The sequence below is a fragment of the Rosa rugosa genome, chromosome 6 (genome assembly GCF_958449725.1).
Source record: "Rosa rugosa chromosome 6, drRosRugo1.1, whole genome shotgun sequence".
In the NCBI taxonomy this organism is placed as follows: Eukaryota; Viridiplantae; Streptophyta; class Magnoliopsida; order Rosales; family Rosaceae; genus Rosa; species Rosa rugosa.
The window spans coordinates 49,230,823-49,291,770 of NC_084825.1; the positions used below are offsets into that span (position 1 = coordinate 49,230,823).

Below are 60,948 nucleotides of genomic sequence, written 5' to 3' on the forward strand. Positions count from 1 at the left end.
GATGCCACTTCCCATGGTCATGACACCATGATGGGTGATGTAGTCACAAACTTTGCTTCAATATGCGTTTCAGACGCTCAGGCCCAACCAAAATTCTCATTGGTTGCTTCTAAAGCCTCTCGCTCGTTTTACAAAGCCCGTTCCTTAGGGAAATTAGGACTGAGACCGTCCTATGCAAAGGATATGAAAATACTCATTATGTTCTTACATAGAATCCGTAGGGATTCTGTGGACTAATTCCACCAACTTGCGGACGTTTAAATATCTCATGATGTTGGTTGATATGCAAACACGCTGGTCACGTGTTGTGCCATTGTCCACTTGTAATGCTGCTTATGAAACACTCCTAGCACACATCATATGACAACGGGCTCACTCCCCGAATCATCCTATTCAGTCAATTGGATTTGACTATGCTAGTGAGTTTACATCGAAGACTTTCGATAGTTATTGCATTTGGGACTGATATTGGACATCATATTCCCATGAGCACACCCAAATGGTCTCGCGGAAATGACTACGATGGTAGTCCGGACATTGGTAATGCGCACCAACCGCCTTATATCCGCTTGGGGTGATGCAATATCGCATGCAGCAATGCTAATTCGTCTACGACCCACCGCCACTCAATGTACCTCTGCGTTACAGCTAGTGACTGGGTACAAGTATCGTACTTACGCGTATTTGAGTGAGCCATTTATGTGCCAATTGCGCAGCCACAGCGCTCTATGATGGGTCCTTACAGACGAATGGGCAACTCAGTTGGATTTGAGACTCCAACAATCGTCCGCCACTTAATGCCCTTGCATGGCGATCTCCTTACCGCTAGATTTGCGGATGTCACTTTGATGAGACAGTCTTCCCGTCGTTAGGGGGAGATACGAACACGAATGTTCAACAGGAACGACAGGAATTGTCGTAGTCTGTCCCCACTATGTCTCATCTCGATCCCTGTTAAAGTGACGAGATCACACAAATATGCTGCAAACATGCCTGCAAGGATGGACGTCCCTACGAGAGGACGTAGCACCACCCTACACAGAGGTTGGCATGGCGCCAATGCCATAGAGAGTGGCACTCTGGCGTTACAGGCCATGGCCCCAGCTAGGATGCATGGGAGGCCCGTGGGTTCGAAGGATACTTTGGCACATTCCAATCCTTTGATCATCAAGACTCAAAATCCGTCTCATGAGTATCTTCCGGGTTATGGTTATCGTTAGGGGACGCCTCAACGTTAGAACCCTATTCCTGAGAATATAGAGCTCTATGAAACTTACACTAGTGTACATGAGATGTGGGATAGAAACTCCATCATAATTGATGATGTAGTCGCGCATTTCGTTGCGCATGAGTTTGTTGAGTCTGATGATATCGAACCACGCTCCGTTGATGAATGAATGCCAACGTAGAGAGATTTGGCCCAAATGGAAAGATGCGATCCAGGTTAAGATGGATTCTCTAACGAAGAGGAAGGTTTTCTGAGCTAGTGATGCCAACACCTCCTGACATAAAACCTATTGACTAATGGGTCTTCGTTAGAAAGCGTGATGAGAAAAAGAGATGGCAATCTCGCCTTATGGCGCAAGGCTTCTCACAAAACGCCCTGGAATCGACTACGATGAGACATATTCTCTCGTAATGGATGTCATTGCACTCCACTACCTTGTCAGTTTGGTAGTTTTCGAATAACTGAACATGCAGCTTACAAATGTGGTCACTACGTATCTCTATGGGGATCTAGATACGGAATATACATGAAGGTTCATGGTGAACTTCACTTACCCAAGTCAAGTGGCTCTAGACCACGGAGCGCGTTACAAAGAGGTTGAAACGCTCACTAAAGTGACTACTTGATTGGGAAGGGATATGCCCACGCGTTTCCATAACAAGTTTCGGATTCTATCGCGGTTCATGTTGGACATGATCTTCATTAGAAGCCCTTAAAGAGTTAAGGGAAACCGCTGAACACTAGAAATCCGAGTTTGAGATGAAGGATTTTGGGAGAACACGATTATGTCTCGGTTTGGAACTTGAGCATCGTGTTGATAGATGCTTAGGCATTTTGACAAGGTCAAACCTTCAAGCACCCCCATGATCGTCCGTAGTCTTGATCCTGAAAAGGATCCTCTTCGTTCAAAGGATGATGACGAAGATGCGCTAGGGGCAGAAATGCCCTAGTTAAGTACAATATGCGCATTATTGTACTTAGCTCCATGCACAAGACCGGATATCTCATATATTGTGAACTTGTTAGCTAGATATAGCTCTGCGCCAACGCGACGCCATTGGATTGGTGTAAAAGATATCTTTCGATACTTGAGATGTACGATTGATATGGGCTTGTTCTATCCCTACAGAGAGATGATGGATTCGAACCCATCACACACCAGGAACGCCGCCAACACTGGCCTGCGTCCCCTCTCCCCATCCCAAAACGAAGTTAGCATTTTGGAAGGTTTTGCTGATGCTGGGTATCTCTCTGACCCACACAAAGGTCATTCCCAAACTGGTTAAGTGTTCACCATGGGTAAAGACTGCGATATCTTGGAGGTCTACAGAATAGACCCTAGTCGCTATATCTTCGGACCATGCAGAGACTATTGCTCTTCACGAAGAGATTCGTGAATGTATATGGATTGGATCCATAATTACGCGTGTTCGAACAATTGTGGTTTGAAGTCTACCATAGATGAGCCTACGAGCATTTAGGATAATGCAGCTTGTTTTGAACAAATGAAGTAAGGCTACATCAAAGCAACAACACCAAGCTTAATCAGCAACAACAGACTCTCCTCAAGATCAAAATGAACTAGGTTCGATCTGAGGACAGTGTGGCAGACTTGCTCACTAAGTCATTGCCTAAATTCCACTTTCGAGAAACATGTTGGTAGCATCGTTTACGGAAGTTATCCGAACTCCCATGACCGTAGTCATCAGGGGGAGATGCAGACATCAGGGGGAGATGTCTACATGTATGGTCTCGAAACGTGAAGGGTGTGTTGTGCTCTTTTTCCCCTTCGACCGAGGTTATTTTTGTCCCACTGGGTTTTTGTTACTCGACAAGGTTTTTAACGAGGCAACGAGAGAAGCACCGCGTTTGGGCAACACAAGGGGGAGTGTTTAAGGAAATCTCTCTTTTATGTGTTTGGCCCAAACTCTAGGTTACTTGACCTAGTGGTAATAGGATTTAATTAGAAGGATCTAGAATCCTAATCAATGTAGAATTCCTTTCCTTGTATGATTGAGATTCTATGCATTGTAATCCTCTATATAAAGAGGCCCCTATTATCAATGAGAAGACTGCAGCAAATTCCTCTCAATTTCAGTTTCTCTACAACAGCAAGGAGAAATTATAAGGTAAATATTGAATTATCGAGCATTCTGGTAATTTGGGTCAATCCTATTAGTCTAAGTATATATCGATACTAATTTGATTCAAATTTCTTTAGTTATAAGAGATAATGCTGTAATAATGTAATACTAGAACAAAACACACCTGATGGGTGTGAATAATTATTAATTAAATAAGGACTAAATACTATTTAGTCCTTGAACTTTTGCCCTAAAAACACTTCAGTCTCTGGCTTTCTAATTTCACACGTTTAGTCCCTGTACTCTAAAATTTTGAACCAATAGGTCCTTGCCAACCAAAAACTCGGTTAAATCGATGACGTGACAATTCTTTCACACCAAAATGTCTATTCTACCCTCAATTTTTTTTAAATAAATTTATTCTTTTTTTTTAAATTCTTTTTTCTTTTTTCTTTTCTCTTTTTCTATTTGTTTGTTTGTTTTGTTTTTTGTCTTTTTTTGGGTCTGTTTATCTCTTCTCCTCCGCTTCCTTACTCCCTCTCTTCTCTTCATTATTTCTCGCCGAGCTGTGAACCCCAACCGGCCATATCAGGCCAGAAGCCTCAGCCAAACATCGCCAAACTTCAAAAGGCGTTGGCGGAGGAATGCTAGCAGCTGTTTGGAGCTCCGATTCGAACTCGAAATCGAGGCCTAGAGAGAAGATGATCAGATATGGGGAGAAGACGATGAACGTCGGCCGGTGGGGTTGGGGATGGTTTAGTGTTCGAGCCACCTCGACGTCGCCGATGTCCGTTTGGAATCGTTTTGGTCTTCCGTCGACCATGGAGCGAGAATCGACGCCGAAATTCTCCGACGGTTTCTGGGCTTTTTCTTGCAGCTCTGGCCGAAATGGGTAGTGCATGAGGTGAGAAAATTCATCTACTCTTCATGCTCTGCACATTGATGTGCTTGATTTCTATTATAGTTGAATTTTAATGGAATTGATGTTTTGGGTGTTCACCGTCCACGACGGCTTTTCTGGTCTTCTGGGTTCGATTTCGAAGCTGATGTTTGTCCTAGAGCAAATTTGGCTCTCAGCGAATGGGGAGGGCGGTGTAGAGGGCAGTGTAGGGGACGCCGCAGAGGATGTCGTAGGGACTGGTGGAAGGGACGATGGAAGATCCGATCTTGTATTTCTCGGTGGTTTTCCACCAGGAAGAAGTTGAGGGAAGGAGTGGGGCACGACGCTGGGAACTGAGGGACTGGATGAAGTCTACAATTATGGAGCGCTGGATTGGGGTAAAGTGACCATACCATAATAGATTGATGGTGATGTTGCCCTTGAGAAGGGCGCTGTTGTCGAACTTGAGCACCAGTGGCTGCTGCTCCGCGAGAGTGGAGAGTTTCCGACCACCGAAACCGGGCTGGACCAGAAACAAGAGGAAGAAAGCAATTGCAAAGTGGTGAAACAAGACATGACGAACAAGGTAAGATTTGAGGTTTGAGATGGAGAATGAAATTATTAGTTAATGGACGGGAAAGTGAGGGGGGACGGCGGAGGTTTGATGGAGCTGGAAGAAGAAGAGAAAACAGAAGAAAAAAGTATATATAAATTAAATAAAAAAATTGAGGGTAGAATGGACATTTTGGTGCGAAAGAATTGCCACGTCATCGATTTAACCGAGTTTTTGGACTGCAAGGACCTATTGGTTCAAAATTTTAGAGTACAGGGACTAAACGTGTAAAATTAGAAGGCCAGGGACTGAAGTGTTTTTAGGGCAAAAGTTCAAGGACTAAACAGTATTTAGTCCATTAAATAAATATGTATAAGTGGGGAGTTATTACAGATAGTGGGAAGTTTTGTCTTTGATGAAATGCACATAGTGGGAAAGTGGGAAGTTATCTGCAGATAAGTAAATTATTGTTTTTTTTTTCAATTTTGATTTTGTTATTTACCTTATTATCCCTTAGTTATTAAATATAATTTCAAATTAATATATGATGTAAGGATCCATATGTAAGTTCATATGCATTTTGGCTAACAAAGCCTCTTCTTTTAATAATAGTATAGATTAAACTAAATTATATATATATATATAATGTATCGTGTCACGAAATCTATCCACGACACATTTCTACTAATAACAAATTACATACTAATTTGGTCACCTTTTTTTTTATTTTCATTTTCTTTTCTCTAATTTACTTTTAAAATAATATTATTATTATATTAAGTGTGATCATATACGTGTCATGTAGATTACCAAACTGTAAAATAACTATTCGCGAAGTTAGAAGCAAAATTATACGGACTTACTATAAACCTATAAACAAAATCAAAATGCCTGAAAACTATTAACAAAATCAGAATTAGAAGAAGAAAAGTACAAGCAAAGCATAGTCAATCAAGAGAGCTTTTGACTTCTTGTTTTGGCACCATACATATAGAACCTACCGTGGAAGTAAGGAACTAACATCACAGAACAATAGTCAACAAAAACCCACGTTTACGTCTTCAAACCTTTTCTAGTTTCTAATTTTTCACCAAAATTAATGCCTAAACTGTAGCAAGCTGCTTTTGATGGGTCGATTCATCTTCATTGAAGGAACAATGAAGCTTCAGACGGCTAGCCAAATTTAGAGGAGATTCTGCTACATGTAGAGGAGGAGATTGCAGCAACATTTCTCTTTGCAGGTACGAACAATAGGCGAAAAAGTTTTCGGTTGTCACGTTTAATTCGAACCCTAATCCGAACAGGAAATCCATCTCGAGAAGGTTCATCTCTTTCGTGCTGATTCCTCCCACTCTTGCAAAGTAGGCATTGTTGTAAGAACTGAAAGGAGAAAACCAATATAAGACAAAATGATCAACTAATGGAACAAAACAAGAAAAAACAAAGCAAACCATTAATATATTAACGATAGTCATTGCTGTCAATATTAATAAACCACCATATATAGGACCAAGATTAGCTTATAGTTTAAGGCACCATGACTATTTCCGTGATTGAGGAATAGGCAAAATCCACAGCACATGGGATTGATTGCTGTGGATTGATTGGGGTGTCATTAGCGTTCAATAAGGAATCCCTTCTGTCATGATTGTAACTTTGCCAAAAATGTTCATGAAATTTTAGACAAGAACAACAAATCTTAGGTAAGCTGTCCACTAGAAGACGAAGGTCTTCACATGGCAAATCCTTCCCTCCTATTGGCGGTGGTTGCTTCCAAATTGGTGACCAATGGGATTTGGCTAAATTTGAAATCCACTAGAAAATTCCAGTTGGATTCTGATTCATATTCATTTCCATTACTAAATCTGTCATCAAGAATTAAACTAATACTCCCTACTGTCTATGAGTCTATGATCACAAGTTCAATTTACAAATCGAAAACATTGAAATTCATAAATAGTTGATCTATGAATGTAGCCACAGTAAATTAGCTATGATGATCAGAGTACTAAATCAACTAATGTGTATATGGAGAAAAACCTACCTAATTTTGGGTTTATCAAACTCTGATTCATCCAAGCGTAAACCCTTTAACTAGACCAAACCCAGAAAAACCCACCAACAATATCAAACATTCTAGACCAAAAAAACCCAAAATCCAAAGAGAAATTAATCAATGCTTACACGTCATCCATGAACTTTGCAGAGACCAAGACACTAGTGATGAGCAATCGGTGAACATTGAACGAGTTGATAGGCAAAGCCTTCTGTCTTTGTGTGAACCGATCCAGATAAACATAGGCCACCACAAAACAAGAGGGGCTACAATCTGCGTACTTGAAAATCCTCTCCAAATAGCTGTGGATTGAGATTGTGGGTTTTGTGAGGCAGTGAAACACCGAGAGCTTCTGCGAGTCGAGCCGCCGGTTCAGGTCGTTGGACTTGGCCACCCGGTCGAGGACGTCAGAGAGGAAAGTTATCACTCTCGGCATCGCTTCTGGGCTCTCGAGCTCAGACATTGTTGAAATGAAGATTGAAAAGTTGAGAACTCCGCTGATGAGGCTCTTCTGTGTTGGCTTGGCTGGTTGTACTTGTTATATATAGGAGAGGTAGGAATGCGCGTTGTGTTTAATATGATGGATTAGTTACTAAAGTAAGAGAGTAACTATCATTGTGTTTCTGTTTTTAATTGATACTAATTATGATTGGTAAGTATCAAAGTTACTACTAGCAAGGTTGTTGGTATTCTTGGTAAGTTGGCAAACTTGATATATATTGGTTACACAACTACTAACTTGGGTATCAACTATCAAGTCAATAAATTTTGTGATTTAGTAGATTTTTATTTCTTCTATTTTTGCTAGAATGAATTATCGAAAGAAGCATGTCACAGAATGAGTCCATTTATCTGACCGAATGTAAAGAAAAAATAAGAATGTAATTTTTCGTCACCCATAACGAGTTAGTAGATGATTGAGTTTAGTGTTAATTTTTCTTGTATTTGATAGGTTAAATATTCAGGCATTGCTCATTTTAGGCAAGTCACCTATCACAGAGTTTATAAATATCCTAAAGTAATGTGTATTAGCTGTGGATGGAGCATATTAGTAAAGCAGGCTAATGACTTGACCTGGTAAAGAAAAGATGTGACTGCTCATATGAAATAATATTGTCAAGTTTGCATGCAAGCTGGCAAATTATGCTCAAAAGCTAAGTGTGTATATATCACATGGGTTGATGCAATCCGGATGTGGATCTGGGTTTGGATATATATAACACTATATATATCCAGATTTCAGAGAAGCAAATATGGTGAAGATTATAGCTAGCTAGGCCAATATTCAAGGAACTTCCAGCTGCAATAATTTGGAATATGACTACTGGCAATGGCTCTTCTACATTGCCAGCTTTCTTTGCCAAGCAAACCAAAATTAAAAATATAAAAACCATGAAGCTTTTCGTTTGTAATCTGATATGTCCCCCCATTATTTGAAGTGCGAGTGCAGTAATTCCTATATGCCGTCACCTTTTAGCTACGCAACAGCACACTGTGGGGCGTCTTTGCTCCCTCCCCTTTTCGCATGCCAGCTCGTTTCTTGCAAGACTTGCTTATCTTTCTTCTTTTGAATTCAAGAACTAATACTAGTAGCCAAGCATTGGTTGGCATTCGCAGTGTGCTGGCAACATGGATCGTTCTTTGTTACGTTGGAGGGGATCGAAAAATGACATTAGTAATAGCCATTAAACTGATTAGCTAAGGGATTACGAATGCGATAAGTTTGTTTTGTACTAGGATTATCGATTTGTCTGACGACAGCGGCGATCCACCAAATTAACAGATCAGTGTGCTTGCTTTGTTGTCGACGCACAGCCAACTATATCCACGATCGATCATGATGTGATACCGAATTCCAAGTGCTATATATGGAAATAAACTAATGAGGATTAGATATGGATTTCTTACAGCAAAAGGTCAAGCTGTTCGTGCTGGCATTGCTATAATCTCCGCAATATGACAGTGCCGTCACGTTTGATTTATTGAAAACATATATGGAGTTAAGATATATCTTTTCTCATTATAAGTTGTAGTTAGGATGAATCGGAGTGATAAGTAAATTCTGGACTCTTGCATTAGGAAAAGAAGTAAAGAACACAATTAGTGTGGGAAAAGTGAGCAAATACCTAACCATGTGGGCAGGGGCGTAGCTAGGATTTGACGCCCAAATTTTTTTTTGTGTGACCTGCATAGTATCAATGAATCTCATCAATCGATTCAACCCATTCCCAATTATCAATGAATCTCAGGCGGACTGAAACTCTGAAAAGAGGGGGTGGCTCGGTGGCTGGAGCCTGGAACTCTGGAAGGTGGAATCAAAATTGATCTAAAGTTCTGAACGGGGAGACGAGGAGAATGAGAGTAGGAGGTGGCTCGGTGGACTGAAACTCTGAGATTGGAGGTGGCTCCCGGCTCCGTGGCTCGCAGTGATTGGAGGTGGCTCTGTGGCTCGCAGCGATTGGAGCCTTGGAGGTGGCTCCGTGGCTGGAGCCTGGAAGCTGGAACTCTGGAAGTGTGGAAGGCGGAACCGATCTGAAGTTCTGAACGGGGAGACGGGGTTGGTGTTTGAGAGTCGGGACAGACTGGTCTTGGGACCGACTGACCGACTGACCGACAGCAGCAACCCAACAACTCTTCGAAGCATTAGTATTTTTTTTTTTTTTTTATTTAGGCTATACTCATACTTGACGCATTTTGGGCGAAATTCTCCCTTGGGCTATAGCCCAAGTAGCGTGAGTGGCTACGCCCTGCATGTGGGTGGTCCAAATCCAACATAGAAAGTTCTTATCGTTGTACCTTTCACCACGTGTTCAGTACTTACTGAGCTCTCAGAATCAGAATCATGAGGTTATCACCAAATTGCATAGCTAATTAGGTCTCAGCATATATGACGGTAGAGAATTACCACATATAGCTGAGATCAAGGTTTTTCGGAATATTGGTGGACTATAAACTCGTCTCGAACACTCGATTTTGTAATCAGCAATATGTCTAAAGCATTCTTTTGGAAATAATATCAATGACCCTTTGGGTTATGAAAGCATTCCCCCAACAATTAGAAATGCGATTTGAGCCATTAGTTCAACTTCTGGAGCAAAGATCACACGGGTTTGGTCCTTGCAAAAGAGCAGCCTGCCTGGAAATTGTGTACTAACAAAACTAATTGCCAGCAGTTGAAAATTTCTGATTGTAGATTATAAGAGTCAGGAAACACTAGTCTTTTCTTATTAATCCACGCTCACACCGTGGATACAATCACCAAGCACACTTACTAGACAAAGTATGTAAAAGCTAGTTACATGCAACATATATGGGCGAGCACAAACCTATGAACAATCCCAGGGCACGCTCTGCCCTTCAAGGCAGTAATAGCATATAGATTAGCCGTAGCATCGGATTGGATCATTGCATCCTTTCTCAGTAGATTGCCTAAATCCAAAGCGGCCCCCTTTGGCAAGGTACTGCTGGTGGTACTCCTCTGCTCGGTAGAACTTCTTGGCAGGAAGAATTTCTGTAACAATTGGTCGGTTCACAACCTTCTGGTGTTTCTCCAGAGATTCTTTTGCTGCTTGCTCTTGCTCAGGTGTGTAGAAGTAGATTCCGGATCTGTACTGCGTACCCACATCACCACCCTGCACATTACAGATGAGAAATCATTAGGTTCCTCAGGCCATAAGACAGAAGTATGTTTTGAGTGTGATTCAAATCAAGGAAATCAAACATTTTTCTCTACAAGAATACGCAGGAATCAGACAAATCTATGTATATAACATCAATATCAAAATCAAGCTGGACTGTGCAAATGAGGGTCAACAAAGCAATAAGAGCGATAAGGTAAACTGGAGAATCATCTACAAGCCAAGTCTACTGTTTTGGGAGTCAGATGGCTGCAAATAATGATTTTCATTCAATCCCAGTGGTTATAAAGATCCATCATGAGACTGCAAACATGTTGACACAGGCTACTATATTAAAGTCTAGTTCAAGAAATTGTTCTGCAAATGTCATAACCCCCTTGTATGTTATCTTCAACCCCTCATGGAAAGTATCAGAAAATGTTCATGCTATGACAACTTGAATCAAACATTAGTTAGAAATGAAATTCAAAGGAAAAAGAGCATCCTACTAAGCGGATTTGTCTATCCACATATGATATTTGACCCCACAACAGTAGAAGCCTCACTGCACCAGCCTTGTTTTATATGATCGATTACTACACTTGAGGAGGGAAATTGATCTTGGAAACCTTCTAAAAAGATGTCTGACCAACAATCGGACTATGTATAAACCCCACTAGGCACCCCTTAATCCCTTTATATAGTGCCTCTCATTTCCTCAGATATAAATCTAATGCTTGCCTTAACAATAGAGGAACATACCAGGACAGCTGTAAATAGTTTAAAAATAATATCTCCGGAAGCTAAAATTACGAAGCTTTATAGAAGTACATATTAAGTCAAGAATTTTTCTTTGGTTTGAGATGGAACTAAATGTTTCCCTACTTCCATTTTATAACTTTCAGCCTCAAGCATTGCCTGCACCAAATTCATCCCAGTCTATCCCTTCTAGGCTTCTATTCTAGAGATTATAAGGCTCCTAAGCAAAACACGAAGGGCAGAACAAGAAACATAGAAACATTAGCTCAGAAGCTTACTTCAGAAAACTAGGAAAGGCTTTCCTAATAACATAGACTGTTACAAGCAGCAAATAAAGATGAACGCTTTCGCTACAAGAACACAACACACAGTTATGTACAGGGCAAGCCAAGCAAATCCATCAGTCAATACCATATTCACAGTAGCAAATGCTGAATTGAATTGAATCACAAATGAAACTAGGAACTTGCAACATACCACTTTCCTTACAATCCAAGCAAAACCCACAGTTCATCGATCGAAACCCACAATATATCAACAGCCAAACAACAAAACCAAAAGCAAATAAATTTCATCAAAATTAGCAAAACCCACAAAATTTGAAGCCCACTGACCTGGCGATTGAGCGTCGTGGGATCATGCCTGGACCAAAAGAGATCAAGCAGAGTCTCAAAGCTACAGTCTTTAGGGTCATACTGAACCCTCACGACCTCAGAGTGACTCGTCGTCCCGGTACACACGTCTTCATAGCTGGGATTGTGGAGCAGCCCCTGAGAGTACCCGACCTCCGTTTTGGTGACGCCGGGGACTCTCTGAAATGCCAATTCTACCCCCCAGAAGCACCCGGCTCCGAACTGCGCGAACTGCTGACCCGGCGCCGGAACGTCGTCGTCGGGACCCTGGGCGATGGCGGCGGACTCGGAGTTCGGGTCGGGGGTCTTGGGCCCGAAGCCGAGGCGGTTGAGGATGTTCATGGTGGGCCTGTGGTGGGAGATGGGGCGGCGGGTTTGGGGGAAAGGGGAGGTGGGTTTGGGGCGGAATTTGGAGAGAGAGAGGAGGAAGGAGGAGGAGGAGAGAGAGAGTTTCGCCGTGGTGGCGGAGGTGGTTGTGGTGGTGGAGAGGAGTGGTGATGTGGTGGAGATGGTGGCTAAGGTTTTGAGCATTTTGGGGTGTGACGTGGCGACTATTTGGGCCTTTTTTTTTTTTTTTAATATTTTTGGGCAGGTGATGACTTGATCTTATCAATTGTGGGTTTCGTGTTGGGAAGTAGATTCATTTGAATTTGTTTCTATTTTATATTTACAAATTCTAGAAATTACTACATTGGTCCAGAAATGGTATCATTCACTACGAATCTTTTACTTTCAAGTGCTTAAAAAACATATTTCTTTGCACGAGCTTAGTAGCAAGGATTCGTAATTAAATGAATCAGATCGATTAGTTTGCAACTTTGCATAAGTTAAATTTAAATCGTTAAATTGTGATGGTTTTAATTTGTTATCTTCGTAAAGGTACCGTTCACCTAAAGTAAAGATGATAGATTAGTTAAATATTAAATTGTTATTTTCTTCAACCGTCTTCATCTTGTTGGTTTTTTCTTTTAGTTAGATATTAAAGATCTTGTTTAGCAGTGAAGGTCACCTGTCCTTTGTCTGATAGCTTAGACCATTTATGATTTTGGTGTAAGACAGTATTGGATGTACGAGTCTTCTGGCCAATGATAATTGAATGAAGTTATCTCATTTTCTAAAAAAAAAAAAAAAGATCTAGTCTCTAATCTTTGATTAGTTATATATGTTAATGAATTGGTGACATTAGAAGGTTTTCCAAGCATAAATGTCCAAGTGTTCTTTTCTAATTTTGTTTAGTTTTCTTAATATTTAGATTTTTTACAAGTTGGAGAACAAAAAGTCAAAAGCTTACATTTGCTTATAAAGGTCGGTTTAAGCAAAATTACGTGTTGGTGTTGGTGGGTGGTGGTTAATCTTACTTACAGGCACACTTTAGATGAGTATACTCAATTGTTCTCATAATTGACCCGTTTGTTTGGTCCAAATGAAACTTTTTTTTATTTTATTTTTTAACTGAATAAAGGATTAGGTAGTACTAGCTTTTCGGAGGCAAACAATGTAGAAAACAAGTCTCACCCTCTATTCTGAAGGAGAGGGGTTTGCCACACTCCGAAAAGCCACCACCCGTCCCCCTATTTTTATTTTATTAATAACATAAAAAGAAAATACAATCTAAAGAAAGGGAGGAGGGGGGGGGGGGGGGGGGGGGGACATAAACCTTACCCCAAAGACAAGGAAGTGAAAAAATTGAAGCAAAACTTCAAATTTTCTTTGGTCCAAATGAAACTTAATTAATATCTATTCGCATCGACATTCATAGCTATAAAAATCTTACTCAGAAATTATATTATATATCTTGATTTTCAAAAAAGTAATGCAGCTGCCAAATAAACACTGATCATGATTCATTAATACAAAAACTCAAATTGAACTTCACATCCATAGCATGGCAGCTAAAGTACCGAAAACAATCAAGACAAGAACATTATCAGAACCACCATGGATGCTGAGCCCAGCTGAAGTGGGAGTGTTGTTCTTAGAAGAAGGGTGGTTCGGAAGAGAGTTAGGCCCTTGGTCCGAACCGGTTGACGACTGCGGTGCACTGGCCGGCGCATAAGATAGTTGGTTACCTTGCACGGGTACTTGAAGCTTCATCCCTCCCAAGCAATAGAGCTTGTTACCACTCACAAAATACCACTCACCAGGTCTTGTCAATGTGACCGTTGCGTTCCCTCCGGTATATGACTTCACTACATTGGTCGTGTTGCAGCCCTCGAAGTTTTCTTTGGTCACTTGATTGACACTGTTTGATGATGAATACTGGAACCCTGCGCGCACAACCGAAGACAGAGAAAAGTTATTGGGTATCGTTAAACAGACACATATCTAACATATTATGTTGTTAAATTTTGAATATGATCAGAGTTTTGGACTACCCATTTCAATGACTTACCTAATAGTGTCTAAATTGATAGTTAAATAAAGTAATATGTATTCTACTGTTTAAAACAAGCCCACTTACATAGAACATCGCCGACGACGAACTTCTTGTCTGAGGCCCATGTAGGGAGATCAGTGCTTATGTCCCAGCCAGAGTTACCACCCACCGTGTAGGTTGTGGCAGCATAGCATGTTAGTGCAAATCCAAGAACCAAAAGACCACAAACCAGAAGAAGCTTTGCCATGATGTCTAAGCTGATACAGATAAGAGTATTAGAGGGAACCATCATTTACATATATATATGTGAGAATTGCTTATGATTATTAGATCACCAACTTCACCGGTAAAGCAACCAAACTTTTGAAGAAGTTGGTGGGCAGTTAAACACTCTCCCAACCCCAAATTCTCCTTTTCCTTTTAAAGAAATTTTCTTAGCTAGCTAGAATGTTCAATTGTTCACTTAAACAAGAAAGACATATAGGAGCTCATATTTTGCAAGTATATCCAAACACTCAAACGAGTATGGCAGATTTTATATCAAATAACAATAAGCTTTAAACAAAAAAATGTTTTATTTTTCTTCATTGACCCTAAAAATGAGGGGAATGCAACTTTCTTTTGCAGTACGTAGTCCCAAATATGTAGGGATATACGAAGTATGGGATCTCTCAATAACTTGACTTGCAACTGATCATATGGAAGAATCCAAAGAACAAATTGTTGATTCAAATTTTACGTGCAAAAATAAATGGGGAATATCCCTTAGTTCACTTTCTCAATCCCAATTGACCAAGAGTATGGCATTGTCAAGATTGAATGTAGATCTTCAAAAGTGGAAAACTGTCTTTTATCTGCTGCCCTCAATAATTGCAATACCATTGTATTCAAAGGCCTGTCTACAAAAGCACATTGTTGTCTCATGTGGAAATGTACCTAAAAACCAGGATCGCATTCATGGTCACTTGCAGTTTGAGCAACATTTTCGGATACTTAGACTTGCTCTGGTTGTTTTGATATAATGTCATGAGATGTTTGATAAAATGTCTTAAACAAATGTTTCATAAGCTAAGAGGACCAAGATTGGTAAGTTGGCATGGGATGTTCGGCAAGGCCCTCAATGAGACATTCATAATCCAAGAGAGCATGCTAGAAAAGTGAGCATGAGATGTTTGACGGAAATGCCTCAAAGAAACACTCCATTATATATTAAAGGATGATCAAGCCAGATGAATGATTGTAATATACTAGGTAGGAAACTGAATCTCAATAATGTCACTTGCACTGATTGAGATGGATTGACAAGATTGTTGATTACTTTTGAGACGATTACAATTATTAGTTCATTTCCCAATCCCAATTTCCCAAGAATCATTGGCATGCTTGAAATATCATCGGTGGTAGGCATGCTTGAAATATCGAGGAAGAAGGTCTTTTATCTGCTGCCATCAATAATTGTAACATCATAACCCTGTGTACAGAAAGTACATTCTTGTCTCTTCTGAAAAAATAAAAGAACCCAAAAAAATTGGGACTAGATTCATGATCAAGTGCGGTGCAGGATTTCTGATACTTTGAAATGCTTCTGCAGAAGCTAGAAATTAGCCAGCTCAGGTGCATAAAGAAGAACCTGTGTTCCACACTATTGGTTATGACACTTGCATTAATTTCGCTGTTGTGTTATTAGATCCCACGTTTACTGGTGATCAAATTCAGATATCCCAAATCGTATAAACCCCATATTTTTATTTTCGAAAAGATATTAGACATGACTTCGGATCCAAATCATAGAAAGTTTTGTAGAGAACTTGAATTTGTAACTAAATTTGGCATTGAAGTGATTGGTTAATCTAAAAAATAAAAAAGCATCCTTATTCCCTAGGGATAGTTAGCAAGTCATAACAGATCGAAATAAGTCATTTGTCCTAAGCTAAGGACCCTGTAATACTCAGTAATATGTAGTTTTGGACCCAAAATTTGTGGAACTCTTCAAAGAAATGCACAAAATGTGTTCGATGAAATGACTCACAGAGACATCATAAGCCTTAAAGAGCATTTTTGGTGTACACTTCACGAAACTACAAATTTCTAAATCTGCCCCTCTTGCCATCAACCACATCTTTTATTTTTCTGTTCTCAAGTCTGTTGATGTCATAATTTGGTTCGACAAATACTTTTGACTTTTCAACCCATTCCACGTGGTACGCGTTGAAATGTCAAAGAGTCAACGTAGGACTCTGACCTTTCAACGCACTTAAACCTTTCATCGAGAAAGAAAAGATAACTCTAAGATGGAAATAATCATGACTAGTGAGATGCCTCACTTTGGTACTCCAAGTCTTCAACCTTGGATCTCCATCTCTTAAGTCTTGGACGGTCACCATGTAATTGACTCACCATCTTGGATGGCAAGGCAAAAACATATCATGACCTCACTACCAGAGAGGCATAATCCAAATGAATCAAGAGCCTCAACCCCCAAAACCAAGAGTTCGACCCCCAAGCTTAGAAGCCACGACCTCCAAGGCTAAGGCCTCGACTACCAGGATCACTCTTAGACAAAGTAGTTGCAAAAGAGACATGGTTAGCGGAAATCAAGGGCCAACTCTTGCCTATTAGGCCAGGTGTCGCGCTCTGATGATAGGTATGGTCGGAGGGCATGGTCCAAAAGTGACGTGAGAGGAAGAGACCACATAGTTGTGACATCTGTCACCAACTCTGTCAGATGGAGTGTTAGGAAGCAGAAATCATGGGGCTGACACCCTGATTTTCGGGAAGAACCCATGCCTTCCCTCACCATCTCAGCCATCCCTCTCCTATAAATACTGCTCTTTCACAAGCAAAAGGGACTTCAACTCTCTCTTCTCTCCGAAAGCTATGCCAAAATGCATAGTCCTTTCCATAGAGCTCCGCCAACTCGAGGTGGTGGAAGCCCAACATCAGGTGGAGGAAGCCCGATGTGAGGCCATCAGTTCCACCCAAGAAAGGAGCTTGGAAGCCCAACATCAGGTGAAGGAAGTCCGAGGCGAGACTATCAGTTTCACCCAACAAGGAGCTTGGAAGCCCAACATCAGGTGGAGGAAGCCCGACGTGAGGCCATCAGTTCCACCCAAGAAAAGAGCTTGGAAGCCCAACATCAGGTGAAGGAAGTCCGAGGCGAGATTATCAGTTCCACCCAACAAGGAGCTTGGAAGCCCAACATCAGGTGGAGGAAGCCCGACGTGAGGCCATCAGTTCCACCCAAGAAAGGAGCTTGGAAGCCCAACATCAGGTGGAGGAAGCCCGACGTGAGTCCATCAGTTCCACACAAGAAAAGAGCTTGGAAGTCCAACATTAGGTGGAGGAAGCCCGACGTGAGGCCATCAGTTCCACCCAAGAAAGGAGCTTGGAAGCCCAGCATCAGGTGAAGGAAGTCCGAGGCGAGACTATCAGTTTCACCCAACAAGGAGCTTGGAAGCCCAACATCAGGTGAAGGAAGCCCGATGCCATACCTTCAGTCACAAGAGGTGAACGACCAAGGCTAGGCACAGGACCACCAGGGCATACCTTCAGTCACAAGTAGACGACCAGGGCTACTCACGTAGTCAAACTAATCGAAGGGAAAGATAGGCCCACTTGAAGAAAACAACCCCACCACTTTACACTTGGATTTCAACGAAACTTCCGTTGACTCGTTGATGCCGAAATTGGCACCAACAAAGTCAAAGACAGATTACATACATAGTATGATAGTATAATGCCGGGACATTCAAAGAGATCAAGTTATGGGAAATAGGGTTATAATATTTTCCACTTAACCTGGAAAAGCTATCGACCAGAATTTAATGAGGAAAAACAGCACAGAAATGCCACATGCATTTTCAAGAAACTAAGCGCGCACCTGAAAATCTGGGCAAAAGTGGCTTTGAATCTTATATATATCGTAAGCAAAACCTGTTGTGCTAGGCAACAACATAGACCTAATTCATTCATATCAAGCCAAATTCACACTTTATTACAACTTTCATGAGTGTATCCAGTACCAACATTTATTCTTCTTCGGAAATGACAAATATGATCACGTACAGTTTCATTTTGTTTAATTTATAGCCCCAAGTGCCATTTCTCTATTTTTATCAGACTTGTAGAGGAAGTGTTTTTGGTCCTGGTTTTGATCTTACTATCCACGCCATTATGAGCAACTGCTTTGTTCGTCTTTTAAGTAGTATAGTTTATGATAAAAAGGTCCAAGTTGGGTATGTATACGAAGTACTAGATAATATAAGACTTTTGTGACACTGAAAGTTTGCTATATAAACCCCTTGTTAGTTGTTACAGTTTTTGTGAAATTCATTGTCATCTCTTTGTATAGTACTAATATTCATCTCTTTCCTTCTGTGTTTTGCTTGTCTCTGAATTGCTCGAAGATGGGGGATCAAGACGAGAGCCGTTCGAGCTCATTTCCGATGGGGAAGACTGCACAAGAGAGGGGCTTGCCCTACGTGCCCGAGTGTTATGTGATTCCAACTTCACATCGTGCCAGCTTAACTCCAGAAGTTGCCAATGTACCCACCATCGATTTTGGTAAGCTCAAACAGAGTTCTGATGAAGAACGAGCGACTGTAATCCAAGAAATTAGAACCGCCTGTCGTCAGCTTGGATTCTTTAAAGTAAGCTAAGCTAATTTAGTAAAGCTTTCTTTGTTACTCAATTATTATGGTCTTCATGGCAGTTCATGTATATTAATTAATGTTGTGCTAATTAACATGCATTAATAACTTTAGATTATCAACCATGGAATCCATCAATCGGTGCTAGATAGGGCGCTGGCTATGGCTTTGGAGTTTTTCGAGATGCCTGGTTCAGAGAAGGCAAAGTTCATGTCTAACGATGTTCACAAACCAGTGAGGTATGGGACAAGCTTCAAAGATGGAGTTGATAAGATTCAATTCTGGAGGGTTTTCCTCAAACATTATGCTCACCCCTTGGAAAATTGGATCGATTCTTGGCCAAACAATCCACCAAGCTACAGGTACATGCATAAATTTCTGATCTCATCATCGCTAGCTATAGTTGCCACGTCTCTCATTAAAGGCCATACTTTTCAGCTAAAATGATTCATATTTAAATAGGGAAGTTGATCAAAGTATGTAGTCTTATTTTGTCGACGTCCATTTCTGGTGATCGAAGTTAATTTGTTTGTTCTTTTGGTAAACTAGTGTAAACATCCTCATGTCAGTGTGCATAAATGCATCATAATATCATATAGAATATTTTTTGTTGAAATATCTGATAATTTGCCATATGCAGTGATCTTGGTCCATGGAACAAATGGATAACCTTTGCCCTTGGGTTTGTTCTTTTCCCAGATTAATTGCATCACCTTTTCAATCTTTAGCTCGAACATTTAATTTATGACTTCATTAAAATATATAAATGTTATAAAAAAATTTAATTTTTTTTTTTACCATCTTCGATTGCCATCACATGAGTAGCATGCAATGACGAGCATTTATAACAGCCCCCCTCATAATCTTTTAGAAAGATAATGAAATAATTATTTTTATGTTTTTCTCATTCTTAGTTTTGCCGTTTGATACAATTTTGCAAGTTCATATAATTTTAGAGTGAAAATGATAAACCGGAACCTGTAAATCAAGAGATTTACCATATCTTGGGGTTACTTACCACCATACCTTGTGTTAGGTTGAGTGGTGATTAACACCATGCTTAGTTGGTATATACTGTTGATGTAACTATTCAATGTATAGGGAATGGTCATTAGGTGTGTTGTATGGTGATAGGTATGGGCTTGGTTGGAGAAGGTGTGTTGTACCTCTCCCTATATATTTGTAATCTTACTACTTGAATTGACATAGAAAAATCATCTTAACCATTTCTTCATGGTATCAGAGCAGAATCCTTTTCTAGCCTGATTTTTTCTTTTGTCTGAAAAATGGCTGAGGGAGAGAGCTCCATTTCCTCTTCCTCTACACCCAGAATTTCTGAGGGTGATTTAAACCCTAACCAATGTCTATGTTCAGTGTTACTCAATGAGTTCAACTATATATCTTGGTCAAGAGTGATCATTCTTGCTCTTGGAGAAAGATTCAAGCTCGGGTATATTAATGGTGACATCTGTTGACACCCAAATTTCCACGAGTTCAAATTTAATAACTGACACGTGAAGAAGGTGAGTCATCAACCTCGTAACCTAGTTGGTTCTTCAAGCAAGCCCATTTCATGCCAAAAGAAAGCCTTCTAGTTAGCAAGAGATACAACAAGCCCAAATTCTCAAACAACTAACGTGCCTCTTCAAAGTAGCCGACACGCTTAATTACCACGCAATACACGTAGGCCCAAGCTACGTTTGGGGCTTATACGGCGGGATGTGGTGTGGAAGGTAACGGATCATGTGAGGCCCATTGTTACGATAAAGCCCATCGATAATTTTGGACTTGGGAACCAAAATTCATGCTTGATGGACCAAAATCTTAACATGGGCTAGTAGAGAGATGAAAGCAGGCCTATCAAAGCTTAAAGCCCACCAAAGCCATTCTCTCACCCAATGTCCATTACACCAGCCTTTAGCCCAAAGACTGTTGAACCATCTTCTTCCCCAAACCAGAAACGCGTGTTGTCAAAGTTGCTGCTGGGATTGGTGCTTCACCATTTTTGGCAAGAACCCAGAATCCATGGAGAAACTCTCTGATTCATATGCCCAGCAATCCCTGTTACAATTTCCAATAGCCCTTTAACTCTGTGATCACAAGTTTCAATACCAGAAATTGAGGAACTAAAATCTTCAAAAGATCACATCAGCACAAATTCTGGAAGATCACCCCTAAACCTGTGCCACTGCCCTTCAGTCTCCTAGCTTAAAGAAATTTCCATAGCTTTCACAATTTATCTTCCCAAAATTGAGAGTGGTCTCTAAAAACCCTCAGCCCTTGTCACCAACCTTCTTCTTCCACCTTCGCTATAAAAAGTTGGTCTGCTGCTGTTGGAAACCAGACCACAACAACCCAGAAACATCAAGCAGGAGATCAAGCTCTATCTCTGTACCTCTAGCCATCGATTCCTCCCAATCAACCTTAACCCAAAACCCAGAAATCATGCCATTGCTGGAACTCTCTCTCTGCTAAACTCCCAGGCATCTAGCTCCCACACCATATCCACCTATAAGCTCTGTTGTTCTCGTGAAAATAACTTCAATCGCTGCTGTTATCATTCCAATCGTTGCTATTACCATCCAGCTAGTCACAACAAAATCGTTCCTGGGTCAAGCCTTCGATCGATTTTGGGCCTGGTCTTCACTCTATCAAGAGGGCTATTGCTGCTAGAAAACCAAAACACAAAATTGCCCTCACAACATCCAAATCCCACCACCTCTATCTACTGATTATGAAGCATGGCTCAGTAAAGATCAGCTAGTTATGTCATGGTTACTAAATTCTATTGAGCCATCTGTTGCTGCCATCTTTAGCTATTCTGAGTCTTCTCAGCATATTTGGAAAGCTGTGAAAGAGATGTATGGTAACCAAAATAATTGTGCCAAAGTCTTTCAACTTCAAAGAGACATCACCAGTCTCAAGCAAGGAGCAAACTCGTTTGTTCACCATCTTGGCAATATGAAAAGCATGTGGAATGAGGTAAACATCTACAGACCTCACACTACAGATGCAGCCATTCTGCAAAAAAGGGCTGAAGAAGATAAAGTGTTCCAACTCTTAGCTAGTTTAGGACCTGAGTATGAAGATCTTCGCAGCCATATACTCATGAGTCCTGAACTACCATCCTCGACCAATATCTGCTCCACCATTCAGCGTGAAGAGACTAGGAGGAAGGTCATGAATGAAGATTCAAAGACATCAGTATCTGAAGCTAAAGCCTTTGCAAGTGATCTTAAGCTAGCTGAGAAGAAACCTTACAGAGGTAAACGTCCTGATCTCCACTGTACTTATTGTGATCATCCTGGACACCTCAGAGATAGGTGTTGGATACTGCATCCTGAACTCAAACCCAAATTTGAGAAACAAGCTAGAGATACCAAGTCCTTCCCAAAAAATTATGGCCACAAGGCAAATCATGTTGCTTCTTCCACTGAGGGATTACTAAACTTCAAGGCAAATCCAGCTGCATTGATAAATGAATTTGCAGCTTACCTCCAACAGAAGTAGGGAAATGGAAAGGAGTCTGTTTTTGAAGATTCAAAAGCTTTACTTGGAAAATTTGCTGGTTTCCTAGCAGAAGCAGATGGAATAACTCAGCAGGATATGTCAGGTATCTTAAAAGCTTTCTCTACAGCCTTACATGCAAGTAGTATGAATGATTTTTGGATAATAGATTCGGGTGCCACTGATCACATGACAAATCAAAACTCTAAGCTTCCAAACTTTGAAAAATTGTCAACTCCTTCTCATGTTTCTGTTGCAAATGGTAGAGGTGTGCCAAATTTAGGAAAAGGGAAAATAAACATTCTTTCAGAAACCATTAAGTCCACCGCTTTGTATGTACCATCCTTCCCTTTCAAATTAATGTCAGTTGGAAGGATTACCAATTCCCTAAAATGCCTTGCCATTTTTTATCCTGACAAGGTTGTTTTCCAGGATCTTGCCACCAAGAAGCAGATTGGTGAAGGTTTTTATCTCAATGGACTGTACTACCTCTCCAAGAATTTTAGAGTTCCCAAAGTATCCCAAGCTAATCTTAGTGTAGCTCAAGAACATCAACTATGGCATAAGCGTTTGGCTCATCCCTCAGAACACGTTTTGTCTTCTGTACTTCCAAATCTGTGTAAAGAAACTTTTGAATGTGAAATATGCCATCTAGCTAAGTCTACTAGACTCCCTTTTAGTTCATCTGTATCTCGAGCTAGCAAACCTTTTGAAATTGTACACTCTGATGTTTGGGGACCAGCTCCTCTAGATTCTTTTGATGGTTATAAGTACTTTGTTACCTTTGTTGATGATTTTTCTCGTGTCACTTGGTTATATATTCTGAAGCTTAAGAGTGATCTAGTGTCTGTCTTCAAAGATTTTCACAATCTTGTCACAACAATGTTCTCAACCAAAATCCACACTCTCAGATCAGATAATGGCACCGAATATATGTCCAAAATCATGTCACAATTCCTGAGCACAAATGGCATCTTACACCAGACGAGTTGTGTAGGAACACCACAGCAGAATGGGATTGCTGAGAGAAGAAATAGGGACCTCCTTGAAAAAACAAGATCAATAATGTTTCAAATGAATGTCCCTAAGAGATTCTGGTTTCAAGGAGTACTCACTGCTGCATATCTCATAAACAGATTGCCAAGTAGAGTCCTTAGTTTCAAATCACCCTATGAAGTTTTGAAAGGAAGAAAACTTGACATTACACACCTAAAAGTCTTTGGTTGTGTCTGTTATGTGCATGTACAATCTGTTCACAGGGATAAATTAGATCCCAAGGCTGCAAAATGCATTTTTTTGGGATATTCATCAACTCAGAAGGGATATAAGTGTTTTGATCCAAACACGAAAAAACTGTATGTATCAAGGGATGTTCGATTTGTTGAAAATCTTCCTTTTTTCAGTACTCCTGATTCTTCTCCTCAGGGGGAGTTCTTTCTTGATTTCCTCTCTTTGCCAATTCCTGGATCAACCTTAGAGGACAGTAGAACACATCAGTTGGAATTTCCAAGAGATGATGTTACGACACACCAAATGGGAACATATCTTACTACTCCAGATGTACCAAATACACCATCTGCTCCAGAAACTCACTCTTCTCCTGCTCAAGACAATGGTGACCATCAAAATGATGTCCTTGATGACCTAGAAGAAGTTAGTCCAGAACCAGGACCAGCTATTCCAATATCAAGAAGGTATCCTACTCGAACTAGGAGACCTCCACTCAAGCTGCAAGATTACAGAGTGTACACCACTAAGTATCCCCTGGAGAACTTTGTGTTGTACAACAAGATCTCAAAGGGACATGCTGCTTTCCTCTCAGAAATTTCTAATGCATCTGAACCAAAAAGCTATCAAGAAGCCAGACAACAAAGTGTCTGGACTGCGGCTATGAAAGAAGAATTGAAAGCTTTGGAGGAAAATCAAACTTGGAGTGTAGTCAAACTTCCTGAAGGAAAAAGAGTGGCAGGCAGCAAATGGATCTTCAAAACAAAGTTCAAGTCAAATGGAGAAATTGAAAGACACAAAGCTCGATTGGTAGCAAGAAGATTCACACAGACCTTTGGTGTTGACTATAAGGAGACATTTGCTCCAGTTGCCAAGATGAACACAGTTCGGGTTCTCCTATCTGTTGCAGTCAATAATGCTTGGCCATTATATCAGATGGATGTTAAAAATGCTTTTCTTCATGGAGATCTTGAAGAAGAGGTCTATATGCAGCTCCCTCCAGGTCATCCCCAAGAAGGTGATCCGAGTTTGGTGTGTAGACTGCACAAATCCTTGTATGGATTAAAACAGTCTCCTCGAGCATGGTACTCTAAGCTTAGCTCTGTCTTGGAGGTAAATGGTTTTAGAAGAAGCAGTGCAGACTGATCTATGTTTGTTCGAAGTGGTAGTTCGGGGAGATTAGTGGTACTTGTCTATGTTTATGATCTTATCATTACAGGAGAGAATGAAGAAGAGATCAACACTCTTAAAAAATCCTTGCATCTTAAATTTGCCATTAAGGATTTGGGAGTGTACGTTGAAGTACTTTCTTGGTATTGAAATGGCCACATCTTCCAAGGGACTATTTCTCAATCAAAGAAAGTATTTAATGGATCTTCTGGAAGAAACTGAGATGATGGACAGCAAGCCTTGTGCCACACCTCTTGAGAGCAAATTGAAACTCAAACTGGAAGGTGACAATCTCAGTAATATAGGTGAGTATCAAAGACTTGTTGGGAAGTTGATCTACCTCACCATTACAAGACCAGACATTACTTTTGCAGTAAGTTTGGTCAGTCAATTTATGCATGCACCTACTAAATCACATCTGCAGATTGTCAAAAGAATTCTCAGATATCTCAAGGGTTCCATTGGAAGGGGAATTCTCATGCAGAATAACCACCATACAAAGATAATGGGGTACTCTGATGCAGACTGGGCAGGAAATGCCTGTGATAAGAAGTCTACCACTGGTTATTGCACTTTTGTTGGTGGAAATTTAGTGTCTTGGAAGAGCAAGAAACAGACTGTCATTGCTCGATCGAGTGTTGAGGCTGAATACAGGGCTATGGCTTCTACTGCTTGTGAGTTGATATGGTTGAAATATCTCCTATCCGATTTAGGAATCAACCATGATCAACCTATTCCTATGTTTTGTGACAATCAAGCAGCAATGCACATTGCTGCTAATCCAGTATTTCATGAACGCACCAAACATATCGAGGTAGATTGCCACTATGTTAGATCTCAAGTTCAGAACAAGGTGATTGATATTGTTTACACTCGAAGCCATGATCAACTTGCAGACATCTTCACAAAATCACTTTCTTCCGCACAGTTTCTCAGATTGCTTTCCAAGCTTGGATCCATCAATCTTCTGGATCCAGCTTGAGGGGGAGTATTGGAAATAGAGATTTACCATATCTTGGGGTTACTTACCGGCCACCATACCTTGTGTTAGGTTGAGTGGTGATTAACACCATGCTTAGTTGGTATATACTGTTGATGTAACTATTCAATGTATAGGGAATGGTCATTAGGTGTGTTGTATGGTGATAGGTATGGGCTTGATTGGAGAAGGTGTGTTGTACCTCTCCCTATATATTTGTAATCTTACTACTTGAATTGACATAGAAAAATCATCTTAACCATTTCTTCAATCACACTTTCAGCTGGTTACTTTCATACTTTCTGCACATACTTAATTAACTTAATTTGTATTTGAGTGGCCAGACGACACCACTTCTCTCTTTAAAATCACATGCGCTAATATGTATGTGATCATGTTTCACAGGGAAACCATGGGAGAGTACTGCAGAGAAGTAATGAAACTGAGCTTGGAAATAACAAGTGCCATCACCGAGAGCCTAGGCATAGGTCCAACCTACTTAACCAAGAAAATGGAAAACGGAATGCAAGTGATTACAGTCAATGGCTACCCACCGTGCCCCAGGCCAGAAATGGCGCTAGGGTTGCCGCCTCATTCGGACTACAGCTGCTTCACCATTGTGCTTCAGAGTTTCCCTGGACTGGAAATCATGCATGCTGAGGATGGAAAATGGAAACTAATCCCGCAACTTGAGAGTACTGCTCTTCAAGTCCATGTGGGTGACCATTTTGAGGTACTAAGCAATGGGTTGTACAAGAGTGTTGTGCACAGGGCGACACTGAACAGCGACAGGACTAGAATCTCCATTGCTAGCTTACACAGTTTGGGACTCGATGAGAAGATGAAGACTGCCGAGGAGCTTGTGAATGAAGAACAGCCTGCGAGGTACAGAGAAAGTAGCTTCAGAGATTTTCTGAATTTTCTCTCAAGCAATGATATAGCAGACGGGACCAGCTTCCTCAACTCACTCAAACTAGCATAAATAATGGAAATTCTACTCTAGCATAAATATAGTATATATATAGCTAGCTCTTTTGTTGTAAGGTAATGTTTAATTTCTGTTTCTAGATTCAGATCCTAGCTAGGAGTTTGATTTAGGGCACAAGCCTCCCGAGTAGCTTAGAAGTTTTCTAGCTGTTCATTTTTTTGGTTACAAGGGAGGCCAAAAAGAAAGAGAGATCCAAACTCTAGCGTCCAATTAATGCAGGTTGTGAATACACAGTAACACAGTATTAGAGCCATGCACAAGCCCCTACTAATCTTAGATATAATGTGTTCTTTTTCTTTTTGCGTGTGTAGCCTTACAAGGCAAGAACATGTTACGGTTTTACTGAGAGGCTTCTGCTCACACCTCTGGTTTGTATTTCTCATGTTTTTATAATAAAATATATGATGTTTTCTAAGATCAAAACCAGAAAGGAATATTTGAAAAACTTATTAGTCCACCTATCTCTATCTATATGTTGGGTATAAAGAGTAAAGGCAACCTCAAATTGAGGCAGCAGATCCAAATAGATCATTTACTCAATTGCACTTGTTAATTTCTAGGTCCATCCCAAATTCCCACCTAAATATAAAAGAGGGTACTAGTGAATGAAGCATGTGGAAGAAATTAAAATAGGAACTGAAATTAATGCAGTCAAATATTGATCCAACAAACTAGTAATCTGATCCCAAATCGTAGCCGTTTTCCTTGACCATTGTCACAGTACTTGAATGAACAACGCCCACAAACACAACCACTATATCCACATGTACAAACCCTTTCAAATTTACCCCTTCAATAACCTTTCTTGCTGGCTAGTTTTTATCATAGTTGAGTCACATAATTTTTACCATTCTCACTCTTTTACCTTCAATATTCAAGTGATCCGTTGGAGTTAGTAAGCTAGAAAGATGCATAGATCGGCAAGTTGGACCAGGGCGGATGAGTACTATGCGTCGTCACCGTCGCCAGCAAAGGGCCCGTCGGGGCTGCGAATGTCGGTGTCATTCTTCCAAGGGAGTGATAGTCAGCTGCCGATTTATGATCCGCCCATAGCCGAGTTGGCCAAGAAGGAAAAGGCTCGCGTCAAGTTTGCCGAGAATGCTGTCCATGTTATCCCCTTTGTGCTTCTTCTATGCGCTTTCATTCTTTGGTTTTTCTCTAATCCAGGTAAGTTTTGCGGATCCAGACTATTGACTAGTAAGTACATTTTTGCATGGTTAGGCCGGGCTAGCTCTTCTCTAATGTTCATTGTACAAACTTCTTTGAGACATTTTACTAACACTCTATCCGCATAATCTTGCTAAACACACAAGATATAAAATTCTTTCATCGCTTGCCATTATACAATTGGGCTAGTTGCCTACGCTCACCCTTGAATCCGGCGGTTGAATCTCTAGCCATTACTTGTGAATCAGTGATCGGCTTTTTGGTTGACAAAATGGTAAACTGAACTGAATTGCTTACATGTTTGTTTTGTTGGTATTGTGTTGCAGATGTAGATGTGAGGATGAAGGATCCAATAGCAGCAAAAAGTATTGAAGGACTGACATTAGAGGGGGAGATTGAGAACGATAGCGATGGCACTCAAACAGGAGCTCTACCCATTGTCGATTTGGGACTAGACACCGATCCAACAAAGCAAACCAAATATAAAAGATAGAGCTTATTGCACGAATTGCAGAACAAAATTGCGGACTATATATAGTTATATACAGAGATGCAACTGTGATGATTACTTACATGATTTTCTGGAAGTAAATTGGGTGCATTGAAATAACAAATGTACTTTTCGTTTTGTATTTTCCCATACATTGTTCTGAAGCCAAATTTATTGATGCTTTTTTGGTAATGTAAATTTATGGAGTACATTAGCTAAATTAAAGAAAAATGTTTTTCCAATTTGCAACTCTGGTTTCACAGATAGATGACGATATCTTTTTTTGGTTACTTTAGACGAATAGATATAAAGAGTGGAGTTAAACCATATAGCATGTTTGCTGTCCTCAGGGACGACAACTTTAAGAAAATGTGAGGGACAAGTGGATCTCAGTCACCTATTAAATTTAAATATCAAAATTATAATAACTTGAAACTATGCATTAATTATCTTAAGCCATTTAATACACTTGTCCCTCACAGTTATTTAAAAAAACTATCCCTTAAGTGAGTAGCTCTGAACTAGAGGTGGCAAACGGACCGGCCCGGCCTGACCCGGCCTATTTTAAGCGGGCCTAGTCGTGCTTCATGCCGTGTTTGGGCCGGCCCATTTATTATCGTGCCGGCCCATTTACTTAAACATTAAGCCCGGTCCGGCCCATGGCCCGAGCCCATATCGTGTCGGGCCGTGCTCGTACTGGGCCAATAAACGGGCCGTGCTCGTGCCTACCCACTATAAAGCACGATTTTAAAATCTTAATTTGAATAAATAAAAAATAATTTTATTTAACTATTTAGAAAATTCAAATAAATTAAGTTCTACAATGTTTTTATCAATCTTAGCTTTTTAAGATTAGTTTTCTAATAATTTTTTATATTCCACTACAAGAAAGAAAGAAAGAAAGAAAAAAATAACTCAAAATATATTGCTTTTAGTATATTATTGTGAGATTAATCTTTATTAATATAATGAAGATTTAGTATCATATTATTCTTTCCTTCATTCTATAGTTGTATTATTATGAGATTAGTCTTTATTAATAAACATATATTTAATATTTAGAAAAAATACTTTATGTCAAAACAAGGATAAGGGAAATGATGGAAAATGTCACATTGGAGAGTGAAATGATAAAAATGTCACCTAGTTTCCTACTTGATAAAAAGATCCACAATGAATTGTTAATAATATTAATTTAGTCCTTATGAATAATGAGATGATGTTAAAAAATGTCAGTTTTTAATTTTTCTGATACCCATTCTACCCTTAAAGCCTAATACACGTTTATAACTTTAATACACTAAACCCCAACCTCTCTATCTCCGATGTCATCCAAAACCTACGCCTCTGATGTCCTCCAAGTCTCCTTCCAAATCGAACAGCTGCCGATCATCGCTGCTCTATCCAAGTTCTTCTTCTACGTCCTCTCTCAGAGCCTCGTCGTCGATGTCGCGGACTTTGAGGCTCCGAAACGGCTCAGTTTCGATTCCGGAAGTAGTGTGGTTTGGGTTTCGAAGGTAATTTGCTGTATCAGAGTAGAGATTTGGCTTATCGAATTAGAAATTGGGCGATTGGTCATAGCGACTTTGATTTTGGAATTGAGTTTTGGATGAAACGATTAACTGTTTAAGTTATTTTCGTTAATTCTGGATTTGATCTAGAACCAGAATTATCAAACTCGTGATTTCGATCTAGAACTATCATGATTTCTCATGTATAAATTGTAGGTTTATCTATCCACAGTTTTGATTTGTGTTTAATTTTGATGGTGAATTTGATAGAAGTTTAGGAATTATGAAACATGTTAGTTTTTCTTTTCTTCAATTGATGTGCTTTCATAGAAATTGTTGTTATTCTTTTGATTGATATAAATTCTGTTGAAATTAGACGATAGATATAGTTCCTTGATTATTTTGATTTAGTTGCTACTGGACGTTGGAAAAGAATTGGTCTGAGATACAATCAAAACAATAATGGAATGTAGAAAGTAGGGAGAATTGAATTTGAGGAGAGATGCAAAAGGTATTGTAATCCTTTGTTTTTCATTTTTGTTAAGCTAGTTGTGAAATGAGCCTAAGGGCCTTCTCAGATATCAGGTATTGCAGGGGAACAAGGCAATTGTAGTCGATGAACCATTGGTTACTAGGGATCGTCTGTATGGTAGATCCTTTGGGGGACTTTGAATTTATGGTGGTCGATATTGGTGGTGTTCTTACAATTTCAAATTCACAGGCCCATGTCATGGAAGAAATGGTCATTTCAACGACCATTGGTATGGATGGAATTTCACTTACCTCCAAAGAGGCAGCTATTGAAGAGTCATCTGTCATTATTTTTCTTGTTGATGGCCAGGTACAGTTTTTGATAAATACTTGTTGGACCAGGTGCAATTAATGTGCTTCTTGTCTCTGCAACATGCTTATACATTATTGGTTGGATGAAATTTTTCATTAGTAAAATTGGTCTTCACACTGTAGGTATATGTGCTTTCGTTCTTCTGATATGACGAGTCACATTTAAGTAGAAGTTGTTTGATCCAAAATGATTAAAAGACAACTCGAAGAATCAAAAATATCATGCAAGCTACAAAGTTGTATATACAGTTCATGAGAAACTAATGGTTGAGTAACACCATGTCAGTTCCTAGATTTGGGTCTGAGAAGTTAGTAGTGGTTGAGTAACTAACGTGTTTAGCAAAGTAAGGAATGACTTTTTTTTCTTTTGTTGTTTTGTTGTCTTGATGTTGCTCATGTAGTTGGTAAGGCATGCACAAGTGTTTTCTAATTAACCAAACAACTCATATTTACTTTTAGTAAATATAATGTTTCTTTTTATTTTGGTGCAGGGTGAGATCATAATTTTGATTGAAGAATTAGGAAAGAATTGGTGGGATAAATTTCGTGTTGATACGTCACCACGGTGATTATGGAACAAATGACAATTGCAGTCCAGATGTCTTCCTTGATTGGTAATTTGTTTGCAACAACGGTAGATTTTCAAACTTGGAATGTTCTTTCACAAGGCAAGAGGTTCCAAGCTGTCATTAGAGATGGGAACAGAGAAAGACTTGCAACTTGATGCTTAAAGCAATGTGGTGGTAGCTATAGAGTTATTTATGATCTTTGTGGTAGATAATACTGGGAATTAAATTCCTCTTTTAAACTGATATCAAAAGTACGTTATGTTCTATGATATTTTTCATTTATACTTTTTTGTCTTTACCGACCTTAATCTTATTTGTTTTATGTTTATGAAAAGTTACTTGATATAAATGCTAATTAATATTTGTGGCCGGAAAAATATTACAATGTAAATGAGAGCTTCTTGGCTACGTGTCACTTTTACATTTTCGGGTTTCTAGCCTAGTTATCAATTAACGAGCTGCATATTAGATATGGCAATGTGACCTGGCCTGTGACTTGGTCAGTGATGTGTATAACTGTGACATGCAATGTGACTTAGCCAGTAACCTGGTTAGTGACATGGATATAACAATGATTTTTCCAGTGACCTCACTAACTAGGGACCTGGTCTGACCAGTGACTTGATCAGTGACATGTATAAGTGTAAAACAGTGACATGGTCACTGACATGCAATGTGACTTTGTGAATGACATGTGTATCAGTGACGTATATCAGTGACATGTTCATGACTGTGACATGATAGTGACATAGCCAGTGACCTGAGGTTAACAGTGATCTGGCTAGTGACTTGGCTAGTAACAAGAGGTTAACAGTTCATCATAGTGACTTTGATAGTTACATGATCAGTGACATGAGGTTAACAGTTACCTGGCCAGTGACTTGAGGTTAGCAATGAAGATTATCAGTTACTTACTGACTTTGACTGTTACATGGTCAGTGACATGTTCTTGACTGTAACATGGCCAAAGACTTTGCAGTAATCACTTGAGGTTAACAGTTACCTGGTCAGTGACTTGGCTAGTTACTTGAGGTTAATAGTTACATGATCAGTGACATGAGTTTAACAGTTACCTGGCCAGTGACTTAAGGTTAGCAATGAAGATTATCAGTTACTTACTGACTTTGACAGTTACATGTTCATGACTGTAACATGGCCAGAGACTTTGCAGTAATCACTTGAGGTTAACAGTTACCTGGTCAGTGACTTAGCTAGTTACTTGAGGTTAATAGTGACTTTTCTACGTACTAGTGATTAACATTGGATATGGCCAGTGACCTGGCCAATGATAATGACTTGGCCAATTTATAAGATGCCTAAAACTTGAATTGTTATAAAAGATCTATAAAGGAAATGTTTCATTAAGGAAAACTAAACATAACAGTGACGCCATAAAAAGATACAAAAAAACTAATTAATTTAGTAATGTTCTTCATCACTTTCTTCCTAATTTTTTCTTTTATCATTGCTGGAACTTCTTCTTCTTTTTCTCACTTTATTCCTTATGTTTTCTTTTATCCCGGCACGTCTTCTGTTTGTAAATCCTGTACAAAGTTGTGAAATAAGATCATCATCAGTGACTTTGATAGTGACATATTCATGACTGTGACATGGCTACTAACTTAAGATTAACAGTGACCTGGTCAGTGACTTCACTAGACAGTGACATGACCAGTGATTTAAGGTTAACAATGACTTGGATAGTGACATAGCTAGTGACTTGAGGTTAACAATGACTTGGCCAGTGACATTATATGAAACCTGTTCAGCATATATTGGACCTCAACACCATCACATCTACTTTAGCAAAGCATAAGACAGCGTCACCAATATAAAACACCATCTCATCTACTTTGCTCAAAGCATAGAAACTAAACATTAACTGTCACCTAAAAGGTGACCTCAAATGCCTATGTCACTGGCCAGTGGCCATGACTTCAAAATGTGACTTAATCAAACCAAAACCAACTACAAATTTACAAGTTATATGACATCTACAAAACCAACTATGTCATTGTAGTCTTTATGTCACCCAAAACAGAGCGAGCAATTCTTACCAAGTCACACTTGATTTAGCAACTGTTCTGGAATTCAAAAGCAACTGATTTAAATACTCAAATAATCAAATGTATAATTGACCAATGACAACTGATCTATATCTGCCAAGACCCTTAGTTATCTGCTAAATGGCTCAGTTGTATGATAGCCTAATGAAACTGTAATGTATTGAATTTGTTAGTTCAGGTTTAACTGTACATATTTCTAAATGCTAAAAATATAAATCAAAGGCCAAATGCAAGTTAAAAGGTAAAATGACGGGGACCATCATTGATTGAAGTTATGCTTAAAAACAACACAGAGTTCCTTTACCTATGATTAAGTTACAAATTAAATCAAATCTCAATGTTATGGTTTTAGATTACATTGGTCCCTGCCATTAATTTGTATGGAAGCCTTGTAAGCTGTATTGATAATTAGCTATGGTTACACAAGTTTGCTATTAAATAATATTAGAAAGCTCATATATAATCATGAAAAACACATTCATAAAACAAAAGAAAAGTGAGAGTTAGAAAGCTGTGATTTACCTTCTTTAAGGTACTGCACTAGTGGCTTGAAGTAACTGGCTTCTGCCATATGAGTTGCAAAATCATCCCTATGACAAATATATATTACACCAAATAATGTTACATGAGTTGGAAGCAATGCATTTAAGTTTAAATAGTTATCTAGCACCGTTTGTCACAATTGAAAAGGAACAACGGTAGAAGAATCAGCAAGCTCTTCAAAATATAAAGATCTTTCTAAAGATTAAAAAATAAAATGGAGAACAACTATACATCTCTAACCAACAGAGATTTTAGACTAATCAAACCTCGTATACTCAATACACTTTATGCAGAAAGATAACCAAAATCATACCCGCAGAACACTCGGAATCAAAACTAACATGCAACTGCAGCTAAATTATGAATATTAATGATGCCAATTAGTTTTCTAGAAACTGTAAATAAAGAGTAAAGCTAAATTTCATCAAAGCAACCAAATCAAACAAGAGGATCAATTTCCAAAGAGTGATTCAAACTTTCCAAAATACAATGATCTTTCCCACCAAAACCGATAACTATACATTCATCTATAAACAAGAGTGATTCAAACTAATCGACCTGGCGTACACAATTAAACCTTAATTAATTCAAAATTTTCAGAGATTTCAGATTAAGAAAAAAAAAAGAAGCAAAAAATTAGATAGAGATGAAAGGTAACCAACCACTAACGATGACATTGTTGATGAGGGCGTCGATGCAGCCAAAGAGAAATCTGTACAGTTGGACACAGTTTTCAAGGGCGCGACCTTATCGGCGCCGATGCTTGCAATGGGAGGATTGGCCTCACGATGCCTCTGAGGCCGGGGATGGCGATGCGGCGAGAGTAGAAAAGGCCGGGCAACACGACACCGACTCTGGAGACGGCGAGGGTGTCGGTGGAAAGGCGGAGAGTACTGGATGGGAGGAGCGTGGGGAGGATGGAGCCGGAGGAGAGTGAGAGTGAGAGAGAGAGAGGTTTTATAACATGACTGCCAATGGCAGGTTTTGTAATTATTCGTATATTCAGTGTCAGGTTGTAAACAGGTGACCTTAATTATCATGAGGACATTTGTGTGTCCTGAATTATAATAAGACACTTTAAAATAACCTTTTTTTATCATTAACCCACAAGGATATAATGTTTTATTTCACTATTTTGATAACATAAAAGAAATAGTATTTGTGGAATTGTCATGAGATTTTAAATAAAAAAGTCTAATATTCAAATCTCATCATTGTGGTTTTTTAATATTTTTAAAAACAAAATGAAATTTTGTGTTTGTAACGGGCCGGCCCACAATATGTCGTGCTCGGGCTGTGCCGGGCCCATTACGGGCTCGGGCCGGGCTGGGCCAGTGGTTTTAGTTGGTAAAAGACAACAGGTTCAAGACAAAGGTATGTCACCGGAGATGGCCTTTTTTCGATTTTTATCATGTTAAGTAGTGGACAAACAAAAATATAGGTAAATTTATTGAACAAATAGAACCCATGGGAGTCCGGGCCGTGTCTCAGTCCCAGTGTGGCTGATCATCCGAAAAGACCAGCTAAGCATCATTGGCTTGGTCAGCCTTTACCTAACCAACTCGTGGATCCACAAATCCGTTATCTCCTCGTGCAATGGGCTAATATTCCTAGGCCCAACCCGACCCGATATTCTAACCTGCTCGGATCGTGCCGGGTCACTAACGGGCTTAGACCGTGTCGGGCTGCTTTTAAGCGTGGCGTGCTCGTGCTTAGCGGCCCGTTTGCCACCTCTACTCTGAACCAAGTAGTATCTAAATCTGAAAACTTATTTACTCATAGTTCATTGTTTGAAAGTTGCTGATGCTACATCCTTACACTGCAAGCGTCACACACAGACATACTTATAGTTTTGACAAGGTTGTCACACTTGCCACAGACATAAAATAATATGAAACAAGTGCAAAAAAAGAAGAAAATATATACACGTAACCCGAAAATTGATAAACCGATGAAATAAAGACGAGAATTAATGGTAAAAGTTGTGATATATCCATTTTGTCTTTCAAACCGCTATGAGTGATCATGCACAGTTATGTAATCTCACATCAACTTCAAGTTTCTTGGGGTTTAACCATTTAGGTACTCTAGCAAAGAATGAATATCATATGTGCAACTCCTTCGAGTTTCGACGAGTCAAAAAATATTTTTTTTTTATAAATTGAATTACTATGGTGACAGAAGCATCATTTTCTCCAATATTAACCAAGTTTGAAAAAAAAAAAAAAAAAAAAAAGTACACACTCTCCAAAATTGGTACTTGAGATTATGGGCCACGATCGGCCCACAAGGCGGTAAAAGTCTTCGTCTCCAAATTATTACGGGGCTTTTGGTTTCACCTCTATATATATCCGCACTTTTCGGTTTCGTCATCACTTTGTCATTTCTGTTTGGTTTTTTTTTTTTTCCAGTTCTTCCTTTTCTTCTTCTTCTTCTTCGTCGTGTGAAAGAATCTGACCTGGTCTCTACGTTCCCTTCTCGCCGGACCGGTCCAATCCCGGTCGAACTCCTCCTACCTCATCAAACCGCTCCCAGCCATGAATCCTGAATAGTAAGTCGCCGATCTCTTTGTATCTGAATCACTATGTCGTTTTCCTGACATTGAAAAATTTAATCTAGATCCGTATTCATTTGTGTATTTTTGTTCAATTTTTATTAATTTTTTTTTCGAAATTCTGTTTGTTTTCTCGGTTTTCGTCTTGAATTGTGGTTATTCCTTTAATTTGTTTAAGCTAATCTAGTTAGATGGTGATTTGAGGTTATTGCTTTAGGTAGACCTTGGTGTATGATCTTGATGTTATGGTTCGACCGAGAGTGTTGATTGTTAGATTGTGTCTAGACTTGTAGAGGTTGTATGTGATTCGGAATTTTGAGTATTGCGTAGAGTTGATTGTGTTGAAATGTTTTCTCGTCTGCAGTGATTACTTGTTTAAGCTTCTGCTGATTGGAGACTCCGGGGTTGGAAAGTCGTGTCTTCTTCTGAGGTTTGCTGTAAGTTTTTGAGACTCTGGCCGTTTAGTCTCTGCCGCATTTTCTTGATTTATGCTGCTGCTAAGAAAACCGTGTTGCTTATTAAATGTGATGCGGATTGTATATGGGTGATCCAGTATCCGATATGTGCATCTCGGATTTCTTATTGAAGAGTTTGAAACAAGTCTTTACGCTGCACACTTGGTTGTTACTTGCTTTAATTAAAATAAAAAAGTTATTCTTGTATATAGTAATTATTAGTCGAAATGCAGCTGAAACAAATTGTTTGTTATGGTGAGTTATGAGAAAACAGCCTGTTGACTTGACCATCTATATCTTCTATTTCTGAGCATCTGCTGCTTAAGTACAATGTAGTTGATCATTACTGGAGCTGAATTCATGAAGATTATTGCTGACTATATTATCTATTTAATGATACAGGATGATTCATATCTGGACAGCTATATCAGCACAATCGGAGTTGATTTTGTAAGCTCTATTCTTGGTGTGAATATCTGTTTATCATAAATATGACTTCCTAATCATTTTGTTTTCTTTTTCTGTAGAAAATTCGCACTGTGGAGCAAGATAGTAAAACAATCAAACTTCAAATTGTAAGCCTCCCTCCCTTCCTCCCTCACTCAAATCAATGTCTGGGAAATTAGGCATTTTGTAGTTAACCAAATCTGAAATGATGTGAAATCTTGTGGCTGGCTGGCTTGCTTCTTTTTTATTCCCTTTTTAAGTACTGGTTGGTGCTTGTTCCGTTTTGTGTTTGTGTCTTTTCTTTCAACATTCAGCAATTTAATTTAGTAGGATCTCTTATTCCATGAGGTTCGTTACATGTTTGCTTTTGGTTCAATTACCTCTCTTTTTGAAGAAATCTGTAGTGCGTGCATATTCACAATGTTTATTTTGCACTGGATTGTATGAAATGCTTCGATTTACTCCATCTAGCTTATTAGAATTATTTTTCATAATTTGTTCTCTGCTGACTTGTAGTGGGACACTGCTGGACAAGAACGTTTTAGGACAATTACTAGTAGCTACTACCGTGGGGCACATGGCATTATAGTAAGTTTCTTCTTCTTCTTCTTCTTTTTCCAAATCTTTTCTGTCAATACCGTGGTCAGGATCAAGTTCTGGTACAGTGGATTCTGTCTAACAGTTTTGGTGCATGTTGCAGATAGTCTATGATGTGACAGACCAAGAGAGCTTCAACAACGTGAAGCAATGGTTGAGTGAAATTGACCGTTATGCCAGTGAGAACGTAAACAAGCTTCTTGTTGGCAACAAGTCTGACCTCACTGCTAACAAAGTTGTGTCTTACGAAACAGCTAAGGTGAAAAATTGTATACCCTCTTATCTGCCTGTTTCCATAATATTGTCCAATGAACTCCTCAATATTTAAATCACTATTTCCTGATTCCATTGGTTTGTTGAAAGGCATTTGCTGATGAGATTGGGATCCCTTTCATGGAGACTAGTGCAAAAAATGCTACTAATGTGGAGCAGGCTTTTATGGCAATGTCTGCTGACATCAAGAATAGGTAACTTTTGTATATCTTATGTTTGTGTATATTTTCCTCACTTCCTACTGTTGTAGAAAAAGAAAACTTTCAAATGGAACATGATCTTTGCACTGCACGGTCTGGTGCAATTTTGAATTGAATGAACTATGAAAGGATTAAATTCATCGACTATTGCTTTCACGACATAATTGTTCTAGAAGCTGTCTGGCCTTTCCAGATATATAATTGGTTTTCGTTACATATTGCAGGATGGCAACTCAACCAATGAACAATGCGAGGCCACCAACAGTGCAAATTCGAGGACAACCTGTCAACCAGAATTCTGGCTGCTGCTCATCTTAATTGGTTTCAATGCTGATCTTCTGTGGCATGCGCACATGTAGGAGAAGGCTTCTCATTCTTCTCTAAACTGTAGATGACTACTTGTGCCTTCTGAAACCATATATAATGACTTGCTTGTCAGTTGTTTTATAAGTTACCCTCAAATTCCATTCTTTTTAGTCTTTAACTGGTATGTACAAAATGATGTTCAGTTCTCGGCCACACTTCTATGTTTTCTTCTGTTTCAAGTGACTCGTTAAATTGGAGTTAGTGTTTCGTGTGGATGCTTAAAATGAATCTGTGCTTCTGATTACACTACATTGATCATCTATTTAATGAGTGCTATCGTTTTCACTTGGTTCCTTCTAAAAATTTGACTTTCTAGCCTATCATCTTTGACCTCTTGGATCATTAATAACTGGAATCAAAACACGTGTATTAGAGTCCCGTTTTATCTCAATAAGTTTGAAAGATAGGGAAAAATGCTTATTATCAATTTAAACAAAACTTGCTGATTATCCAAGCAGGTTTTCAATTGACACAAATCATTTTGGATATGGATGTTTTGGGAGTAATTAATTATTTGAATGCAGCAGATATAAATTGGTCGATTGAAGGTGTTTTGGTTGAAGAAGTGCGAATTCTTTTCCGCTTTTTCTCTTCAGTTATATGTACATATAGCCCTAGGAAATGTAATTATGTAGCGCATACTTTGGCAAAAAATGCACTTTTGTTTCCTGCATTTCAAGTTTGGGTTGAGGAGGGACCACAATGGCTCTCCCGTGTACTTATTTCTGATGTAACTATCTAGATTGCTTATTAATGCAATTCATATTTCTCAAAAAAAAAAAAAAAAAACAAAACTTGGAAGAGTTCTTTTTGGCGTGCGCTTGTGCCGATATTTCATTTGGAGCAATCCATGTCAAATATGAAAACAAAAGCATATATCTGGGTTTCAGAAGCTCTAATAAATCTCTATTAGACTATAACATCAGTTCTCAAACCTTTGAATTTACAGTTGAACAGTACAATTTGCACTGAGTGCATCCTCTTCTGTACTCGTCTTCAGTGTTTGCAATGAGTCACAAAAACATTTTCACACAACCCAATTGGAATTCCCGATTTAGGCGGTGGCTTTAGAGAAGGAGGTCGCAGCGTCTCCAGAGGCTCCGAAGAAGGTGGTCACCTTGAGGGAGTTGATGAAGGCCTCATCTCACTGAAAGAGGTTAGTCAGGGTGATGGATCAACAAGATAAAACTACCATGTGAAGAAACTAGTCACGGTGATGCTTTGAGATAAAACCACGAACCACCATATGGGAAACACTGGTTTCTTAACACCAAATCTTGTGGAAATACCTTCTTACCAACTCCTTCCATTCCAAAAGTGAAGCACATACTAATTAAACGCCTGCATTTCGGAAACCCAACATTAGTCTAAATTTGCATCTAGCTACTAACTCACTAAGTACGGGTGGACAAATCATGTGGTTTCCATGGTGGTCTTTCTAATCAAATTATAAAAAAATTGATCATCATCAAAAGATTAGAATTGATAATTTGAAAAAAAATTCACATTATACAATTTTCTTCATATCAAACAGACTGCTTGTTCTTTGTTTTCGCTTGTCATTCGCTGCGTGCCTGAGGAAGTACTTATGTGCATGACTAGAAACCTGTTGGGGTTCTAGCTAGCTACTTTTTTTTTTTTTTAATCAAATAAGAGATTAGACGATATTAGCTTCTTGGAGGCAAACAATGTAGGGCATAAGTCACACCCTTGATTCTGAAAGAGAGGAGTTTGCGACACTAGCAACTCATCAAAATGAAATTAGTGTTTGGTGTGGATGCTTAAATGAAATATGTATTCGTTTCTAATAATGTCATTACATTGATCACATAAGGTGTTAATTTCTTGTACAGGGACAGCGGGCTTCGTCAGGACCTGCGTTGGCGTCTTGATTACGGGATTGCCAGGACTATTGGTGGCCGTGGCAATGGCGGATTTTGGTCAGATCGCTTGGGGACGCGCAGAGGTGGGGGTCTGGGCAGATGGCTTTGGCGGCGTGGCTATGGAGGGGCAGGGCGAATAGTGGAAGCGGCGTGGCTTGGTGGTTATGGGCGGTTTCGTGGGGAGGGGCGCAGCGGCGGGCTTCTTGATGGTGCTGGTCGACGGCTGTGTGTGCGGCTTATTGGCTGGATGTTGCTGTTAGGGCTTGGGTCACCCTTGTCTGCTGGGCCTTGAACTGGGCTCTCTCTTTTGGGGCTACCCTCTAGGGCTCTCTAATTTGGGCTGGGGTTTTTTAGTCCTAGGCCCATTCCTATGTTATTTAGTTAGTCTAAATTACAATAATTTCCTTGTATTAGGAACTTAGATTTCTAGCGCCTCTCGCGTAGTACCAATGGAGGAAACCGCTACCTCTACGAATTTGAGTGTATAATGCGTAGGTCTATTTCTATGTACCACTGTGGGTACTACTACTATCTTCTTGTCTGTCTATGCCCTTAAATGGCAGCGGAAGGGTATGTAACGGCTTATTCTGGCTTGTGATGAATGACAGTCATTGATCGATTGATTCAAAAAGGTGTTAATTTCTTGTCATGCTTCTGAACTTTGGTTCATTGTTCTATTGTCCCACTTAGACCTTCTTCTTTGATCTCTTTGACATATTTCATTTGGTTCACTAAGCCAACAATTGCAATCATGCTTATACATGTTCGAAGGACTGGAAATCAAGCTGCACATGCGGTTGCGAAGTTTGTAGCCCGGGAACACAGGCGTGTCGAATGGCTAGAGGTTGGGCCTTCTTGGCTCATGTCCATCATTGATAGTGATAGGGTTTTAGCTGAAGAAAATGCTAGGGATATTAGTGTTTGGACTCCTAATGTGTTAGGAGTTCATAAGGCTACGCTGGGTCAGTCCCGTTATATGTAATTTCTTTTTGTATTAATAAAGTTTCTTATTCTCAAAAAAAAAAAAAAAAAAACAACTGCAATCATGCTTATGTGTTTCTTATTCCTAAGTGGTCTTCTAGGTTTAGAATCTTTCTCCCGTAATATGAAGTGTATTTTTTTTTTTTAACAAGCTTTTATCCCCAATTGAAAAAATATAAATAATAATAAATAAACTTCAGTCAACTTGTTAAGCTTTTGGGTTAGCCCAAATGATGAGAAAACGTGCGGAATATACTAGTTCAGGAATTGGTACTCCACTTTCACGGTGGCACTCTACTTTAATTAACTTTGAATCATGAGTTAGTGGAGTATAAATTTGAGTTATCATCTATCCATATAAGGAGGACTATTGAATCCCTATTTGAATATAACTCATGCAAGTAATTTAGGTCATATGATTATCAAAATAACAATATTGATACTAAAAATTTGCCGCATTTGTACAACTCAACACCTCTTTAATGAAATTTGTAGATTATTCTTGTAATACTTCTAAATACAGCTTGAAACTCAAAACTTCAAAAAGAAAAAAGGGATGTAACATGTCATTTTCTATGTGACTCTGATTGCCCCAGAAGAAGAGGATGACAAATTGGCTCCTTGAGATGGTTGTGGCTGCCCAATTTTAAGCTCTAAAGCATCCTTCTTAGAGATCGACGAGTTCCTACGATGAACTCCCATCGACGGACTGCTTGGGAGAGACTTCGGTGATGATGGAATCCCTGATGGGTGAGAAATAACCGGTGGACATGTAGCGAAACTACCACCCTGCGTCTTAAGCATGTAGTGGAAAGTTGGACTGCTATAGTGCATTGCTGCTGTATATGGTACAGTCCCAGGCATTCCTACCTGCTGATGGAAAGATGATCATTAAACTACTTAATTATAAACATTAGTGCAGAAGATCGGTATGCAAAACAGCGTGACAATTGCTGATATTGTACCACTACACATTAATGAAAGTAATCAAAGTACCTAGTCTAGTAATCTTGAAATCTACTTACCATGTATGGGATAACTGGAGCGTAATTAGGAACACTGCAAGATGCTGCAGGCATTTGAGCAACAGGTGGGGGGCTATCCAAGCATAGATGTGGAAATCGGTTCAGGACCTGACCTGGCATGCTTGCCTGTTGCGAGTTCGTAGTTGTAGTGATTTGTGGCAGAACTTTAGAGCTGCTACCTGGTGATGAAGAAGAAGAAGAAGCTTCAGCTGTTTTCGCTGTCGGTGAGAGTGGAGAATCTTGATGAGCATATTGTTCCTACAAGTTGATCAATAACCGATCTGTCATTTACATCACACCAAAATGCACAGTAAGTTACTGATTGAGCAGAGAGGGGCATACAGATAATTCTTTGAAGTGCAAATCAAATAGACTTGTTCTTCGTTTACGCTTGTCGTTGGTAGCCTGCCTAAGAAAGTACTTCTGTGCATGACTTGCAACCTGTGTTGGGGTTCTAGTTGTCACAAAATTTCTTGCAATACCTCTCCAATCGCCTTTCCCAAGCTTTTTCAATCCGGCTAGGAATACTCTATGCTCTTCCTCAGTCCAAGGTCTCCCTGGAGATACATTGAAAAAATAATTCAGAATTTAGTACCTAAACAATTTAAATCCAAAATCATAATATTGCTGTCAATCTTAAAAAAGCCGGTTGAGCTGTAATTTAAGAAGGTTCATAACATTTAAACAAGAAGAAAGACAGTTGGAGAAGCCAACTTATATGGATTAGAAGGGGGGCTTATGTATCAGTTTGAAGACTCATACACAACAAGAAACACTAATATGAATGCAACTTTCTCATCAAAAAGAAAAATTAAAGACTCACAGAGGTGGGGAATAGAAGAAAACCAATCAATTCGAATCCAGAAGACTCGCATGCATAATTAATAGACATTCAAATCCAGAAACAAATTCTACTAATTTAAAAGTGACAATAAAATGTAGACGAAATTTCATCAAGAACTAACATCAACCATAACCACAGAGAATATCACATTTAAATGCAATAGTGATAAACCTATTTCTATATATTATGTAGAAACAAACAAAAGGACCTATACGACATATTCATGATCCCTCCAACCCATCAAGGAATTAATCAGTAGCCATCACAAACTACTTGAAATCTAGGTACAAGTATGTACCTTTTTTTCTTTCATGGGCGGCTTTGCGTTTCTTGTTATGGATGAGGCCGTCGGAGAGGTAGCCAGCATCGTCAGCTCCGACATTGATGTTGTTGTTTTGGTCTCCGTTTCCGGCAGACTGGAGATTTCCCATGCTGAAACTCTTCTTCATAGAATCGTCCTGTCTTTCCATTATGTTCACCCCAAAAAGCTTCAAACAAACCCCCTTGTTGTTATTGTTAACCCCATGCCCTATGTGGTTGCAGGTCCTAGAATTGTGCCCGTTGTGACCGCAATGCGAACACTTTCGTGCCGATTCCTTCACCATTGTAATCGGCAAAAGGAACCACAAAGATTGAAGAAGATGATGACGGAAGTGGTATTGTCAATTGGATACTTGGATTGATAGCTTTTGTGTTTGTGTTTTTTCGTGTGATGAAGTCTTTGAGGTCTAGTATTTATGGGCTCTTTTACCTTCCTTTTCTATAATAAGTCTATGATATTTACATTAGTGTGATAACAAAGCAATAATGAGATGACGCTATTACCCTTACCAACGTTGCCTTGGAGATAGAACAATTAAGGAAAGCACCATATCAAGGGCTGTTGTTCCTTCTATTAGCAGGTCAGCACAAATCCGAGCCGTTGAGTGACTGTAAAAACACCGATTAATTTCTTCTTGCAAAAAATAAATGCCTCGTGGCATCGCGTGAAATCAGTACTAGTTTCACGCGATGATTTGTGCCTCTCTAGAAACTCGGTCTTCCAGCGAGTAGGGCACTAATTTTATCATTTTACCACAAAAAGTAACAAAAGTGGGAAAAAGAGAAAAAGGAGATGTTTTTACCTTTTTCCAGCTTCTTTGTTGATGCCGGTCAAAGACCCAAATTCCAATTTTAGATGTCTAATTTGGGGGATAATCAAAATCTAATCAATACAGCTAATATTCAGTTTCATTAGTATATTGAGATACATAATCAAACGGTGGGAGATATATCCACTATATGAGGGAATAGGAGACAAAATATACTCAAATGGGAAATTTCTAGATACAGTTAATATACTTGAACTAAATCATTGTGATCTGTCTAGATAAATGACTAAAGATGGTGGCGTAAATTACGTTCGTTTCCTAGACTCAATAACAATGTTTGGTCAGTTAATTAGGGATAAGCTTATTTAGTTTGGAAAATTATTACTTTCTTACTTGTATGGCAAGAAACTAACTAACATAGTGATCGATTTATTAAAAAAACAGGTACTCTTAAATTATAAAATTTAAAAAGTTATACTTCACAAGAGATGAAATGAACCCTCAAAGTGTGATTCTTGGAAAAAAGTTATTTACAAAGTACAAACCACCATGTATGCAACAAGATCAATTTCAGATTTTCATGTTCAACTTTTGAGTCAAGCGTTTGTTCGAAGTTGAGATTTATTTTTTTTTATAGCCAAATATATATGCAATATCTAACATATACTAGACACGTGTAAGCGTTGACAACAATTTACTAACTGAAATCTTATGAATTTGATAGCTAGGAAGTAATTCTGTAATTTGTATAGTTCATATAAACTAAATTAAACCACTAAAAAGTATGAGTAGGTAATAGAACAACATAGAATTTGGTACGAACTCAAAACGTACATAACCCACATGTTTTCTTTTTCGTTAGCTTTCAAACCTCCAAACCATCTTAAGTATCTAGGTATCTTATCCTTAATTATGAGCAAATTAATGTTGTTAAGCTTTCAAACCTCCAAATCATCTTTGGCATCTAGATAGCTTATCCTTAATTCTAAGCAAATGTTGTTAAACTTTCAAACCTCCAAAGCATCTTATGTATCTAGATATCTTATCCTTAATTCTAAGCAAATATTAACAACAGCCTGTTAAAACCAAATTGAGATGGAACATTGATCCATTCACCATTTCTAGTATTTTGTTTCCAGTTCACCATCTCTGGACGGTAACTGATTACAATATCAATCCCCGTAAAAATACCACTAGATCGGGCACCCTTTTCCAAGCATCGATCAAAAAGTACGTTCTTCTCCCTCAAGTATTTCTGTCTATCCCAACAATCTGCAGCCACCAATTATTATTTAATTCCAAATCCAGTTAGGGCTCATGATTCCCGGAGGTGTGTGAGGACTAGTTTCGAACAAATTACATATCACCAAGCTAGATTTTGTACCGGAGACTCTGCTATCCACCTGGTGAGGGTCACCTGCTGTCTGTTAACAATGGCATCTCCTCCAATTCTCGCAGGCGCAGGAGGCCCGGGCCATGTCCGCCGTTCTCCTCCGCAAGCAGCTCACCCGCGACGACTCCTATATATCTCTGGCCCAGGCTCTCCCTGACGATGCAGTCCAGCCTCAAATCGATTCTCCTGTCCTGTATTCAACGCGAGTAGGTCAAATCGATTTCCAAGAAGCTCTGCGACACCATCTCCGAGCTCGCCTCAGGAATCTTGCCGGACAACGGCTGGCCGGAGCTCCTCCCGTTCATGTTCCAATGCGTCTCCTCCGATTCGCCGAAGCTTCAAGAATCGGCGTTCTTGATATTCGATCAGCTTTCTCAGTACATCGGCGACTCCTTGGTTCCGTTCATCAAGGAATTGCACACCGTCTTCTTGTACTGCTTGAGCTCCTCCACCAACTCTGACGTTAAGATCGCCTTCACCAAACCCGTGTGTAAGCAGACGGTAACCGCGGCGGGAGTCAGATTGGGTCGGACCGGACCCTACAACTACCAATTCGGCCTATGTCGTTCTGCCACGTCACCAGGTGACCCTCACCTAGGTGGATAGCAGAATTTTCGCGTTAAATCGATCACAATTAACAATGAACTTGGTTTTGAGTGCGCACTGCCTCGCGTTCTCGTTCTTTCTTTTTTTTCTTAAAAAAGAAGAGAACGACACGAGATCTGGGTATAAAACCACGGAGAAAACGCATACTGGAATAAGGAAACGGACAAAGAAAACAGTGGTCAGCTTTGAGGGTTTTCAGGGAAAATGTTTGGCATTTTATACGCCCTCTTACTTATCAGCCCACCACGTGTCCATATGCATGCGCTTCAGTTTCACAAAAAAAAAAAAAAAAAAGCTACTGTTTTCCTTGTGAAGATTCTATGCTTTTCGATCGGTGCAGAGGAACAAGACGATGCCCTTCCCTGGTTCTATGTGAATAATTTAACTGATGCCATGCAAACCCCAAACCTGGGCTCCACCGTCAACGCAACCGTCATCAGTAGCGAGCTCAAGGCTCAATAGAAAATGCAGAGACAATATCAAAGTGAGGGTTTTGGGTCATCCCAATGGGGAATGACGTCGAGTTTTTTTGGTTAATTTGTCTGCAACTACTAGTATTAAATTTACACTTTGTAGAATAAAAGATAAGAAAGGCCGGAGTACATCTGAAAAAGAGACAAGATAAATTAATTAGCTTAATTAAATGCAAAATATCGTAAGTACATAATTGAATAAAATATATTTTCTTTTTATCACCGTTGATTAAAAAAGTTAATAAAAATAAATTTAATCGAAAATCTTGCATAATGTAGTAATCGACACTCGTAAGTTTCTTACTTGTACTATTTTCTTTCTTATAGAAATTAAATAATGTCAAGAGACTTTGCGCGTAAAGATGAATGATATATACTTATAAAATAAATTAATAAAAGCACAACTAAGAAAAAAAGTGATAAAATTTCAATCACAAATTAAATGGCATTATAGCTCTTGCCACTCATTATTTTCTTTTTCACATCCTTTCTCTTTGCTTTGATTTTTGGCAAAAACTTTCATCAACGTGCTTGAGCTTTCTTGTTCATGCATGATGAACTCAATTTTCCTTTTTCAAAAAAATTGGACAAGTGGATTAACTTGGGAAAGAACTTTTAGAGTACAGAATCCAGAAAATTTACTTTGATGGATTTGTCATTTAATTACAGAACCCCTAAAATTAAAAGACTCGAAAACACTTGCAACACATTTCGAACTAGCTTAAGGACCACTGAAGTCCCCAAACCCCAAAACACGTGTCCCACAGAATCCATGTCCATGTTTCAGCTCCATATAAGTCAGTCTACTTATCACTTCCACGTGGACTCACCCATGCACTTTGCCACTTCCCTGCCAAAACGCCGCCGTTGTGACCTCCGTTAGGGTCCGTCACTTTGTTCCATCCCTGACTCCATCAGCTCGACATGTCCTGCAACACATGGCGAAAGCTTCTCCTCTAGGCTTAACAACTGGCTCCAAAGTACATTAAGAAGCAAAATGCATGCAAATCTCAAGTCCCGGACGATCCGCCATGGAGTCCTCTCCCTCTTTAACGTTCGTAACCGCCGTTAGACCATGCAGACACTTTAACTCAACCAGAGTTGAGCTCTTCATGCTATAAATGCACCCCCTTCCTCTACTTTCCTCATCGCTCAGAGCCATCGATTGAGCTCAACTGGTGGCATTACAAAGAAAACACATTACATTTGTAATCACATTCCGCTACAGAAAAATGTTTAACGGGTACCAATTCTACGATTACGTTCCTGTTCCGGTTCCCGTCGAGCAGTACTTCCGCAATGGCCATGACACCGGCTTCTTCAGCTCCGACGAGTTCCGGATGTACTCCTACAAAATCAAGCGCTGCCCGAGAATGCGCAGCCACGACTGGACCGACTGCCCCTACGCCCATCGCGGCGAGAAAGCACAGCGCCGCGACCCGCGTAGGTATTCCTACGCCGCCATAGTCTGCCCGGCCTTCCGCAACGGCGTCTGCTACAAGGGCGACGCGTGCGAGTACGCGCACGGGGTGTTCGAGTACTGGCTCCACCCTGCGCGTTACCGCACGCGCGCCTGCAATGCGGGCCTGTTGTGCACCCGCAAGGTCTGCTTCTTTGCTCACTCCTCGGACCAGCTGCGGGTCCCGCCACCCGAGTCGACCAAATCGTTCAAGTGTCGACAGCACCACAACAACTATGTCTATCGCCCCGTCGGAGATCACTTGCTGATGAGCGGTGCCAATGGAGCCACCTCAGTGCGGTCGCCAGAACGGTTGGCGACAAATAACAATGTTATTGTCGCCGACAGGTTCTCGGAATTTTTGAGCAGTTTGAGGGCATTGAAGTTAAGTGATCAGGAGGGCAATGGTGGTAGTGGTGAGGTGGATATGAGGGTTGACGAAAATGGGCTGCCGGAAACTTTGGAGGTTGATTGGGTTTCGGAGCTGTTGCAGTAAATTTCTTGGGGGATTGTATTGATGAGGGGAGTCTGGAGTCATTAGCTTAAGGTTAATTGACTTGTTAATTATAGTGTTTGATTTAGGTTTGGGGGTATAATTCTAGTAGCTAGTTAGTAATTATGATCAAGTACTTGGTTGTAATTCTATTAATTAAGAAGATGCAGTCTAGAGCTGAAATCTGGAGCTCGAATAATGGCTGTGTGTGTAATATTAATGTATTGGTTATTTGGTTAAGGATTAAGGAGTCTATATGTTTCATAAGTGCATAATAACATTATCTTTTATTTGTGTTTAATTTCCTACAGTTCTCCATTTTTTTATGCTCGATCTATATTATAATGACAATACTGTGAAACTACTTTCATAAGTTCTAAAAGGATACAATTAATGTTTTATTTATTTACTATATTAGTTTTTATTTTGTTTCTGATGTAGAAGGGATATGATTTTATGAAAATTAAAGGGAAAGGTTAGGGAGAGATCTAGTGTAAACCTGTTTTATTTTCACTTGAGAGGGTTAATTAAGTTGTTATTTGTCAGCCTAACCGTTCCGCCGTCCGCACCGAGTTTTGAGAGATAAGTTCTTTTGGTATATGTTTTAATCACATAAATCGAACTATAATTAGGCACACCACTTTGAAAATAAGGAAATAAAACGCTCACCTCGTTAACAATAGCCACCAAGAGATGAACAAATTTTCTTTACCGGTATAAGCAGCATATCCAGACTTATTAGAAGGGGCAAAGTTAAATCGATTATCTAGAGAAGGAAAATTTTTCTGCCTAGAGATATGCTATAAACCTAGATATTTTTCTAGAAAGAACGGATCTAGGTATTTAGAGAGGCGGGGATACAAAATCAATCTATATTTTCTCCGACTTGGTTTCCTCAGAACCTCTCACCTTCCTCTCCCCCTGTGTTTCTTGTTTTCCCTTGGGTAGCTACTAGCTAGGTGTCGGTATATATAGAGATTGAAAGGAAAGGAAAGATCGCACGTCTCTCTGTGATTACGCAATTTAATTTTATTTTTTACTCAAAGGCACAAAAGTTAAGTCTGGCATCTTCCTTTATTTATCTTTTTTCTCTGATGCACCGATAACTCATGACTAGCAAGTTTAACGTCTTTTCTTTTTTCATCTTTTTCCGCATAACAATGCGTCACCGGTGACCGAGATAGTAACTTAATTTTCCTTTTATTATATGTGTGTATCACTACTAAAAAAAACTCCAATTGCGACGGTAGTTTGCAACGGCAAAATATAGAGCAAATACTTTTTGCGACGGCAATTTCAGTATTTGCGACGGAAATGACGGCGTTGCAATAGGTGGCGTCACAAAATCCATTCGCGACGGTAAATTTCCGTTGCAAAAATTATTTGCGATTGAAAATGGTGCTAATTGCACCATATATTTTTTTTGTAAAAAAAAAATTGGTGCTAATTGCACCATATATTTCTTCTAAGAACATGCAAAAGTCATTGAGATTTATACACACACACAGACACACAACAGCCCCTTCATTAGAAATTTCTCATACATGACGGCTTATGGAGTCGAACTACACATTTCATTAAATCTTGTTCATACCCTCTTCTCCCTTGTGAAATCTTGTTCATAAATCCTATCTCCCTCTCTAACATGCCACCACATTTGAGTTGCCTGAATTTCCAATGAGGCAAGCTTTGATCTTCTAGCCACAATGCAGCTGAGTAGTAAGCAGTCATCATCTCACTTATGCTCTCGTGATTCCTTCCCTCTTGAAATTCAATTAACAATGATGTACGCAAGCTCCAAAGTGCTCAAATCTCTCCAATGAATAGCTGTAAAAGTCCACACAAAATGTTAAATAATACTCGAGCCTATCATAAATTATGGAAGACAGTATACAAATAAAAACTACTAACTATAACCACTCTTCATTATTAAATATATCATAGATATATAAGAAGATAACATAAAAACCTTATATACTAGGAGCTACAGCCAAAACCAAAGCTTATAATGCGTGAACCACATGCTAAAGTAAAAGCATAGAAGTACAAAGTATGGAAAACACAGAACTTGAAAGCTCCTAAATGACAAGGTTGGTGACTTCATCTTGAATGGTCAGTGGAATCTCCCTCCTAGCTTCTGTAGGGTCTTTCCCCAAGTTGCCCAAGCTATCAGGACAGTCCCAATATCGTCTGAACTTGCCCCGGACCAGCTGATCTGGACTGAGACATCATCTGACACTTTGACATCCAAGGAGGCATACCAGGTTTTGTCTCCTCCCATACCAGCACCTCCTTGGTGTAAGCGGATTTGGAATCAGGCCATTCATCCACGAAAGAGCATGGTAGCATGGAAAACCTTACTTAATAGAGTTTCTACAGATAAGCGACTTCAGCGTTGTGGTACCAAGCTCTGTTCAACATATTATCTTTGCCGGAGACATACTGAAACTACTAACCACTTATTTCTTGAGTGTGTGGTGGCTGCGTCATCTTTGGCGTGGCTCCAGCAAATGTTCAGGCTTCATAATTCTCCAGGTACATCGCTGCATGACCTGTTTCTTGATGCTACCCTCTCTACGCTAAATCAATCATCAAAATTGCTATGGTTTATTTCTATCTGCAATTTACTTTGGTGCATGTGGAGTGAACGTAATAAAAGAAAGTTTGAAGGTGGTGAGTGTTGCCCCTCTAGGTTCAAACAATTTTTCCTATTGTCTCTAAAAGAATCTGCAGGCTTAGCTTTTGTCTCCGCATCTTCTACCTCGAGTCAGGTTCCCATCTTTGGCTACCTGGGCATTTCACCTCTTCTTCCCATCTTTGGCAGCCCCGGCCCCCCCAGGAGGCTGGTTTAAAGCTAACTCTGATGGTTCTTACCGTGGTATTAATCAAGCAGGTTATGAAGCAATTTTCAGAAACAGTGATGCGACCTTCTTGGGTGCTTTTTCTTGCAATGCACAGGTCCCTTGTGCTATAGATGCAGAGTTATTGGTTGTGATTGAGGTAATTAAGGTGGCAAAAGAGAGAGGCTGGTTTCCTTTGTGGGTAGAAACAGACTCCATGTTGGCATTACAGTACTTTAAAAAGCCAGGCTTGGCGCCTTGGAGGATTCGGGTGAAATGGATGAATAGCCTTGCATCCATTAGCCAGTTTCAGGTACACATCTCTCATGTCTTCAGGGAGGGGAATCAAGTCGCAGATAAGCTAGCTAACCACGGTGCCGTGAATAGTGGTTCAGTTTGGTGGGATTCAATCCCTCAATTCCTGTTTAGTTCTTTTGGGCATGATTTTTCTGGTCGTACTACTTATCGGTTTGCTTAGTTTTGGTTGGTTTTCTATTTGTCTGTTATATGTATGGGAGTGGTTAAGGTCTAGTCCCCTACCTCTCACTCTGTATCTTTTGTTTCTTTTTTTAATAACAATTCTAATGAGGGACGGGCGGTGGGCTCCCAGTTGTAATGGTCCCCTTCGGGGTTGTGTGGGTACCTTGGTGCCTCTTTCAGACCGTTACAGATGAGCTAATATCGCCTAATCCTCATTAGTTTTTTTTTTTTAAGAAAAAAAAAAGTACAAATTAAGTATGGAAAAGAGATTTACTAACCAGCACCTCCTTCCCTTCATTCAGTCTATTTGCTCATGGCACTCTGGGGCTTCTGCTGTTTCTATTGGTTTTTTCTTTGTTCTGCTTTATGAAAATACACAAGAAATCAAGAGTTTAGCGAATGTCCAGGAATAAAAAACACAAATTTATCTCTTCAAAACTAAAAGAACAATATATATATATACACACACACACACACACACATACTTGATTACATAGTAGAGCCTTTATAGTAATTATGACATTACTCAACCACATAGTTTAGAGTTGAGACTTTAAGCTTGAGGTTTAGGAGAAAACCGTATTAAGGACATAAACCAGAAAGCTCCTGCAGTCTTACCCATTATTGTAAGAAAAGGGAAAGAAATCAATCGATTAATGAACCAGTGAAACTTGTCAGAAAAAATGCATAAGAATGAATGAAATGGAACAGGAACCTCAAAGGAGGAAGCATCAAAGAGGCACAAAGCTTGTGAGTGAAATCAACGTTTAACATCAATCATGGTTAGTCAATTCCATCTTCATGGTACAAGTAATACATTTGGGAATAAACAACAGTAGAAGTGCAAGAAGAAGCATACCATAGCAATATGTCTCCCAAGTCCTTGTAATAAGAATAAGCTTCACACGATGGACTGCAAGGTTGCCAGTTCATCTTCAACAATCCCTTGATTGCATGCTCAGGAAACTGCCTTCCAGATTGGAGTAAAAAAATAATTAAGTCCAGAGCAAGAAAAACTGAAATAGCATGCAGATGCAATGTACTTGTATCCATTCACTTACTGGGAAGTTAACAAGAAAGGACAATAGCAACTTCACTAAAACCATCCTCGAAAATTTCAGTTGAAAGCAGCAAATTCATTTGCTAGATAAATGTCTTGTAACGTCAATTGCACTTGATCAACCAAAAGTATTTTGCCGTAAAATTAACTAGTCAATATGTACCTTCTATATCCCATGTCATTTTATATATTCTGAAACGGAAATCAGGATTTTCATAATAAAAATTGAGATATAAGCATGAAAAAGAGGGGTAAAAGGAGCCTATACCAGCACTACACGAGGTAGGCGGATCCTTTTGCAAATCGTCAACCTCATTCAACATGGGTTTTTGCAAATACCCATTTAACATTGAGCAGTGATAAGCTAAACAAAGACAACTGACCAAGTGCATAATTAATTGTAGGTTTCACATAACCAAATTGACCATCAAGCTCAAAAAATGTAGTTCGTAACTTTGAATATCGATCCAAACACCTCAAGCTTCCAAAGCTAGTTACTGTACATTCACTGATTGAAAAATTGTATGGGTAGACACTCAGTGATTTATTTTCTTATTTAGAATTAGAAAATGGACAATGTCCAATAATTAAAGAACGCTTCTTCCTTTCATAGGGATAACTCTAACCATGAAATGAAATATCTATCTATCCAAATTTCTAAGCAACCAATCAAATAATTAATGGAACTAATTAGTCAAGGAAATTTCACAAGAACTGAGCAAATGGAACAACAAACAAAAGCATATAACAAGAGAAGGACGAAGAAACAGACCGCCATGAAAGACAGAGCGCTGAGTGGATGCCCATTACTGGAGCTAAGACCGATTTCTGGGGCGAATCTGAGAGACTAATCATTTCGGGAAAGGTCCTTCTCCCAATATTAAATCCTGAATACCCAGAAAGAAAAGCGAATCAAAATTAGATCTTGAGGACCCAAATGAAATCCACACAAATTCGCACAATACCAAATTACAATCAAAGATCAACACAATAGATGAGCATGAGAGAGGAGAGGAGAGACAACATGGCGATAATGGCAACATGGAAAGAAATAATGGATAGGTTACCATAGCTCTGAAAACGATGCGAAGTATCTTGAGATCCAACTCCAACAGAGAGAGTGCAACGCAGATAACGATTTGGGGAGCCTTGCCACAGATCTGAAAACGATGTCGGAGCCTGCCGCATATAATGCAGAAAGAACGTCGGCATCGAGAGATAGAGGCAGAGCTACGAAAAATAGAGTGTGAACCCGAGTCCTCTTGAATAAACAACACCCATCAGAATACGACGTCATGTCCACCCTTAATCATGTGACCCTTTTTAATTGCCGTAGCACACTTGCAAAGCTGTCGGCGTGTATCCCGTCACTAGTGCTAGGCTTTTGCGACGGAAAGCAATGCCGTCGTAAATTGCCGAAGCGAATGCAATTGTTTTTAGTAGTGTATGGATTAGAGTGATTAGTTTTCATGTGTACCTAACTACTCAATCCCACTTTCAGTTCCCTCGAGTAGTGAAAGGAGCGTCCGAGTGAGAGGGATTTGTTAACGTTAGTGATCCGTGGGATCTCTAGTTAGCTTTAGAGAGAGAGAGAGAGAAAGAGAATGACACAAGCGAAGTATAGTGGTTCACCTCCCGCCTTAGCGGGAGACTACGTCCACTTGAAAGCTTAACTAGTGTGTGTTGAGCCTTGCGGCCTAACATGATTACAAAGTGTGTTGTAATGGAGTGTGTTGAGTTGTGGGAGGAGAGTTCCTTTTATAGGTGAAGGAAGCCATCTCCTTTACATTTTCTTAGATGTGGGACAAGAAAACAACTATTCTAGTATAGAAATGCATATTGTGGAGGCAACTTGGCAAGGCCGGAAAGGTGGCTTCCCGGCGACGGATTTGCGACTTCCGGATACCGTAGCGTAGCTTGAACATAGGGCTACAAGATGCAAGTAGCGGTTGGGCCTCACCATGGCTTGTGGGTGTCCCAAAGAGGGTGTTACTTATGCTTGGTGATGTAGTAAATACTCCATATTGTTAGAGGTATGTACAAGTCCCCGAAGTCCCCAAGTAAGAGGAGCTTCTTGGTTGGGGAGTTATAAACATGAAGTTACCAAGCATAAGTAACCGGGTGGCACGGAGCCCCTGCAAGTCCCCGAACTCCGTAAGCAAGAAGGGACTCGTTTAATCCTGCACAATGAGACCAAAAAACGTGCATATGTAGAATGCTCGTTGCATTGGGCAACAAATGTGAGTTGCATTGATATGCGTTGGCATATATGAACGTATGGGGTGCGTGATACATGTTAATGCATATACGCGAATGGTGCCGAGTATGATCGATTATGACGTACAAACTCGAGAACGCGTATGGTCGTGTGAGCGTATGGATTGCATATGATAAATGTAAGTTGCATGAGCGGTGCGAAGGTAAGCGTTTGTAACTCATAAACGATGACCGCGCGTACGGTTGTGTCTGTGTGGTTTTCGCTCGTATTAATGGAACGCGAAAAGAATTTGATTTGTCGCGGTCGGTAAACGACAAATGGTAGAAAAATTCAATGTTCCATTAACGTGTGGTGTGTCGAGTAGACATGAGCGTAAAGCTCGAGGATTGCCGGGAAGGCATGAGCGGAAAGCTCGTGAGCTGGAAACTCGGGGTTGCCGGGAAGGCATGAGCGGAAAGCTCAAGGGTTGCCGGGGAGGCATGATCGGAAGCTCGTGGGTTGCCGGGGAGGCATGAGCGGAGGCTCAAGGTTTGCCGGGGAGGCAGGAGCAGGAAGCTCGTGAGCGGAAGCTCGTGGGTGCCGGGAAGGCATGAGCGGAAGCTCGGGGTGCCGGGAAGGCATGAGCGGAAGCTCGGGGTTGCCGGGGAGGCATGAGCGGAGGCTCAAGGGTTGCCGGGGAGGCATGAGCGGAAGCTAGTGGGTGCCGGGAAGGCATGAGCGGAAGCTCAAGGGTTGCTGGGGAGGCATGAGCGGAAGCTCGGGGTGCCGGGAAGGCATGAGCGGGAAGCTCGTGAGCGGAAGCTCATGGGTGCCGGGAAGGCATGAGCGGAAGCTCGGGGTGCCGGGAAGGCATGAGCGGAAGCTCGGGGTGCCGGGAAGGCATGAGCGGGAAGCTCGTGAGCGGAAGCTCCAGGGTTGCCGAGAAGGCATGATCGGGAAGCTTGTGAGCGGAAGCTCGTGGGTGCCGGGAAGGCATGAGCGGAAGCTCGGGGTGCTGGGAAGGCATGAGAGGGAAGCTCGTGAGCGGAAGCTCCAGGGTTGCCGAGAAGGCATGAGCGGGAATGTTACGTCCCGAACCCAAATTCACCCGTTTACTGGTCATTTGGACGGTAAACGACAACTATTTTCACTTTGACTGTCGTTTCAGCACTTTTAGTGGCCCTAAAAGTTGACTTTTTGTTCGGGTCAGAATTTGAGGAAAGTTTCTTCACGAAAGTTGTAGAGGACGTTAAACCGAGCGCATGCATATGTGATACGTAGAAATCGGAGTTCGTATGCGAAAGTTATGAGCGAATTAAGGAAGTTACTGTTGTAGTATATATTTGAAAAAGTTACTATGGCCGGTAAGTTTTTTCTTTCTCTTTCTCTTTCCTTCCTCCCGCGTTTTCTCCCTCTCCTCGGCGCTCTCTGCAACTCCGGCCATCTCCCTCTTCCGGCCACCTGGGAGCGAACAACCGGCACCGGTCGACTCCTCTACTCGTACCCAACCCCCCACGGCGGTAACTCACGGCGGCTTGGCCGGAAAATGACGCATCGAGTCTTTGAAGTTTCACTGTAGCCGTTTGGAATTTCCGTCGATTTCCGACGATGCCGGCTGTCTCCGGCCACCAAACTGGCGTCGAAGGTTGGGTTTTTGCCGGTGATCATTTCCCCTAAGGTCATTCACTTCAACTTGCTGCGTGGAGGACGAATCGAGGAAATTCCCAAACCTAGGGTTTGGAATTTCTGGGTTTTTATTCACCGGTTGATTTCGACTGTTTCAAGGTAAAGTTAGATGATGTTGTAGTTGAATGAATGGTTAGGCTTGTTGAGTAGAAGCTACTGTCCAAATTTGGTGGCCATCGGAGGTGGTGGCCGCCGACGCGTGGGCCCCACTCGCCGCCACTGTGGGTGGCGCGTGGTGGCGCGTAGGGCTGACATTTAATTCCAATTTTTAGCCCAATAAATCCTATAATTTGAGTAGAGCTTGTTTATGAAGTTTGGTAATTTTTGGAGGAGTTTGAAATTGTTTGTGAATTTTGAAAGTGTGGAGTTTCGGTTGGTGATTTGTGGGAATCCGGCCTTCGGATTTCCCTTATTCCGTCATGGAATACCTTAATCGATGGATTGATATAAATGGTGAAGTTTGGCTTGAAGTCGAAAGGAGTTGGAGTTGCTAGTTTACGTGGGGTTTTCGGGATTCATTATAGAATCGTATTGTTTTATTGAATTGTTGTTTACGGAATACAATTGTGTACAGGACGAGATACTGACTCATCGCTCGACGAGGATCCTTACGCTTGGATACCACGCTAGCCGTATACTGTGAGTGGACTTTTGTTTTTAAATAAGTGATGCATGCATTTATTTACTAAAGTATTTTCTATTTAATTAACATATTATTTTCCGAGCATATGAATTGATTTTGGAATTTGATTTCAATTTATCTCGTGGATTTGCTTTCAATAATGATTTTCATGAAGTAATTATGATTTATACCGGTTGTGAATTTTGATTATTAATTTGTTATGCTCGGATTCGAATTTATAATTGATGTTGAATTTGGACGAATTATTTTTCCGAGGTGATTTCCGGAATTAATTATATTTCTATTCATTGTTTTGAGATTTCTGGAAAGCTTTTCGAAATGGGATTTCGATGCAGTTATTTCTTATTTATCTATCGACTTTCGGTTTTGGCATTGGGAATGCCTTGTTGATGATCTAATTATTTTCTTAGCGTGTGGGACACGCTGTTGATTTATACGACGTTTTACGAGAATTTCCGGGTACGGTTGGGAATCGTACCCGTGTTTTCTTTATTCGTGGGACATGGGGAAGCCTTAAGGATTTATTGGATTTTATTAGTTTTTACCCGCCATACCTGGGTCGTCATATTTATTGCTAGCTAGCCTATTAGTACTCCTCCCTGCTTACTATGTGTTTGTGGGTGAGTAAGAGCAGAGCATGGGATGCTCCAGAGTGTGGGACACTCCGACCCGAGCCTGGGAGGCTCCCTTCTTTCGTATGGTGAAACTTCTTCCCCATATTTTATCGTTGCTTGACTAGCGGGGCTAGTCCGTTATTTTCGTAACCAGCGGGGCTGGTGTGTTTTCACGAGAATTTTGGATTTCGATGTTATCGTAACCAGCGGGGCTGGTGTGCTTTTACGAGGATCTTGGATTTGTTGATAAATGTGTTTTTCTTAAATGTTGCATGCATCGGGTTTTTAAAAGGAATAAATGTGGAAAAGCACAAACCCACTTTTCTTTACAATTATTTATTTATTTATTTTGTCCACTCACGCTAACGTTTTATGTGCTTTTCCCCTGGGCCCTTCGATTTCAAATGCCCAGTTTGCAGAGTAGCTGGTTCGGCATAGTAGGATTCGGGGCATAGCATCTGCTGCTGTTGTTTTCATATTGTAGGTTAATCGTTGAACCTACTTGTATTATGAATTCTTAATCTTCTTTAGATTGCTCTGATAACCTGTGGGACAATTGTTGTAAAGTTTGGGTGTTGCCCCTGTGTATGTTGAAATGTTCGGTTTTTAGTCGTAAATTGTGGAGTTGTTGGATTTTGGGGAGCAGGGTGGCTCCAGGAGATTATGGATGATTGTTAGAAGTGTGATTGTAATTCTACAGGTTGGGTAGTCCATTTTTAGGGGTGACTCTGCTGAATTTTTGGTAGAGTTATTCCTAAGGTGGGCCCCACAGGGCCACCTCGGATTTCAGGGTGAAATTCGGGGCGGGTCCTGTCAGGGAAGCTCGTGAGCGGAAGCTCAAGGGTGCCGCGAAGGCATGAGCGGGAAGCTCGTGAGCGGAAGCTCCAGGGTTGCCGAGAAGGCATGAGCGGGAAGCTCGTGGGTGCCGGGAAGGCATGAGCGGGAAGCTCGTGAGTGGAAGCTCCAGGGTTGCCGAGAAGGCATGAGCGGGAAGCTCGTGAGCGGAAGCTCGTGAGCGGAAGCTCGTGGGTGCCGGGAAGGCATGAGCGGAAGCTCGGGGTGCCGGGAAGGCATGAGCGGGAAGCTCGTGAGCGGAAGCTCCAGGGTTGCCGAGAAGGCATGAGCGGGAAGCTCGTGAGCGGAAGCTCAAGGGTGCCGCGAAGGCATGAGCGGGAAGCTCGTGAGCGGAAGCTGTTGAGCGGAAGCTCCAGGGTTGCCGAGAAGGCATGAGCGGAAGCTCGGGGTGCCAGGAATGCACGAGGGCGAAAGTAGGCGGTGCCGCTGAGGAAAGAGCGCGAAAAGTTCGACGGCGCCGCTGAGGCACGAGCGCGAAAAGGTCGACGGGGCCGCTGAGGCACAAGCGCGAAAACTCGTCGGTTGCCGCTGAGGCGAGAGCGTGAAAGCTCGGCAGTGCCGCTGAGGCTCGAGATGATGCCCTGAGGCATGAGCGTGATCGTTGCTAATTATGCTGGGCTGTATGTACAAGTCCCCGAAGTCCCCAGTCAAGGAGGGTGTTCTTGCGGGTTGATACCAAAGCGTAGCTTTGTGCCGTATATCAAGCATAATTAGTGCGAGTGCGTCGTCCATCTAGAATTGGTTGGAGCGAACGTTTTTGCCCTTTCGGGTGGGCCCCTGCCAGGCCCTGCGAGGAGTCCCCCACTCCTGGCTATAGACCTCCGGATGGTCGGAAAATTGTTTGATGAGGGGAGCTGCGCGGAGCAGAGGGTGTTGGGTAGCGAGCCCAATCTTTGGTACCCAAGCGTCGGGGTTAACTACCGGATCAATGGCTGCCGTAGGCTGTGTTAACTAGTCCCTTTACAATTTCTCTGAGGAGAAAACTTGACTGCAATGCCGCGTAGCGGTCATTGTCATTATGAGGCGTTGTCTTACCGCTTGGCGGTTGGTCTATGAAAAAATGATAAACACATAGAGCAAGTAATAATATTTTGTTTAAGTGTCGCATGTTTATTTAATTGAGTTGCAATTAAAATAGAAGCATGACATATGTGTATAGCATGTACTTGTAATGTGGATGCTAATATAATTTTTGCACTTTTGTAGATATGCTTTAAGGATCATTGAGATCGGTATGTGAAGCATGGCATATCTAGCATGTGAGGTCTAGAAAGTGTTGCCAAATCTACGAAATGTTGTTGGCATGCTCAAAAGTTTATGAAATCATGTATAGTCATGGCAAAGGCTCTAATTGCAAGAGTGTAAGAGATAAGACATAGTTACTTATCTTATGCCGATTTGGAGGCTAGCGGAGTTGGCCGAGCGTGACGGTTCATTGCTTGGGGCGGATAAAGTACTCCGATAATGTCCGTTAAGTCGTAGTTGCGGTTGAATGCTCCATAGAAATAGTTGAATTTCCTTAAGACAAAATGGGTGAT

At 40.4% G+C, this 60,948-nt stretch overlaps 8 protein-coding genes and 2 long non-coding RNA genes across 11 annotated transcripts; 4 read left to right on the plus strand and 6 right to left on the minus strand.

The window, feature by feature from the left end:
• Window positions 1-5,633: 5,633 nt before the first annotated feature.
• On the minus strand, window positions 5,634-7,333 carry LOC133715429 (cyclin-U4-1-like). The gene is made up of 2 exons (XM_062141916.1): window positions 6,930-7,333; window positions 5,634-6,125 (listed from the first exon to the last, which is right to left on the minus strand). The coding sequence occupies exons 1-2, from the start codon at window positions 7,262-7,264 to the stop codon at window positions 5,849-5,851; spliced, it is 612 nt and encodes a 203-aa protein (XP_061997900.1). The 5' UTR covers window positions 7,265-7,333; the 3' UTR covers window positions 5,634-5,848.
• Window positions 7,334-9,974: 2,641 nt separating this feature from the next.
• On the minus strand, window positions 9,975-12,401 carry LOC133717116 (peptide methionine sulfoxide reductase A1-like). Its single transcript, XM_062143764.1, has 2 exons — window positions 11,792-12,401; window positions 9,975-10,433 (listed from the first exon to the last, which is right to left on the minus strand). The coding sequence occupies exons 1-2, from the start codon at window positions 12,338-12,340 to the stop codon at window positions 10,182-10,184; spliced, it is 801 nt and encodes a 266-aa protein (XP_061999748.1). The 5' UTR covers window positions 12,341-12,401; the 3' UTR covers window positions 9,975-10,181.
• Window positions 12,402-13,569: 1,168 nt separating this feature from the next.
• Window positions 13,570-14,471, minus strand: LOC133717845 (mavicyanin). The gene is made up of 2 exons (XM_062144592.1): window positions 14,271-14,471; window positions 13,570-14,076 (listed from the first exon to the last, which is right to left on the minus strand). Exons 1-2 carry the CDS (start codon window positions 14,431-14,433, stop codon window positions 13,682-13,684), a joined length of 558 nt encoding a protein of 185 aa, XP_062000576.1. The 5' UTR covers window positions 14,434-14,471; the 3' UTR covers window positions 13,570-13,681.
• A 4,121-nt stretch (window positions 14,472-18,592) lies between these two features.
• Window positions 18,593-26,700, plus strand: LOC133716930 (flavanone 3-dioxygenase 3). Its single transcript, XM_062143565.1, has 3 exons — window positions 18,593-18,835; window positions 18,950-19,197; window positions 26,124-26,700. Exons 1-3 carry the CDS (start codon window positions 18,593-18,595, stop codon window positions 26,698-26,700), a joined length of 1,068 nt encoding a protein of 355 aa, XP_061999549.1.
• Window positions 26,701-27,479: 779 nt separating this feature from the next.
• On the plus strand, window positions 27,480-28,612 carry LOC133713467 (uncharacterized). Its single transcript, XM_062139506.1, has 2 exons — window positions 27,480-27,873; window positions 28,200-28,612. Exons 1-2 carry the CDS (start codon window positions 27,615-27,617, stop codon window positions 28,364-28,366), a joined length of 426 nt encoding a protein of 141 aa, XP_061995490.1. The 5' UTR covers window positions 27,480-27,614; the 3' UTR covers window positions 28,367-28,612.
• A 3,985-nt stretch (window positions 28,613-32,597) lies between these two features.
• On the minus strand, window positions 32,598-34,822 carry LOC133713344 (uncharacterized). Its single transcript, XR_009847938.1, has 3 exons — window positions 34,558-34,822; window positions 33,875-33,942; window positions 32,598-32,830 (listed from the first exon to the last, which is right to left on the minus strand). It is a non-coding gene; the product is annotated as an uncharacterized LOC133713344 (long non-coding RNA).
• A 1,446-nt stretch (window positions 34,823-36,268) lies between these two features.
• On the plus strand, window positions 36,269-39,072 carry LOC133717594 (GTP-binding protein YPTM2-like). Its single transcript, XM_062144313.1, has 8 exons — window positions 36,269-36,446; window positions 36,814-36,886; window positions 37,307-37,354; window positions 37,432-37,479; window positions 37,868-37,939; window positions 38,052-38,207; window positions 38,312-38,415; window positions 38,646-39,072. The coding sequence occupies exons 1-8, from the start codon at window positions 36,433-36,435 to the stop codon at window positions 38,737-38,739; spliced, it is 609 nt and encodes a 202-aa protein (XP_062000297.1). The 5' UTR covers window positions 36,269-36,432; the 3' UTR covers window positions 38,740-39,072.
• A 2,989-nt stretch (window positions 39,073-42,061) lies between these two features.
• On the minus strand, window positions 42,062-44,237 carry LOC133718257 (probable transcription factor At5g61620). Of its 2 annotated transcripts, none has more exons than XM_062145084.1 (4): window positions 43,819-44,237; window positions 43,019-43,233; window positions 42,677-42,934; window positions 42,062-42,521 (listed from the first exon to the last, which is right to left on the minus strand). In XM_062145084.1, the coding sequence occupies exons 1-4, from the start codon at window positions 44,123-44,125 to the stop codon at window positions 42,225-42,227; spliced, it is 1,077 nt and encodes a 358-aa protein (XP_062001068.1). In that variant the 5' UTR covers window positions 44,126-44,237; the 3' UTR covers window positions 42,062-42,224. The 2 variants fall into 2 exon arrangements, with proteins under 2 accessions (XP_062001068.1, XP_062001066.1); XM_062145082.1 differs by having other exon boundaries at window positions 42,062-42,524.
• A 3,486-nt stretch (window positions 44,238-47,723) lies between these two features.
• Window positions 47,724-49,925, plus strand: LOC133718826 (zinc finger CCCH domain-containing protein 54). Its single transcript, XM_062145705.1, has one exon. It carries the CDS (start codon window positions 48,316-48,318, stop codon window positions 49,036-49,038), a length of 723 nt encoding a protein of 240 aa, XP_062001689.1. The 5' UTR covers window positions 47,724-48,315; the 3' UTR covers window positions 49,039-49,925.
• A 544-nt stretch (window positions 49,926-50,469) lies between these two features.
• LOC133713856 (uncharacterized) lies at window positions 50,470-54,708 on the minus strand. The gene is made up of 5 exons (XR_009848288.1): window positions 54,483-54,708; window positions 54,188-54,302; window positions 53,215-53,321; window positions 52,634-52,714; window positions 50,470-50,862 (listed from the first exon to the last, which is right to left on the minus strand). It is a non-coding gene; the product is annotated as an uncharacterized LOC133713856 (long non-coding RNA).
• Between the last annotated feature and the right edge of the window lie 6,240 nt (window positions 54,709-60,948).

What these genes read in the sequence shown, in the direction of transcription:
- LOC133715429 (XM_062141916.1), bottom strand. Translation starts at nt 7,264, where the DNA reads ATGTCTGAGCTCGAGAGCCCAGAAGCGATGCCGAGAGTGATAACTTTC. An exon ending in GCAAAGTTCATGGATGACGT is followed by an intron (nt 6,126 to 6,929) that starts GTAAGCATTGAT and finishes TTCTCCTTTCAG; the next exon opens with TTCTTACAACAATGCCTACT.
- LOC133717116 (XM_062143764.1), bottom strand. Translation starts at nt 12,340, where the DNA reads ATGCTCAAAACCTTAGCCACCATCTCCACCACATCACCACTCCTCTCC. An exon ending in CCACGACGCTCAATCGCCAG is followed by an intron (nt 10,434 to 11,791) that starts GTCAGTGGGCTT and finishes TGTAATGTGCAG; the next exon opens with GGTGGTGATGTGGGTACGCA.
- LOC133717845 (XM_062144592.1), bottom strand. Translation starts at nt 14,433, where the DNA reads ATGGCAAAGCTTCTTCTGGTTTGTGGTCTTTTGGTTCTTGGATTTGCA. An exon ending in CGTCGTCGGCGATGTTCTAT is followed by an intron (nt 14,077 to 14,270) that starts GTAAGTGGGCTT and finishes TTGTGCGCGCAG; the next exon opens with GGTTCCAGTATTCATCATCA.
- LOC133716930 (XM_062143565.1), top strand. Translation starts at nt 18,593, where the DNA reads ATGGGGGATCAAGACGAGAGCCGTTCGAGCTCATTTCCGATGGGGAAG. An exon ending in GTCAGCTTGGATTCTTTAAA is followed by an intron (nt 18,836 to 18,949) that starts GTAAGCTAAGCT and finishes TAATAACTTTAG; the next exon opens with ATTATCAACCATGGAATCCA. An exon ending in AACAATCCACCAAGCTACAG is followed by an intron (nt 19,198 to 26,123) that starts GTACATGCATAA and finishes CATGTTTCACAG; the next exon opens with GGAAACCATGGGAGAGTACT.
- LOC133713467 (XM_062139506.1), top strand. Translation starts at nt 27,615, where the DNA reads ATGCATAGATCGGCAAGTTGGACCAGGGCGGATGAGTACTATGCGTCG. An exon ending in TTGGTTTTTCTCTAATCCAG is followed by an intron (nt 27,874 to 28,199) that starts GTAAGTTTTGCG and finishes ATTGTGTTGCAG; the next exon opens with ATGTAGATGTGAGGATGAAG.
- LOC133717594 (XM_062144313.1), top strand. An exon ending in GTGGGGCACATGGCATTATA is followed by an intron (nt 37,940 to 38,051) that starts GTAAGTTTCTTC and finishes TGCATGTTGCAG; the next exon opens with ATAGTCTATGATGTGACAGA. An exon ending in TGTCTTACGAAACAGCTAAG is followed by an intron (nt 38,208 to 38,311) that starts GTGAAAAATTGT and finishes GTTTGTTGAAAG; the next exon opens with GCATTTGCTGATGAGATTGG.
- LOC133718257 (XM_062145082.1), bottom strand. Translation starts at nt 44,125, where the DNA reads ATGGTGAAGGAATCGGCACGAAAGTGTTCGCATTGCGGTCACAACGGG. An exon ending in CGCCCATGAAAGAAAAAAAG is followed by an intron (nt 43,234 to 43,818) that starts GTACATACTTGT and finishes ATGTATCTCCAG; the next exon opens with GGAGACCTTGGACTGAGGAA. An exon ending in CTCCAGTTATCCCATACATG is followed by an intron (nt 42,525 to 42,676) that starts GTAAGTAGATTT and finishes TCTTTCCATCAG; the next exon opens with CAGGTAGGAATGCCTGGGAC.
- LOC133718826 (XM_062145705.1), top strand. Translation starts at nt 48,316, where the DNA reads ATGTTTAACGGGTACCAATTCTACGATTACGTTCCTGTTCCGGTTCCC.